The following is a 72,089-nucleotide window of genomic DNA, read 5'->3' as shown; positions in this document are numbered from 1 at the left end:
GTCCCTATAATTGACATTTTGTAAAAATCCACTCAAACAAGCTCTAAAAATTCTAAAATTTTACCCTGCGGTCTTTAATAATATTATAAGACTATTGCAAAATGAATTGTAATTTTTTAATCACCCATGAATATTTTATTCAAGAATATTACTCAATTCCATAAGTTTTCAACAATTAACATATTCTTAATTCAATCCAATTCAATATTCATATATTTAAACCTCCATCCTCAAGCTTCAACCAATCATATAAAATTTAAATATCATAAATTCAAATAATCTTATATGCCAATATGCTAAAAATCTAACTAAAATACATCTATATTTTTCAAAAATATTCTACAATCACTCAAAAATTCAATAAACACCATAAAGTATCTCTAAATAATTTTACTTTCATCATATATTTTTCTTAGAATTTTTCTCCAATTTTTCCTGTTTAAAAAACACTGTATTTATGCTCCACAGACAGAGAAATAATGAAAATAATCTTACCCGAAGTTTATCTGTCTCAAAAATTCCAAAAATTTGTGAGAAAACCTTTAGAAGTTGAGTCATCTCCAAAGCCCACCAGAGCCACCGCTGAAACCACCGCGCACGGTGGCTGGCCGCTTGTCGCCAGTGACATTTGCCTGATCTGATCATACTAACATGTTCCTCTCCTCTCCCTTAGTCCATAGGTGGTCTCGGATCATCAATCCAACGATCGGATCGTCGGAAATCTCGTTGAAAAGTCAAAGAAAAGTTGATTTTCTCTCTCCTCGCTGGCACTGGAAACGGCCACCAAATCTGGCAAGGCTGATCTCATCTGAAAGGGCTCGCTCTTAGGAGTCCATAGCCACTAGAATCACTCCAATAGGACGTCGGGATCGCCGGATACGAGCATTCAAAGTTTGAGACCCCTTTTTTTTTCTGTTTCTCTCTCTCTCTCTCTCTCTCTCTCTCTCTCTCTCCATTGTTAGTGGGATTTCGGGCTGCTGCCACCGCTTGGGAGGTCGCCGGCCAGCTGGGGAGCCGCTTGGGAGGTTGCCGGCCGGTCATCGGAGAAGAAAAGAAGAAGAAAAGAGGGGAGGAGAGGAGAGGAGAGGAGAGAAATTGGGGGGGGGGGGGTCCTCCTCCCGATTTTGTTTTTATTTATTTATTTATTTTTTAAACCGGCAGTGACAGTGAAAATCCACTGTCACACGCCAAGTCCCATCCCCTTTTCCTTTTTTTTTTTTGATACATTCTTCCCCCCTTAAGAAAAATTCGTTCTCGAATTTTCGAATAACCAAAGAAATAAGGAAAAGAAGATTATTAGAACAAGTACAATCATTACTCCTCCAGCTATGCAGAGATTGGTAAAACATTTACTCCTCAAACTCCTCGTATATTATATATGACATTACACTGCTCTCTGATTCTACTATAGTGTCCTATTTGTCATCATCTTTTTCTAGAAGGCTTTTATCTTGTAACTATTCATTGATCATTTTTCTGACATTTCAAATATTCGCTATACCTCATTGCTCTTGACTTGATGTCTCATAACTTCAATCAACTTTGGCGCTTATCTCACTTTTATTACGCCCTAACGTGTCTCTTGGTGACTTCAGTCCTCATTCCTTTGTTTCAATAATCTCTGTTTCCCCAAAACATAACTTATGTTCCTTACCCTATTATGTTCTATAAGATGTTTCCTGTAGCACCTATCACAGGTATCTTATTCTAAATCTTTAGTTGTCCTTTGACCTCAATGGTTAGCACCTATGCATCTTGTTCGAGATCTTTACTCTTCTTATCACCTCAGTGGTCAATACCTATAAATCTTCTCACTCCCATGATACTTCAAATTTTTAATCTTTTTTGTGTTATTACTAAGGTACTTAGACCAACCTCTGTCCATCTTATGTAACTAGTTAGGTAGAGTTCTCTCCAAGGGCTAAGTGTACCATTTATCAACATTGGAAAGCAAACTGGGTCTCTTCTCTTATATAGCAAAAGTGTTTATATTCCCTGACAACTCAATCCATGCGACTTTATCATTTCCCACTCCTTTGAAATGGGAATATCCTGACTTTCTCCTAAAGCTTCTTATTGTGTGACCCACCTCTGATATATTGGCACTTAGATCGAGGCTCCACTGCTCCTTTAATCTATCATCTCATAATAACTTGTTTTAAATATCTCTTAGTGTGCTCCTAGCATACCTATTCCTTCTTCTCCTCATCATTATAACTAGCTTTATCGAGCTTTCTTCCTGTCCTTTGGATCTTATCCACTTCCTTTTCTTATTTCAGCTATTGTTGATATATATATATATATATATATATTTTCTTAACCTGCTGTACTTATTCCTTAATCTTAGTCCTATTTCACCCTTACACATTTTTTTTTTCAAGGATGTCCATCCCATCATCGACTTAAACTTTCATTTTTTATTTCTTAGTCTAATCTTAATTACTAGTTTTATTACTTTGAAAATTCTAACCTTATGATTTCCTCTTACCAGCACACTCTTCACCTTATGTAACACTTGTAAGTAACCATAGAAAATTCTTTTTGTATCCCCTTTTTTCCAACTTACCTATCAGAACATTATAATTCCCTACCAGTCTTAGTAGGAAATTGCTCATCCTGGATGGATAGGAGCCCCAGAAACTATAAGTTCCATCTGAACTAACACGGCTGTGAAAAATGTGTGCCATGCCTTAATTCCAAACAAGATACTTCACGTGTTCATTCTCCTTAATAAAATCACATATACTGCCTATAGCTTTCCAAACTTCAGCCTCAACTTTTCCCATTAGCAACAATTTCATCTATTGAAACTCATCCACAATTAGTATTTCCTCCAACTCATAGTTTAAAACAATTGCAAGCCTTAGTAGCTAACCCAATTTAACTCCTGTCATTACTCTGATCGTCCTTTCATACTTAACACTAGGTATGCACTTACTGTCATTCTCATATTAGGAAATTGTATATGAATTGGTGCCTACCAAACTCTCAAATAACTAGGTCTCCTTGATTCAGTCTTTGTTCCTTATATAACTCTCTTATATTCAACTACGCCCGATTGTCCATATAATAACATTTAACCTATGTTTCTTGGTCTTTCTCTTCAAATTTTATCATCTCCTAACACAATTGTGCTATACCTATAAGGTATCATCTGCATGAACCCTTTACCGTATCGTTGTCCTTCCTGACATAATATTTTATAATTTATTAACTTTACTTATACTTGACCCATGATTCATATCTATCATCGTTTATTTTGTGCCCTTAACTTTTGTTGAATCCTGAAAGATTTCTCTCACTAATAGATTCTTCTAGCACTAATTCCACCCTTATCTATGGTCATTAATTTGGTCCTTGAACTTTTTAGTGATTTTATAACCACCCATACTTGTCATTTTTTGTTCTACCCCTACTGTTGTTCTGTCATTATTGCTTCACTGCAAAGTGATTCTGTTGATCACACTAAAAATATTTGCCTGACATTCATAACGAACCCCTAACTACTTTCTCACTATCTAAAAAGTCTAACCTAAAGCCTATGTGTCATTATCTATCATTCTTTTCCTCTCATCATACCTATTTGATCCCTTAGACTGACTTTTATTCAACTTACTGCTTACTAACTTCTCTTTCTCTACCTAATTAGGTAGTCCGCAATACCATCGTACACCTTCTAGCATTTACTCATTATTATTGTATTCCATACCTCCATCACTATTCTCACTAATGTGGTCCCATTTTGGGTTTTCCATCCTTATCATTCTCCTTGCCAAGAATAACACTTAGCCTACCCTATATCTTAACTTTGTTCCTTTTATTATGCGCTCTTCAGGTTGTCCTTCCATTTATTTCCTTTGTCTTACCCAAAATAGAACTTGACTATTCTATCCCTAGTTCTATTCTTCTTCCTAACATGACAGCTGTATCTGCTAACTATATCTTTCAGAGTCTCTACCATGTTATCACATATCTGTGCTACTCAGATTTGGTCCTTTGACCACTCTAGCTAGTACTTCCACTGGCATTTAGATTATATTGCATCTGGCACCAATTGTCCAAACCTTCATTCTGTACTTTCTCTTTCCATTGGCCTTCTATAATTTATCTTCGCTAATTTATTTCTCTTAACACCATTATAATTAGATTATACTATTGTTTTGAACAATATGAAGTTAGAAAGGAACTCAGGAAATTGCAGTCATACCTTTATCGTATGATTTCTATTCTTATCCTTTAGCTTACATAATACCCTTACTACCTCGAGAACTGATTCTGCAGTAATTTTACTTATTTGTTATTATTATTATTATTATTATTATTATTATTATTATTATTATTATTATTATTATTATTATTATTATTATTATTATTATTATTATTTTTCCATGTTTACTCAATTAGCCAAAACTTAAGATTCCGGGCACCCAAACCCATCATCCAATTCAAAGGATTTACATCCATCGTGATCTGATTATATATGATTCCTATAATGTAACTTGTATCCTCTCCAGAATACTCGAGCCAACTACTCTCTTCCACACTCTACAGTCCCATATGGGGCACTATTTTGTTGGTCACCATTATTAGTGATAACCTTCGATCCCTTCTGAAAAGATAAGACTATACCTTAACTTACTGTAACAAAGGTACTACATTTACCACCTTGCCCAAACCATGTCAAATTAATGACTCTCCTATCATATCATAGCTCTGTGAATCATCAATTCATAGTTTTGACCTTCCCTAGATAGTAGGGTTGTACTTTACACCATGCTAATGCACATAAGGTATTCTATTCTCCCTAAGCTCTAAGCAAAATGTCTGTCATTTTGCAAAAACCATCCAAAATTCCATACTGAAGACTAGATGGTCTCACTCTATAGGTGTGACCTTTACTTTGCAACTAGTCTGAAACCTCTGGTCTGATGGCAACTCTTAATGCAACTCTAGCTCATGCTAGGGTAACTGAGTCATTAACTCTAGTTACCACCCAACTGTGACCTTCGATATTCTAGCTCTAGATCCCTAACTAGGAGTTCCCAACTCCTTTGCTGATATAAAACTCTGTTCTGGCATAATTGTACCAAAACAGAGGCCATCCGCAAACACCCTCATTATGGAGCACCACGGGGGTGCACGCAGCTCTACACAATATTCTCATGTTGGTACTATAATCTGCAGCTTATAGAGCAGACATCGAGAACATTGTATATGTAACACCCCTATTGGTATAGCCTGGTATATTTCACTGTTCCGGTGACCGGTGTCGGTCCGAACAATTAATGGGATTAGGGCCACACTTAAGACAATTTGAGAAGCCATAAACACAAATAATTAGTAATGTTTAATTAGTTAACTATAAATAAGAAAAACATAACATAAGAGGTTAAACGAGCCGAGAGTCACAGCGATGAGTGACCTCCTCGGGAACGACTGCGAAGTCATTTTAAACTCAAATTTCGAACCGTAAAAAGTGACGTTGCTGTCCTTAGGACCCTTATGAACACAGTGGAAAAGAGAAAATCACGAAAAAGAACTGTTAAGTCAGTCAAATAATTAGGTCAGGGAGCCGGAAGAAATATTGGATTATTTGCAAACCGGGATGAACCGGCGAGGGGCAATTTGGTCAATTGACCCCGAGAGCTGACTCCTGACATAACTGTCAAATAAAATCGGAGAAAAGAAAATTTCGGAATCGACAATAGAATTAAAGAACTAATAGAAAAATAAATAGAAAAAAAAAAGAAAAGGAAAGAAGTTAGAAAAGTCAAAGGTGATGTCATAAAAGAATTAATAAATTGAATTAATTAATTTGGATTTAAGGGTCTTCCATAAGCAAAATAGATAAAAGAAAAGAAAAAAAAAATTTTTTTTGATTACTTCATTCCCGTCACTCTTTCTCCCTCATTTCTCTCATTTCCCTTTCCACCATTAACACCCATTTCAAGCTTTCAAAAGCTTGATTTTATTTTATAAACTCCCTAACTCCTTTAAGTAAGTCTTGTTCTTGGACTTTGACAAGCATCTTGACAACAAAAAGAGGAGGAAAGAAAGAAGATTTGAAAAGGGAGAAATTCAACAAAAGAGGTTAGTGGTTAGTTTTTAATATTATGTTTAAATTCATAATTAAGTAGTTGAATTACACTAGAAATTGTGGAAAAATACAATGAAATAAATTGTTGAAGGACCAAACCTAAATTTTAGTCAACTAGGGTTTGAGGATGTGTATGCATGAACTTGGTGAATTTAAAGGTGTATGTGAGCTTATTGGTGTTGAATGATTAGCATTAAAACAATTAAGTGTGATTAATTACAATAATTAGATGAATTAGGGTTTGGAGGCCTAGGGTTTGAGGCAAATTTTGGAGAAATACATAAATGGCATGTTTGACCTATTGTGAAGTGAAATAGTGGTCAATTATGACCAAATGAATTGTGTGGGAATGGTAGGAAATTAAACCAAATTCGTAGGTCAATGGTCATGCTGCTGGCAGCATGACCAAACCCACTTTGAAGGACCAAAACTCAAATTTTACAATTCCAATTGATATGCAACCAATTGGAGATGAAAATAGACATAAAAGAGCACAATTTTCATTAAGGAACCATTGCCAAAAACTGACCAAAACTTGGTGAAACAATTGACCAAAGTGAGTTGATAGCAGGCTGCCACTGCACTAAACTGACCAAATGAACAGTAACTGTTCATTTGGTCATAACTTGAGCTAGGTAGGTCAAATTGACCTGAAATTTTACCAGAAATTAGATATGATATAGACCTAAAACTTTCATGAAGAATACCAACCCAAATTATGCCATTAACTCATTCAAATCATTGAGCAAAGTTAAAATTTCTGTACTGAAATTCTGCAGATTTTTAGTTGAGCAGCAATGTTTGGATAGCTATAACTCTCTCTAGAAAACTCGGATTTAGGCGATTCTTGAACCGATGGAAACCTAAGACATAGTACAACATTTCATATGAAGAAAGTGAGACCAAATTATGAACTTAACTTGATCAAACAATTGACCAAAGTTGAACCAAAAATCTGACAGCACCTAAATTGCAGTATGAGCGATTGCACGTGAACAGTAAACTTATTTTGGCCATAACTTGAGCTACAAAACTCCGATTGAGGTGATCCAAAAATGAGAATACACTTAAGACAATAAGGAACATTTTATATGAAGGAAGTTTTGTCAAATTCCAACAGTAGATTGACCAATGGAATAGTGCAACTTCGGAAAACCAAAACCGAAAATTGGCAATTTTGCCAAAATGACCTAAGCTTTAAACAAATGACGAAAACCAACAAGTTTGGTGACCAAAATGTGGTATGTGGGTGAAGTTGGAGTTCCCATACCTATTAAGCCTTAGAAAGTCAATAATTTGACTTGAATAGTGCAGTGAATAGTAACCCGAAACACAAAATTTCGAGAACGTCGAATTTAACACGTTAGAGTTAGGTAAATGTGAAGCTAAGTTTATTTTGAATTTATTTTAAGTTCTAGTACTGAAACATTGTAAAATTGTGTGTTTCAGTTGAAAAGAATATCGGGAAGGAACCGAGGAACCAGTCGAGGCTAAAGGGCGACTCGTTTGAGGTTTGTGCACAATATTACTATACTTTAAAAAAATTCATTGATTAAATGAATGAAATATGCATGTTATTGTTGCTTTGAATTGTTGAAAGTATTGTGACCTTACTTATGATGTTTTGATTCAAATTGTGAAAACTATTGTGTATATTTGAAATGACAATGTTTAGCAAATTGTTAAGATAAGTTTTAAAACCACAGTATCATGACCATATATTTGAACACCTCACTAGCACGACTAGTGGGTGTAATAAGTTTATAATTTTGAATCAATCTCTTGAGAAGTGTAGAGGTGTGCGATAGAAGAGGATGTGAATGGATATCCATATATTTGAGCTCGCTAGCCTTGTGACATGATTTCTCTTTAGCCTCTGGCTATCGAGATTCATGTGATTTCTCTTAGCCTCTGGCTATTGAGATTCTATTTGTTTCGAATGGCATGATTTAACTGTGGGTTTTATGAAATGTGTTTTGATACTTTGAAATAAACTTGGTTTACATGTAAAATCTTACAATGCATGATTGTATTTAATTTTCATGTTTAGTCAAATTTTTGAATGAATGTGCTTTAAGTTTTGCATAAAGATTATTTTAGTATATTGTGCACCACTGAGTCTTAGTACTCAGCGATAGCTTTTATTGCTGTCGCAGATATAGAGATTAGAGGAGCAGCAGACTAAGCTGCTGAGGTGTGTGAAGTCATCAGCTTGAAGACTTCGGGTATAGTTTATACCCTAACTGTAAATATTTCTTTTGATGTATATATTACACATAAATGTATGGACATGTACATGGGTCTTGAGCAGCTTGTACAAAGTTTGTATAAAAGTTGTAATAAATTTTAGTTTGGACTTCCTGAATGTAAATTTTAGTATGATGAATATATAAATTGTTTATCTTGAATGGAATACGAATAAATGATATTGATGGACAGTATTTTGAAGAAATTATTGAACTTGTGAATTTGAGAAATTGATTGAGATTGAGTTTGAAATTGAAGTAGTGGTTGAGAAAAACTTTTAGAAGTGCTTTTTACAGGTATTCGAAGAACTGTTTTCTCAAAATACAGAGGAAACTCTGTCAAAATTTTTATAAAATTTGCGGAAAACTAAAATGGCCAAAAATATTAATTAGTTTTAATTTCAACTAAATGTTTTAAATACTTATTTGAAATGCTCACCACTTGTCAAAGATAAGAAAATTGTTTTAAAATCCCTTGTAGGGTACTTAATGAGTTATCGGTAGGTGAAAGGTATTCTACGGGATCATGTTATGCCTTACAGAGGGGTAAGGTGTGACATGTTTTAGTGGTATCAGAGCAAGTTTTTGAATTATGTTTTAAATTGTGAATTTGTGTTTTTCTTTGTTAAGTACAACTGCTCAATGTCCATAATTGTTACATACAGTGCATTACATCATGAATATGACCTAACGGAGAAATCTCCTTGTGTTATTTGTTCAGAGATACCTAACTTGGTGAAATGGAAGAAGGGGATCGCTCGATTGAGCGATCTGTTGAAGGCTGAGGCACAAGGGAAGCCCGACTTTACGAATGTCGTGGGTCGTGACACCACCCACAAATGCCGCAAATTCACCGCATTCGCGCAGTGAATAGCGGCAATGTTTCAACAAATGGTGAGGTATGCTGCTCAAGCTCCACCCCAACCACTGTGGCACAACCACCGCCTCGGCCAGACAGTTTGATAAATTGCTAAAGTATGAAATTTGAGAATTTAAAGTCTGATGGACCCTTTAGAGGCGAGCAATGGCTTGAAAGAATGGGCCAGTGTTTAAGAAAGCATCTTGCCAAGATGAGTGAAGTTGGAATATTACGTGTCGCTCTGCAAGGGGATGCGTATGATTGGTGGAAGACCATCCCCACGGCTTGGTGAACCACGATCTTGACACAGGATGACTTCATCGAGAGTTGAGACAAATACATTCGGATGCATATGTTGATCGAAGCGCAAGAATTTTTGAGTTTGAAACAAGGGAACCGAATCAGAGCAGTATGAAAGAGATTTCTCAAGGCTAAGCCACTATCTTTGGAAGCTTAGTCTCCACCCAGAGGCAGATGCAAGAGGTTTGAGTCAGGGCTAAGGCAGTGCGAGAATGCAAGTTGTGAGTTTGGACATCAGAATTTTTACGAATTGATCTCACAAGCCTTGGAATTAGAAAGGATAGAATCGGAAGAGCGGTGAGGAAGGGTTCACAAGAGAAATCGAGAAAAAGACAAGGGGAAAAATCGGTTGAGCGAGTTACGGTGCTACCTACGGAAAGAGAAAGAAGTTTAGTGGACCCAGCAGGGTCGGGTGGAAGATTTAGTAGAGGCGATTTTCGGACAGAGACCCCTAGGTGCGGCGTGATCAGCGAGGGTTCACGATGCCCGCCTGTGAGACTTGTGGCAAGATTCATGGGGAGTGTTATTGGGCCACTGGAGCTGTTTTAAGCTGGAGGCAAGGGTCATTTAGCAAGAGGCTGTACTAATGCTCAGAGATATGGTCCAGCTCCTACTGCGCCGAGGATCTATTGAGTCCTGCTCCCGAGGTTCACGATCGGTTAGCGAGAGGAAGAGGCGGTAGAGGCACCGCTTGAGCGATCGAGGCACAATTGGTCGATCGGGACAAGGAAGTGCTTCAACGAGAATCTGCAATGAAACAATGAGAAGAGGCTGAGACTTCTGATGTGGTAGCTGGTACATTCTCTATCTCTGATCAAGAAGTATTTGTATTGTTTGATCCGGGTTCAACCCATTCATATGTTAGTGCTAGCATAGTTTGTTCACTTGCTGTTCCATGTGTGCAAATGGGTTTTGAAGTGCTAGTAACTAGTCCGTTAGGACAAGAAGTCCGGGTCAACAGAATCTATAGAGACTGTCCTTTGGTGATCCAAGGACATATTTTCCTGTCAGACTTAATTGAAATGCCCTTCAGAGAGTATGATATCATCTTGGGCATGGATTGGTTAGCCAGGCATCATGCCATGATTGACTGTAGACTGAAGACAGTCACTTTTGGTCTCCCTTTGTATGGTGATGTGGTAATACACGGGGAGAGGCATTTACTGCCATCAAACATCATTTCGGCTGCACTAGCCAGAAGGATGATTAAAAAGGGGTGTGAAGCATACTTGGCACATGTGATAGACACCCGGTGGGAGTCGGCACTAAGGGACATCCCTACGGTATGTGACTTTCGGATGTATTTCTGATGAATTGCGAGATTACCTCGAGAAGAGAGGTGCGATTTGAAATTGATGTTATGCTTGGTGGACCCAATCTCCATAACGCCATATAGAATGGCACTGCGAATTGAAAGAGTTGAAAGTGCAGTTGAAAGATTTGCTTGACTAGGGATTTATCCGACGTAGTGTGTCACCTTGGGGAGCGCAAGTATTGTTTGTAAAGAAGAAGGATGGCTCTCTCAGGGTATGCATTGATTATCGGCAGTTGATTAAGGTGACAATAAAGCATAGATTTCCATTACTCCGCATTGATGACTTGTTTGATCAATTGAGGTGCGGTATGTTCTCCAAAATTGACACGAGATCGAGTTATTATCATTTGAAAGTACAAGAGCAAAGTATTTCTAAAACTGCCTTCAGAACCCGCTATGGCCATTATGAGTTCTTGGTCATGCCATTTGGGTTAACTAATGCTCCGGCTGCTTTTATGGATTTGATGAACACTATTTTTAGACCATACCTCGATCAGTTTGTTGTGGTATTCATTGATGATATATTGGTCTATTCGAGGAATGCAGAAGAGCATGATAGACATCTGCGGATTGTACTGCAGACTTTGAGAGAAAGCGACTATATGCCAAATTGTCGAAGTGTGAATTTTGGCTGAAAGAAATATCTTTCTTGGGGCATGTAGTATCAGAAGAGGGCATTAAGGTAGATCCAAGTAAGATTGAAGCTGTCCTTAATTGGAGGCCACCCAGAAATGTCACAGAGATTCGCAGTTTTCTGGGTTTAGCTGGATACTACCGTCGATTTGTGAAGGGATTCTCCATGTTGGCATCTCCATTGACCAAGCTACTTAGAAAAGATGTAAAATTTCAGTGGACGGATAAATGCCAGCAGAGTTTTGATGAATTGAAGAGATGTTTGACTGAAGCTCCAGTCCTAACTTTACCTACCCCGGGTAAAGAATATACCATTTATAGTGATGCTTCTCACAATGGGTTAGGTTGTGTGTTGATGCAAGATCGAAATGTCATTGCCTATGCATCACGCCAGCTAAAACCGCATGAGAGGAATTATCCAACACATGACTTGGAGCTTGCAGCTATTGTGTTTGCTCTTAAGATCTGGAGACATTATTTGTATGGGGAGAAATGTTATATCTACACAGATCATAAGAGTTTGAAGTATTTGGGCACCCAGAAAGAGTTGAATTTGAGACAGAGGAGATGGTTAGAGTTGATAAAAGACTATGATTATGCGATAGACTATCGGCCGGGAAAGCTAATGTTGTGGTGGCGCCTTAAGTCGTAAGACTATGGCAAATCTACAAGTTACTCCTTTGTCTTTGGTACATGAGTTGAGATCATTACATGCCAGTTTAGAGATTAATGATGATGGGCAAACAGCAATTGCATGGCATGTACAGCCAGTGTTGGTTGATCAGATTAGAATGGCTGCTCAGAATGATCAGAAGTATCAGAAGCTGTTGGAAGAAGTCCGGTAGGGCAAGAAACCAGAATTCTCAATCGAGATGATGGTCTCTTTGCTACACGAGGCGAGAATGTGTGTTCCTAATGATGTTGATTTGAGGCGGATCATTTTGAAGGAAGCACATGAGTCTCCTTTTGCCATGCACCACAGTGGCACAAAAATGTATAGGGGCTAAAGGAGCATTCTTGGTGGATGGGTATGAAGAGAGATGTGGCGAGTTTGTGTCCAAATGCCTAACTTGTCGGCAAGTAAAGGCGAGCATCAAGTACCCACTGGTTGTTACATCCACTACCGATGCAGTGGAAATGGGAGAGAATAACGATGGATTTTGTGATGGGACTTGAGGACACAGAAGAGTCATGATGCGATTTGGATCATTGTTGTGGTGACTAAATCTGCTCATTTTCTGCGATTCGGATGGACTACTGATTTAGAAAGATTGGCTAGGTTGTACATTGATGAGATTGTGAGACTACATGGAGTGCGGTATCCATCGTGTCGGACAGAGATCCTAGGTTCACTTCTAGATTCAGGGTAGTCTTGAGAGAGCCCTAGGAACTAGATTGAACTTGATCTTGCATTCCACCCACGCAGACGGATGGCGATCGAGAGGGTAATTCGGATCTTGGAGGACATGCTACGGGCTTGTGTGATTGAGTTTGAGGGTAGTTGGGATACACACTTGCCTTTGATTGAGTTTGCTTATAACAACGGCTATCAATCAAGCATTGGGATGCCTCCATATGAAGCTTTGTATGGCGAAATGTAGAACCCGTTGTGTTGGGATGATGTGGGTGAAAGAAAAATGATTGGACCGAAATTGTTCAACAGATGAAGAGAAAATCGGGGTGATCCGAGATCGACTTAAGATCGCATCGACCGTCGGAAGTCCTACATTGATACGAAAGAAGGGATATTGAGTATGCGATGGGTGAGAAAGTTTTCCTCAAGGTTTCTCCTTGGAAGAGAATTATGAGATTCGGTAGAAAGGGGAAAGCGAGTCCTCGTTTATCGGGCCATATGAGGTTACGGAAAGAGTGGGTCCTTTGGCATATCGGTTGGCACTACCTCGAGTTGGAGAAGATACATAATGTCTTCCATGTGTCTATGTTGAGGAGGTACCGATCAGACCCATCTCATGTACTACGATAGAAGAAATAGAAGTAAATCCGGACCTCACATATGAAGAAGAACCCATAAAGATTACGGCTTATGAGGTGAAGCGACTACGGAATAAGCAGATACCATTGGTAAAAGTCTTTGTGGAACCATCATTCGGGCCAAGAAGCTACTTGGGAGCGAGAGGAGGACATGAGGAGACAACATCCACACTGTTCGAGAGATTGATACGGTAAAATTTGAGGCGAAATTTATTTAAGGGGGAGAATTGTAACACCCCTATTGGTATAGCACTGGTATATTTCAACATTCGGTGGCGGTGTCGGTCGGACAATTAATGGGATTAGGGCCACACTTAAGACAATTTGAGAAGCCATAAACACAAATAATTAGTAATGTTTAATTAGTTAACTATAAATAAGAAAAACATAACATAAGAGGTTAAGCGAGAGTCACGGCGATGAGTGACCTCCTCGGAAGCAGCTATGAAGTCATTTTAAACTCAAATTTCGAACCGTAAAAAGTAGCTGCGGTCCTTAGGACCCTTATGAACACGATGGAAAAGAGAAAATCACGAAAAAGAACTGTTAAGTCGGTCAAATAATTAGGTCGGGAGCCGGAAGAAATATTGGATTATTTGCAAGCGGGATGAGCAGGCGAGGGCAATTTGGTCAATTGACCAGAGTGACTCTGACATAGCTGTCAAATAAAATCGGAGAAAAGAAAATTTGAATCGACAATAGAATTAAAGAACTAATAGAAAAATAAATAGAAAAAAAAGAAAAGGAAAGAAGTTAGAAAAGTCAAAGGTGATGTCATAGAAGAATTAATAAATTGAATTAATTAATTTGGATTTAAGGGTCGGCCATACGCAAAATAGATAAAAGAAAAGAAAAAAATTTTTTTGATTACTTCATTCCGTCACTCTTTCTCCTCATTTCTCTCATTTCCCTTTCCACCATTAACACCCATTTCAAGCTTTCAAAAGCTTGATTTTATTTTATAAACTCCTAACTCCTTTAAGTAAGTCTTGTTCTTGGACTTTGACAAGCATCTTGACAACAAAAGAGGAGGAAAGAAAGAAGATTTGAAAAGGAGAAATTCAACAAAAGAGGTTAGTGGTTAGTTTTTAATATTATGTTTAAATTCATAATTAAGTAGTTGAATTACACTAGAAATTGTGGAAAAATACAATGAAATAAATTGTTGAAGGACCAAACCTAAATTTTAGTCAACTAGGGTTTGAGGATGTGTATGCATGAACTTGGTGAATTTAAAGGTGTATGTGAGCTTATTGGTGTTGAATGATTAGCATTAAAACAATTAAGTGTGATTAATTACAATAATTAGATGAATTAGGGTTTGGAGGCCTAGGGTTTGAGGCAAATTTTGGAGAAATACATAAATGGCATGTTTGACCTATTGTGAAGTGAAATAGTGGTCAATTATGACCAAATGAATTGTGTGGGAATGGTAGGAAATTAAACCAAATTCGTAGGTCAATGGTCATGCTGCTGGCAGCATGACCAAACCAACTTTGAATGACCAAAACTCAAATTTTACAAGTCCAATTGATATGCCACCAATTGGAGATGAAAATAGACATAAAAGAGCACAATTTTCATTAAGGAACCATTGCCAAAAACTGACCAAAACTTGGTGAAACAATTGACCAAAGTGAGTTGATAGCAGGCTGCCACTGCACTAAACTGACCAAATGAACAGTAACTGTTCATTTGGTCATAACTTGAGCTAGGTAGGTCAAATTGACCTGAAATTTTACCAGAAATTAGATATGATATAGACCTAAAACTTTCATGAAGAACACCAACCCAAATTATGCCATTAACTCATTCAAATCATTGAGCAAAGTTAAAATTTCTGTACTGAAATTCTGCAGATTTTTAGTTGATCATCAATGTTTGGATAGCTATAACTCTCTCTAGAAAACTCGGATTTAGGCGATTCTTGAACCGATGGAAACCTAAGACATAGTACAACATTTCATATGAAGAAAGTGAGACCAAATTATGAACTTAACTTGATCAAACAATTGACCAAAGTTGAACCAAAAATCTGACAGCACCTAAATTGCAGTATGAGCGATTGCACGTGAACAGTAAACTTATTTTGGCCATAACTTGAGCTACAAAACTCCCATTGAGGTGATCCAAAAATGATAATACACTTAAGACAATAAGGAACATATTCAATGAAGGAATTATTGTCAAAATCCAACCGTATATCGACCACTGGAATAGTGCAACCGGAAAACCAAAACCGAAAATTGGCAATTTTGCCAAAATGACCTAAGCTTTAAACAAATGACCAAAACCAACAAGTTTGGTGACCAAAATGTGGTATGTGGGTGAAGTTGGAGTTCCCATACCTATTAAGCCTTAGAAAGTCAATACTTTGACTGGACTAGTGCAGTGAATAGTAACCGAAACACAAAATTTCGAGAACGCGTCGAATTTAACACGTTAGAGTTAGGTAAATGTGAAGCTAAGTTTATTTTGAATTTATTTTAAGTTCTAGTACTGAAACATTGTAAAATTGTGTGTTTCAATTGAAAAGTATATCGGGAAGGAACCCGAGGAACCAGTCGAGGCTAAAGGCGACTCGTTTGAGGTTTGTGCACAATATTACTATACTTTAAAAAAATTCATTGATTAAATGAATGAAATATGCATTTATTGTTGCTTTGAATTGTTGAAATTATTGTGAACTAACTTTGGATGTTTTGATACAAATTGAGAAAATTATGGGGTATATATGAAATGACAATGTTTAGCAAATTGTTAAGATAAGTTTTAAAACCACGATTATCATGACCATATATTTGAACACCTCACTAGCACGACTAGTGGGGGTAATTAGTTTCGAATTTTGATTCCTTCTCTGGAGAAGTGTTGAGGTGTGCCAGTAGAAGAGGATGTGAATGGATATCCATATATTTGAGCTAGCTAGCCTTGTGACATGATTTCTCTTTAGCCTATGGCTATCGAGATTCATGTGATTACTCTTAGCCTCTGGCTCTTGAGATTCTATTTGTTTGAATGGCATGATTTAAGCGTGGGTTTTATGAAATGTGTTTTGATACTTTGAAATAAACTTGGTTTACATGTAAAATCTTACAATGCATGATTGTATTTAATTTTCATGTTTAGTCAAATTTTTGAATGAATGTGCTTTAAGTTTTGCATAAAGATTATTTTAGTATATTGTGCACCACTGAGTCTTAGTACTCAGCGATAGCTTTTATTGCTGTCGCAGATATAGAGATTAGAGGAGCAGCAGACTGAGCTGCTGAGGTGTGTGAAGTCATCAGCTTGAAGTCTTCGGGTATAATTTATACCCTAACTGTAAATATTTCTTTTGATGTATATATTGCACATAAATGTATGGACATGTACATGGGTCTTGAGCAGCTTGTACAAAGTTTGTATAAAAGTTGTAATAAATTTTAGTTTGGACTTCCTGAATGTAAATTTTAGTATGATGAATATATAAATTGTTTATCTTGAATGGAATACGAATAAATGATATTGATGGACAGTATTTTGAAGAAATTATTGAACTTGTGAATTTGAGAAATTGATTGAGATTGAGTTTGAAATTGAAGTAGTGGTTGAGAAAAACTTTTAGAAGTGCTTTTTACAGGTATTCGAAGAACTGTTTTCTCAAAATCTGAGAGGAAACTCTGTCAAAATTTTTATAAAATTTGCGGAAAACTAAAATGGCCAAAAATATTAATTAGTTTTAATTTCAACTAAATGTTTTAAATACTTATTTGAAATGCTCACCACTTGTCAAAGATAAGAAAATTGTTTTAAAATCCCTTGTAGGGTACTTAATGAGTTATCGGTAGGTGAATATCGGTAGTTCATTAGGTATTCTACGGGATCATGTTATGCCTTCTGAGAGGGTAAGGTGTGACATGTTTTAGTGGTATCGAGCAAGTTTTTGAATTATGTTTTAAATTGTGAATTTGTGTTTTTCTTTGTTAAGTACAAGCTGCTCAATGTCCATAATTGTTACATACGATTGCATTACATCATGAATATGACCTAACGGAGAAATCTCCTTGTGTTATTTGTTCGGAGATACCTAACTTGGTGAAATGGAAGAAGGGGATCGCTCGATTGAGCGATCTGTTGAAGCCGAGGCACAAGGAAGCCCGACTTTACGAATGTCGGTGGAGTCGGCACTGACCCCACAAATGCCGCAAATTCTGCCTGATTCGCACGGCGAGATAGCGGCAATGTTTCAACAAATGGCTGAGGTATGCTGCTCAAGCTCCACCCCAACCACTGTGGCACAACCACTGCCTCGCCAGCGAGTTTGATAAATTGCTAAAGTATGGGGCTGCAGAATTTAAGTCTGATGGACCCTTTAGAGGCGAGCAATGGCTTGAAAGAATGGGCCAGTGTTTAAGAAAGCTATCTTGCCAAGATGGTGAAGTTGGAATATTACGTGTCGCTCTGCAAGGGATGCGTATGATTGGTGGAAGACCATCCCCACGGCTTGGTGAACCACGATCTTGACACAGGATGACTTCATCAGAGAGTTGACAAATACATCCCATATGCATATGTTGATCGAAGCGCAAGAATTTTTGAGTTTGAAACAAGGGAACCGAATCAGAGCAGTATGAAAGAGATTTCTCAAGGCTAAGCCACTATCTTTGGAAGCTTAGTCTCCACCCTCGAGACAGATGCAAGAGGTTTGAGTCAGGGCTAAGGCAGTGCGAGAATGCAAGTTGTGGGTTTGAGACATCAGAATTTTTGAATTGATCTCACAAGCCTTGGAATTAGAAAGGATAGAATCGAGAAGAGCGGTGAGGAAGGGTTCACAAGAGAAATCGAGAAAAGACAAGGGGAAAAATCGGTTGAGCAGAGTTACGGTGCTACCTCTGGAAAGAGAAAGAAGTTTAGTGGACCCAGGGGGTCGGGGTGGAAGATTTAGTAGAGGCAGATTTTCGGACAGAGACCCCTAGGTGCGGCCAGTGATCAGCGAGGGTTCACGATGCCCCTGTGAGACTTGTGGCAAGATTCATGGGGAGTGTTATTGGGCCACTGGAGCTGTTTTAGCTGCGGAGGCAAGGGTCATTTAGCAAGAGGCGTACTAATGCTCAGAGATATGGTCCAGCTCCTACTACGCCGAGGATCTATTGAGTCCTGCTCCCGAGGTTCACGATCGGTTAGCGGAGGAAGAGGCGGTAGAGGCACCTTGCTTGATCGAGGGCACAATTGGTCGATCGGGACAAGGAAGTGCTTCAACGAGAATCTACGCAATGAAACAATGAGAAGAGGCTGAGACTTATGATGTGGTTGCTGGTACATTCTCTATCTCTGATCAAGAAGTATTTGTATTGTTTGATCCGGGTTCAACCCATTCATATGTTAGTGCTAGCATAGTTTGTTCACTTGCTGTTCCATGTGTGCAAATGGGTTTTGAAGTGCTAGTAACTAGTCCGTTAGGACAAGAAGTCCGGGTCAATAGAATCTATAGAGACTGTCCTTTGGTGATCCAAGGACATATTTTCCTGTCAGACTTAATTGAAATGCCCTTGAGAGTATGATATCATCTTGGGCATGGATTGGTTAGCGGGCATCATGCCATGATTATATGTAGAGATCAAGATCACTGTTGGTCTCCCTTTGTATGGTGATGTGGTAATACACGTGGAGAGGCATTTACTGCCATCAAACATCATTTCGGCTGCACTAGCCAGAAGGAGGATGAAAAAAGGGTGTGAAGCATACTTGGCACATGTGATAGACACCCGGTGGGAGTCGGCACTAAGGGACATCCCTACGGTATGTGACTTTCGGATGTATTTCTGATGAATTGCGGGATTACCTCGAGAAGAGAGGTGCGATTTGAAATTGATGTTATGCACAGTGTGGACCCAATCTCCATAACGCCATATAGAATGGCACTGCGAAATTGAAAGAGTTGAAAGTGCGATTGCAAGAGTTGCTTGACAAGGGCTTTATCCGCCCTAGTGTGTCACCTTGGGAGCGCCGGTATTGTTTGTAAAGAAGAAGGATGGCACTCTCGGTTATGCATTGATTATCGGCGATTGAATAAGGTGACAATAAAGAATAGATATCCATTACCCGCATTGATGACTTGTTTGATCAATTGAGGTGCGGTATGTTCTCCAAAATTGACCTGAGATCAGGTTATTATCAGCTGAAAGTACAAGAGCAAAGTATTTCTAAAACTGCCTTCAGAACCCGCTATGGCCATTATGAGTTCTTGGTCATGCCATTTGGGTTAACTAATGCTCCGGCTGCTTTTATGGATTTGATGAACACTATTTTTAGACCATACCTCGATCAGTTTGTTGTGGTATTCATTGATGATATATTGGTCTATTCGAGGAATGCAGAAGAGCATGATAGACATCTGCGGATTGTACTGCAGACTTTGAGAGAGAAACAGCTATATGCCAAATTGTCGAAGTGTGAATTTTGGCTGAAAGAAATATCTTTCTTGGGGCATGTAGTATCAGAAGAGGGCATTAAGGTAGATCCAAGTAAGATTGAAGCTGTCCTTAATTGGAGGCCACCCAGAAATGTCACAGAGATTCGATTTTAGGTTTAGTGGATACTACCGTCGATTTGTGAAGGATTCTCCATGTTGGCATCTCCATTGACCAAGCTACTTAGAAAAGATGTAAAATTTGGTGGGCGGATAAATGCGTGAGTTTTGATGAATTGAAGAGATGTTTGGTGAAGCTCCAGTCCTAACTTTACCTACACCGGGTAAAGAATATACAGTTTACAGTGATGCTTCTCACAATGGGTTAGGTTGTGTGTTGATGCAAGATCGAAATGTCATTGCCTATGCATCACGCCAGCTAAAACCGCATGAGAGGAATTATCCAACACATGACTTGGAGCTTGCAGCTATTGTGTTTGCTCTTAAGATCTGGAGACATTATTTGTATGGGGAGAAATGTTATATCTACACAGATCATAAGAGTTTGAAGTATTTGGGCACCCAGAAAGAGTTGAATTTGAGGCAGAGGAGATGGTTAGAGTTGATAAAGACTATGATTATGCGATAGACTATCAGCCAGGGAAAGCTAATGTTGTGGCTGACGCCTTAAGTCGTAAGACTATGGCAAATCTACAAGTTACTCCTTTGTCTTTGGTACATGAGTTGAGATCATTACATGCCAGTTTAGAGATTAATGATGATGGGCAAACAGCAATTGCATGGCATGTACAGCCAGTGTTGGTTGATCAGATTAGAATGGCTGCTCAGAATGATCAGAAGTATCAGAAGCTGATGGAAGAAGTCCAGCAGGGCAAGAAACCAGAATTCTCAATCAGAGATGATGGTCTCTTGCTACACGAGGCGAATGTGTGTTCCTAATGATGTTGATTTGAGGCGGATCATTTTGAAGGAAGCACATGAGTCTCCTTTGCCATGCACCACAGGTGGCACAAAAATGTATAGGGGCTAAAGGAGCATTCTTGGTGGATGGGTATGAAGAGAGATGTGGCGAGTTTGTGTCCAAATGCCTAACTTGTCGACAAGTAAAGGCGAGCATCAAGTACCCACTGGGTTGTTACATCCACTACCCGATGCAGTGGAAATGGGAGAGAATAACGATGGATTTTGTGATGGGACTTGAGGACACGAAGAGTCATGATGCGATTTGGATCATTGTTGTGGTGACTAAATCTGCTCATTTTACGCGATTCGGATGGACTCTGATTTAGAAAGATTGGCTAGGTTGTACATTGATGAGATTGTGAGACTACATGGAGTGCAGGTATCCATCGTGTCGGACAGAGATCCTAGGTTCACTTCTAGATTAGGGTAGTCTTGAGAGAGCCCTAGGAACTAGATTGAACTTGATCTTGCATTCCACCCGCAGACGGATGGCGATCGAGAGGGTAATTCAGATCTTGGAGGACATGCTACGGGCTTGTGTGATTGAGTTTGAGGTAGTTGGGATACACACTTGCCTTTGATTGAGTTTGCTTATAACAACGGCTATCAATCAAGCATTGGGATGCCTCCATATGAAGCTTTGTATGGCAGAAATGTAGAACCCGTTGTGTTGGGATGATGTGGGTGAAAGAAAAATGATTGGACCGAAATTGTTCAACGGTGAAGAGAAAATCGGGGTGATCCGAGATCGACTTAAGGCGCATCGACCGTCGAAGTCCTACATTGATCTGAAAAGAAGGGATATTGAGTATGCGATGGGTGAGAAAGTTTTCCTCAAGGTTTCTCCTTGGAAGAGAATTATGAGATTCGGTAGAAAGGGGAAAGCGAGTCCTCGTTTATCGGGCCATATGAGGTTACGGAAAGAGTGGGTCCTTTGGCATATCGGTTGGCACTACCTCGAGTTGGAGAAGATACATAATGTCTTCCATGTGTCTATGTTGAGGAGGTACCGATCAGACCCATCTCATGTACTACGATAGAAGAAATAGAAGTAAATCGGACCTCACATATGAAGAAGAACCCATAAAGATTACGGCTTATGAGGTGAAGCGACTCTGGAATAAGCAGATACCATTGGTAAAAGTCTTTGTGGAACCATCATTCGGGCCAAGAAGCTACTTGGGAGCGAGAGGAGGACATGAGGAGACAACATCCACAATGTTCGAGAGATTGATACGAGTAAAATTTGAGGCGAAATTTATTTAAGGGGGGGAGAATTGTAACACCCCTATTGGTATAGCATGGTATATTTCAATATTCCGGTGACCGGTGTCGGTCCGGACAATTAATGAGATTAGGGCCACACTTAAGACAATTTGAGAAGCCATAAACACAAATAATTAGTAATGTTTAATTAGTTAACTATAAATAAAAAAAACAGAACATAAGAAGTTAAGCAGCCGAGAGTCACGGCGATGAGTGACCTCCTCGAGCAGCATGCGAAGTCATTTTAAACTCAAATTTCGAACCGTAAAAAGTGACGCTGCGGTCCTTAGGACCCTTATGAACACAGTGGAAAAGAGAAAATCACGAAAAAGAACTGTTAAGTCAGTCAAATAATTAGGTCAGGGAGCCGGAAGAAATATTGGATTATTTGCAAGCCAGGATGAGCCGTGAGCGAGGCAATTTGGTCAATTGACCCCGAGAGCTGACTCCTGACATAACTGTCAAATAAAATCGGAGAAAAGAAAATTTCGGAATCGACAATAGAATTAAAGAACTAATAGAAAAATAAATAGAAAAAAAAAAGAAAAGGAAAGAAGTTAGAAAAGTCAAAGGTGATGTCATAAAAGAATTAATAAATTGAATTAATTAATTTGGATTTAAGGGTCTTCCATAAGCAAAATAGATAAAAGAAAAGAAAAAAAAATTTTTTTGATTACTTCATTCCCGTCACTCTTTCTCCCTCATTTCTCTCATTTCCCTTTCCACCATTAACACCCATTTCAAGCTTTCAAAAGCTTGATTTTATTTTATAAACTCCCTAACTCCTTTAAGTAAGTCTTGTTCTTGGACTTTGACAAGCATCTTGACAACAAAAAGAGGAGGAAAGAAAGAAGATTTGAAAAGGGAGAAATTCAACAAAAGAGGTTAGTGGTTAGTTTTTAATATTATGTTTAAATTCATAATTAAGTAGTTGAATTACACTAGAAATTGTGGAAAAATACAATGAAATAAATTGTTGAAGGACCAAACCTAAATTTTAGTCAACTAGGGTTTGAGGATGTGTATGCATGAACTTGGTGAATTTAAAGGTGTATGTGAGCTTATTGGTGTTGAATGATTAGCATTAAAACAATTAAGTGTGATTAATTACAATAATTAGATGAATTAGGGTTTGGAGGCCTAGGGTTTGAGGCAAATTTTGGAGAAATACATAAATGGCATGTTTGACCTATTGTGAAGTGAAATAGTGGTCAATTATGACCAAATGAATTGTGTGGGAATGGTAGGAAATTAAACCAAATTCGTAGGTCAATGGTCATGCTGCTGGCAGCATGACCAAACCACTGAAGGACCAAAACTCAAATTTTACAAGTCCAATTGATATTCCACCAATTTTAGATTAAAATAGACATATAAGAGAACACTTTTCATTAAGGAACCATTTCAAAAAAACTGACCAAAACTTGGTTTAACAATTGACCAAAGTTAATTGATTGCATGCTGCCAATGCACTAAACTGACCAAATGAACAGTAACTGTTCATTTGGTCATAACTTGAGCTAGGTAGGTCAAATTGACCTGAAATTTTACCAGAAATTAGATATGATATAGACCTAAAACTTTCATGAAGAACACCAACCCAAATTATGCCATTAACTCATTCAAATCATTGAGCAAAGTTAAAATTTCTGTACTGAAATTCTGCAGATTTTTAGTTGAGCAGCAATGTTTGGATAGCTATAACTCTCTCTAGAAAACTCGGATTTAGGCGATTCTTGAACCGATGGAAACCTAAGACATAGTACAACATTTCATATGAAGAAAGTGAGACCAAATTATGAACTTAACTTGATCAAACAATTGACCAAAGTTGAACCAAAAATCTGACAGCACCTAAATTGCAGTATGAGCGATTGCGTGAACAGTAAACTTATTTTGGCCATAACTTGAGCTACAAAACTCCGATTGAGGTGATCCAAAAATGAGAATACACTTAAGACAATAAGGAACATTTTCTATGAAGGAAGTTTTGTCAAATTCCAACAGTAGATCGACCAATGGAATAGTGCAACTTCGGAAAACCAAAACCGAAAATTGGCAATTTTGCCAAAATGACCTAAGCTTTAAACAAATGACGAAAACCAACAAGTTTGGTGACCAAAATGTGGTATGTGGGTGAAGTTGGAGTTCCCATACCTATTAAGCCTTAGAAAGTCAATAATTTGACTTGAATAGTGCAGTGAATAGTAACCCGAAACACAAAATTTCGAGAACGTCGAATTTAACACGTTAGAGTTAGGTAAATGTGAAGCTAAGTTTATTTTGAATTTATTTTAAGTTCTAGTACTGAAACATTGTAAAATTGTGTGTTTCAATTGAAAAGAATATCGGGAAGGAACCCGAGGAACCGAGTCGAGGCTAAAGGACGACTCGTTTGAGGTTTGTGCACAATATTACTATACTTTAAAAAAAAAATTCATTGATTAAATGAATGAAATATGCATTTTATTGTTGCTTTGAATTGTTGAAAGTATTGTGACCTTACTTATGATGTTTTGATTCAAATTGTGAAAATTATTGTGTATATTTGAAATGACTATGTTTAGCAAATTGTTAAGATAAGTTTTAAAACCACAGTATCATGACCATATATTTGAACACCTCACTAGCACGACTAGTGGGGGTAATTAGTTTCGAATTTCGATTCCTTCTCTGGAGAAGTGTTGAGGTGTGCCAGTAGAAGAGGATGTGAATGGATATCCATATATTTGAGCTAGCTAGCCTTGTGACATGATTTCTCTTTAGCCTCTGGCTATCGAGATTCATGTGATTTCTCTTAGCCTCGGCTATTGAGATTCTATTTGTTTGAATGGCATGATTTAAGCGTGGGTTTTATGAAATGTGTTTTGATACTTTGAAATAAACTTGGTTTACATGTAAAATCTTACAATGCATGATTGTATTTAATTTTCATGTTTAGTCAAATTTTTGAATGAATGTGCTTTAAGTTTTGCATAAAGATTATTTTAGTATATTGTGCACCATGAGTCTTAGTACTCGTGATAGCTTTATTCTTTGTCAGATATAGAGATTAGAGGAGCGCAGACTAATTTCTTTGAGGTGTGTGAAGTCATCGGCTTGAAGTCTTGGGTATAATTTATACCCTAATCGTAAATATTTCTTTTGATGTATATATTGCACATAAATGTATGGACATGTACATGGGTCTTGACGACTTGTACAAAGTTTGTATAAAAGTTGTAATAAATTTTAGTTTGGACTTCCTGAATGTAAATTTTAGTATGATGAATATATAAATTGTTTATCTTGAATGGAATACGAATAAATGATATTGATGGACAGTATTTTGAAGAAATTATTGAACTTGTGAATTTGAGAAATTGATTGAGATTGAGTTTGAAATTGAAGTAGTGGTTGAGAAAAACTTTTATAAGTGCTTTTTACAGGTATTCGAAGAACTGTTTTCTCAAAATACAGAGGAAACTCTGTCAAAATTTTTATAAAATTTGCGGAAAACTAAAATGGCCAAAAATATTAATTAGTTTTAATTTCAACTAAATGTTTTAAATACTTATTTGAAATGCTCACCACTTGTCAAAGATAAGAAAATTGTTTTAAAATCCCTTGTAGGGTACTTAATGAGTTATCGGTAGGTGAAGTTCGGTAGTTCATTAGGTATTCTACGGGATCATGTTATGCCTTACAGAGGGGTAAGGTGTGACAGTATAGTTACTACGATACGTCCTGACAGACTAGGTCTCCTAATCTCTTATCTCTCTTGAATCTACTATTATCATAAGATTACTCTGACTGGGTCATCCACTGACGACTACGAGGAGTGGTATCCTTGTTCTTATCTAGGGCAACTGTACTTTCAAGACTCACCTTTATGTACTTGTGCCTTGCACGAAATGGGCACACCACTTAAATCCATATAGACAGAAACATAGTTTTTCTTGGAGTACGTATCCTCATGACAGACTTCAACATGTCTGCTAACTCTGTTTCACATTTCTATGTACTCCACGAAAATCAAGACACTAACTGAGGCACTTTTATATTTCCCAAGGTATAATGCAGAATCTAGAAATAAGGAATTACAGAAAAGACAAAACAGAATCCTATACTCCGCATGTAACATCCTAACAAGACTCCTTTTACACTCCCAAGTATATTATTTCTCATGAATCTAGAGCCTAAGCTCTGATACCAACTTTGTCACGACCCAACCTATGGGCCGGACCCGCACTAGGACCTGAGCCAGCCTAAAGCCCCTGAGGTCCGTAGTAAGCCTAACTATTCCTCAACCCATGACTAGGCCCACAATTTAGGCCCAATATGCATATAAAATAATTTAAATTAAATTGTTGTAATTTTATTTCGAGCCAACTTAGCCCAGTAATTATCAGAAACTAAAATTAGGGGAGCCCAGCTCAATCCTGTTACACAATTTACAAACTATTTAAAACTCATAAAAATTTTTCATTTGTTAATACAAAAACTTAAATTCATGCAATCCCTGATAGGATTAATGCTACTACTAGTACATGCAGAGTCCTAAATTATGAATTTGAAGAATAATAATATAATTAAGTAATCTTTTCATAACCTGCGAGGAAAGGGACAGGTTATTCTGAAAAATGTCTCCTCCTGTAGCCTGGAAAAAAATATGGTGAACAGGAGTGAGCGTTCGACTCAGAGAGTAAAATATCAATTTTAACCATAATCTCTATAACTATCTAAAGCTAATGCACCCTGTAGAGTGAAATACAACATCGGTAATATTTTCACATCATAACAGCAAAAAGGTAATTTGGAGCACTCACATACTCGATAATGTCAAACAATACATATATGGGAGTTGATCCCCTATACAGCTCTCTTAATCAAACCTTTGCCAGCGAAGAACTCAGCTCGGACTTCCACTTAATAACCAAATCAGGGTCCCAGCGAAGAACTCAAGCCGTGTCTACCCCGAAGGACCAGGTCCCAGCGAAGATCTCAAGCCGTGTCTACCCGTCCTATCCATAGCCAACACCACATCACACGCACGCCAACGCACGCACACTGCTCCAAATTACCACAATAACATACATGGCACTTTAACAGTTGTGAATGCAACATAAAACGTGCCTAGAGTTTAACTACATAAATATATACATATAAGTGATGCATGGGCATGCTTGAACATATAATAATATCAAAATTACAATTAAAATTAATATTTTACTCATAGTACATCGATAACTATTGTGGCTGCTGGATGCAGAAAAATGGTTGATCTCGATCACCTAATAATTAAATTATAAATTTATTAGTACTAAGTTAAGATAAAACTCTAAAAAGGCAACAGACAGCCTAATTAATGCCAGAAATCCGGTAGAGTTTTCCTTATACCTGGGACATACCCAACCTGCAAAAAGGCTCAAATAACACCTCTAAATTCAACTCATATCTCATCATCATTATATGGCCCCTCCTGGGCCCTCCAAACCAAGCAACTCTCAAGATCTTAAAAATTACATTTTAGTCCCTATAATTGACATTTTGCAAAAATCCACTCAAACAAGCTCTAAAAATTCTAAAATTTCGCCCCGCGGTCCTTAATAATATTATAAGACTATTGCAAAATGAATTGTAATTTTTTAATCACCCATGAATATTTTATTCAAGAATATTAATAAATTCCATAAGTTTTCAACGGCTAACATATTCTTAATTCAACCCAATTCAATATTCACATATTTAAACCTCCATCCTCAAGCTTCAACCAATCATATAAAATTTAAATATCATAACTTCAAATAATCTTATATGCCCACATGCTAAAAATCTAACTAAAATACATCTATATTTTTCAAAAATATTCTACAATCGCTCAAAAATTTAATAAACACCATAAAGTATCTCCAAATAATTTTACTTTCATCATATATTTTTCTTAGAATTTTTCTCCAATTTTTTCTGTTTAAGAAACACTATATTTATGCTCCACAGACAGAGAAATAATGAAAATAATCTTACTCGAAGTTTATCTGTGTCTCAAAAATTCCAAAAATTTATGAGAAAGCCTCTGGAAGTTGAGTCATCTCCAAAGCCCACCGGAGCCACCGCCGGAACCACCACTCACAGTGGCCAGCCGCCGGTGACATTTGCCTGATCTGATCATACCATCATGTTCCTCTCCTCTCCCTTAGTCTATAGGTAGTCTCGGATCATCAATCCAACGGTCGGATTGTCGGAAATCTTGTTGGAAAGTCAAAGAAAAGTCGATTTTCTCTCTCCTCGCCGATGCCAGAAATAGCCACCAAATCCGGCGAGGCTGGTCTCATCTGAAAGGGCTTGCTCTTAGGAGTCCATAGCTGCTGGAATCACTCCAATTGGACGTCGGGATCGCCGAATACGAGCATTCAAAGTTTGGGACCCCCCTTTCTCTCTCTCTCTCTCTCTCTCTCTCTCTCTCTCCACTGTTGGCCAGATTCCGGGTTGCTGCCACAGCTTGGGAGGTCACCGGCCAGGTGGGGAGCCACTTGGGAGGTTCCCGGCCGGTCACCAGAGAAGAAAAGAAGAAGAAGAGAGGGGAGGAGAGGAGAGAAGAGGAGAGGAGAGGAGAGAAATTGGGCGGGGGGGGGGGGGGGTCCTCCTCCCGATTTTGTTTTAAATTTTTTTTTTTAAACTGGCAATGACAGTGGAAATCCACTGTCACATGCCAAGTCCCATCCCCATTTCTTTTTTTTTTTCTTTTTTTTTTTTGGTTGTTACATTATGGGTTCTAGTGGTCTTATACCTCTCAATCCTTTAGCGCCGATAACGGTCCAAATTTAGATCATTATACTGATTTAGCTTCTCATTTACAAAGATTTGGAGAGGAGAAAAGAGAGAATAGAGAGAAAGAAGAAGGTTCTAGAGAGTAGTGGATGGTATATGGAGAAAATATCTTTGATTCTTTCTTTTTATATTTATGTCTTAAATACGTTTTACAAATAAAGCTAAATTTTTCGATAACAAATATGTTTTTCTTTAAATATCCTAGAATTTCTTTCTTTAAATATCCTAGAATTTTTTTTTTAAGTTGGTTTATTATTATCACAATAGATATATTATTTATATTTTATGATTTTTTTTATCCACTTAGGGTAGGACTCAGGTGACCTAAGTCAGGGAAAAATTCATTTCTTAGATGCATGTTCCGACACACTATAGTGAGAGGTATTATATTATGTAGGAAAAAAAGTTCATAAGAACAATGTTATAATTATTGTTAAACTAAAAAGATTTAAAAAATGATAAAAGAACTTAAATAAAAAGAGTGTTTGGAAGTAAGCTAGAGTGCAGAGTGGAGTTATGAAAGAGTGGAGGCACTAGGTGGATAGCCACCCCTGTGCACGAAGAGTAAATAATCTTTAAAAAAAAAAAATTATAGGGCAATGTCATAATTGCTGTTATATTATAAATAAATAAAGCAATTTAAAGTCATTATAATAAAAATAAAAATAATTAATATAAATTTAATAATTAAATAGTTAAATTAAATAAATATAAAAAATAAAATTACTACCCGCATAAAACGCTTGCCCGGGTTGCGTTTTAGTCACAGTAACCTTTTTCTTTTTTTTTTTTTTTATTCTCACAATTTTTTTTTTTCTAAAGATAGAATATAGTGCCAGTCCATCGGCACCTCCTCCCCTTCACAACTCCACCATGCACTCAATCCTACTCCCAAATATCATTTTCCTTTTAAGTTTTTTATTATTTTTTAAAAATCTTTTTAGTTTTAATTTATTTTAATCGAAAGAAAGTTCAAATTCATCCATGAACTTTTGACTTATGTCTAAATAAGCCCATTTTCAATTTTTATCCTCATTAACCAACAACTTTTTGAATAAATTCAAATATGCACAATTTTTTGTCAAAAAAATAAAACAATAGTTTTTCTAATTAATTTTTATATTTTATGTTAATAACAAAAATAATAATAATAACAGTTTTTAAATAAAAAGTAATAATAATTAAATCAAACAATTAAATAGTTAAATAAATTAGACAAACAGTTAATAAATATAAAAAAAAATAAAAAAATGATTTCAATAGTTATATAAGTATAGAATTAAAATAAACTAAAAATTAAAAAAAAAATCTTAAAAATGAAGAAAGCATTTAAAGAAAAAGGATATTTGGGAGTGAAATTGAGTGGATGGTGGAGCTATTGAGCAGAGGAGATACTAGGTGGACGGACACTCTTACGCAAAAAGAATAAATTATCTTTAAAAAATTGTGAGAATAATAAATAAAAATTAAATGGTAAATTACTACAAGGTCCTTGTAGTTTGTCAAAATTAATTATTTGGTTTTGATTTATTTTAAACGTATTTAAAATGTCTATATATTTTGTAAAATTAAATTCTTTAATCTTTTAATCAAAGAAAACATTAGCAAACTTTTGTTTTAGTTTTGAATATTTATATTTTTTTAGTCCTTATAATTTTAACTATTTATACTATTTGATCCTTATAATTTATTTTTTAGTCTGTCTAACTAAGGCTAAACAGGTTTAATAATGTTTTCTTTGACTAGAATATAATAGAAGGACTAAAGATTTCAATTTTATAAAATAAGTAAAAGTTTTAATTGAGTTAAAAAAAAATAGGGATTAACTAATTAATTTTAATAAAATATAAAAACTTAATAATATTTATTAAAAAAAAAGAAAAATTGGGGTTACTGTTAGTGAAACAGTAACCTAAAGAATCATTTTAATATAATATAATATAATATCTTACGTACCAGGATGAGAGCTAAAGGTCTAGTTTTTGACACCTATTAATGATTGTTTAATTTTTTTTTTTCCTAACTTAATATAGTGACTAAATCTTGACCTTCCATTTGAATTGATCTCAACCGTCCAAGTCATTCTATATAATCATAACATTCTCTAGCTCAAAAACCCTAATTGCACTCCACCTCATCTCATCTCTTTTATCTTCTCCCCACATCGAAAAAGAGGTTCATTTTTTTTTTCTTTTTTTTTTTTTTTTTCTAATATACATAGAAGAAAAGTTCCACCTCATCTCATCTCTTTTATCTTCTCCCCACATCGAAAAAGAGGTTTTTTTTTTTTTTTTTTTTTTTTCTAATATACATAGAAGAAAAGTTAAAGATAAAACCCAAAATTGATTTCGCGTCCTCGTCCCATCTTTTCCTCTTCATTTTTTTTTTCGCTCCAAACAAATTGACATTGATGCTGCCCACCTCAAATTGAGCCTCTCTCACCTATTGACCTATAGTTGAGCTCAACACAGCCTTCACCTCCAACTGTCATCATGTCGAGTATGCCTCCTCCCTTACATGCTCACCATTTGGGTTATTTGGGATTGGGTATTTGGATTTTAATTAATTTGTAATTTTTTATTTTTAATTTGGGATTTGAGAATTTTGGCCATATTGGGTATTATTCTATGTTTTTCTGTAACTGTAATTCTAGATATTATTGTTCTTAAAATGATCTCTATTTTTTGGGGGGGTAATATTTCTTTTTTTTCTTTTTTTGGTTCTTGGTGATATTGAATAAGTTATTGGTTTCCTACAATATTTTAGGTCTTCTTTGAGAATTTTGTAATGTTCCTATATTGAGAATTTGTAATGTTTTTGTGTTATTATTATTTTTTTTTTATTGAGAATTCGTAGGCAACCATTTGGCATTTCTTCTTTTAAAATTGATGAAATCAAATTGAATCAAAATTCTCAGTTCGATTGACTCTATTTAATCTTTAATTTCAGTTCGATTCGGTTTTAAACTGAATGATCTATTACTCACCTCAAATTAAAACACGCTACAACATAACCGATCTTGTTTTTAAGAGAAAATTACTAATTAGTCTCTCTCTTTTAATGAAAATAATTACTTGATTATTCTAGGCAAAAGGCCCTTTTAGGCCCTTGAGAATTGGTTAAATGGTCACTTATGCCTTGATCAATTTTTTGGGCCATTTAACGCCCTAACAACTAATTAAAATATTAGAAAGGCCCAAATCCTTGTTAAATCAGAACAATTAAGCCAAAATGGAGTCATGCGCATGTCACATGGTGGGACGACGTTAACAAGCATTGAATTTAGTTATGGGAAATAAATTCATATCACTTGCCATCCGAACCCTTGTCCATCCCTTTATTTCTCTCAGAATTTGTAAACTTGGAGTATCAAAGGGTAATGGCATTATCTTCTTCTTCAAATCGATCTTTTTCATCTTTGAGGTTGAATTCAAGAATGAGAAGGCAAATGATTGAAAATGTGACCCATGTGATATGTTACTATCGGTTGAATGCTAAGATTTAGACATCATGAAAAGAAACGAACCTGGAAGGATGTTCTATGGATGCGCTTCATGTAGGTAAGAATGTAATATTTATTTGTCTGTGAATATTGTAAGTTATATAGGTCCTCCTTCATTGAATTTTTTTTTTCTGTTATTGATTTAAGAGTGCTGAGAGTAGGGGACTATGGATATTTTGAATGGCTTGATTGTGAGGCACCAAAAGGACTAAGGAATTAATAATTGGCCTTATGAAGGAGAAGAAGATGCTAGAGATTGAAAACATTGAGTTGAGAAAAATGTAGAGGCTGAAGCAATTTTTGATGAGCTGAACAAGTTAGGGAGGAGATAAATAACTTGAAATTGAAGAAAAAGAATGATGAAAGTGAGGCAATAGTGACATATAATAGCAATAGAAACCTTTGTATATTAATGGCAATTTTCATACCATGGGTATTGCTTTTATTTGCACTTGTTGCAAAGTAGGTTAGTTTGGGTATGAATAGGGCCATTTTGTTTGATGGAATAATGTCCTCAGATGGTTTAGGAAAAAGTATTTAAGTGTCTCTTCTGCAAAGTAGAGTGTTGATGTAAGTATTGATGAGGAAATATGTAAACCAAATATGCAATGAATGACAATTTGAGGTATTTAATGAATTGTTGTATTTTGCGCTTAATTTGGATTTTAATTGATTATTAGAAATTTTGATTATTATTGATTAGCAAAAACTTGATTGGTTTTAATAAATTTTTATTGAATTTGATGTATTGTTAAGATTGAAAAATTGACCATTTGCCATTGCTAGCAAAAAGTATACAACAAATTCTTGAATATGGAATAAAATCAACATATGCAACATAAAACATGGAGTTTCATTCAATAACTAAAAACAAAGATGTTTTAATTCCCCTTTACACAAAATATCATTGCAGATTTAAGCAACACAAAATTCCTGCAAGAACTTGTCTTAAGTTACCAGCATATGTTCCAAATGGAACTAAAATGCTCAAAAACAAAAAACCAACAAAAAAATACCATCTGCAATATCCACATACTTTCATCTAAATACCAAAAAACTAAAAGAAGAAATAATTTAACACCCTAAATTCTATTAGCTAAGTACCAAAACACAAATAATACTAATTTCCATTCTTCTTTCCTTTCTTCTTCAAATTCTTGATCTTCTTTTCCCTTTCTTGTTCAACTTGCCTCTTGGTCACATATGGTTGAGCTCCCCATTGAATTCAAGGTCTTGAATATCCAAGATTTGGAGGTGGAAGTCCTACTGATGATTCCTCAAATATGCCAATTTCTCTACCCACTTCAGATAGGAGGCCACCATCAATGCTTGATTTATTTGCACCATCATTGCTTGATGTATTTTCATCATGAAGACTGATTAGAGCAACATTCAGTGATGACTGTAATTTAAAAAATGTAGAAAAAAAAACATACGAGTGTCATTTTAATTTAAAACGATGGAAATAAAATGTTAAATTTCTTCACTAAATATACCTTGTATGTCATATTCCTAGTGTCTTCATTAAAGTATCATTAAATATACCTTGTATGTCATATTCCCAAGGTCTTCATTAAAGTACAAGGAAAATCCTCTACTAAGGTTATCCCTTGGTTTCCTATAACAAGTGCCACCCAAATTTTTTGCAAATTTTTTCATTGTTCACCTTCAAGGTAAATACAATTAGTAATTAGTTTTATTAGATGAACATAATTACAATAAAAATAAACTTGAAAAAAAAATCATAATTGACATACTGAATTTCTAGTATAATAGAGTGGCTATGAAGTGTGAGCAAATTGGTTTGAAGAAGATGTTTGTAAGGGCTGAAGCTGAACTCCATTGACTGGTTGAGTAGCACTTCATACCAAGTTTTTATTGAAAGGTCTTTTGCATTGTAATTTTGTCAATCTTAATTTCTTAACTTGACTAACATAACTAGTTCCATCTTATTGCACAAAGCTTATTGCAGGTATCTCTATTTAGAGTGAAGTTATTGATGGTGTCTATGGTTGCACATGCACATATTCTATTGCATTTTGGTTTCCTTGAAGATTTTTTTCATTATTCTCATGGGTGACACTTTAACCTTTAACCTAGGTTGGATTTTTGGCTTTAAATCTAGCTTACAAGACCTCTTTGTATGCTGTACTTTATTATAAATGTTGCAAGTTACTTTGCAACCATCTCTGCTCATCTTTCCACTCTTTGGTAATTTCCTTGGCTCATTTGCCATTTTCACCCTTTTTTGTTTGGCCTACAAAGTTGTCTCTTATAATGTGTTCATTCAATTGATTCAAATTCTTTACATCTCCAAAACTGCTTCCTTTTGACTAGTTGAATTTAGAATTGATAACTTCTCATGTAAGCATCTTTGTGATACCAAGTTGAAAAATGCCTTGCTGGGTCTTGACCATCATGGAAATATGCACAAATAGCATGAGGGCATGGGATGCCAGTCACGTCCCATATACTACATGTGCACACTTGTTTGCCTAAGAACTGTCACACCCTACCCCTCTGTAAGGCATAACATGATCCCGTAGTATACCTAATGAATTAGCAACTCCGTCTACTGATAACCCATTAAATACACTACAAGGGATTTTAAAAACTTTTCTTACTTCTTTTACAGTGGTGAGCACTATTTACAGGTGTTAAAAACCTTTTGAATCAAGTGATAGAACTAACACATTTGAATTATTTGGAATTTCTGTAAAATTTTGGCAGAGTGCCATCTGTATTTTGGATAAAGCAGTTCTTGTAAAACTCAGAAAAAGCATTTCAATATTTTTCCAAATCTCAACTCCAACATATTTCTCAACACAACATGTTTCTCAACTCAAATCCACAGTGATTTTTCAAAGACTGCGATACAAGAAATATAATACAATTTTTACAAGCCAAAATAACTCATAATTATTTTACAACTTCAAGGTACAATTTGAATTTACAACTGCTCAAAATCAAAAATAATATGTACATACAGTGAACATACATTACAGTACAAAATACAAAATGTGGTATACTTGTTATACCCGAAAATCTTTATTTGGAGGTACTAGCGACCTAGTTCACTCCTGTCTGCTACTACACCGATGACAAAGAATAAAGCTATCATTTGAGACAATGTCTCATGGTGCACAACATTAACCAAATACAACTTTAAATCATAATTCATAAATCATTTAAATGATGGATATGTAAAATCATAGTTAAATTCAAGACAATGAGTGTCAGAAGGAATTTAACACAATATCACAATAAATCTCAGAGATCAAAACATAGTTAGCTTCAAAAGACAGTGAATGTCAATAAGGATTTAACTCCATTTCACAATCTCATAATACAAATCAATAAATCACACACACAGCTTAATCATGTTCCAAAGTTCAATTCGTCCCAAAAGTCAATGGCTAATGAGGTATTCAATTCGTCCCAAAAGTCGATGACTAATGAGGAATAACATAGCTAGCTAGCAAAAATATGAGTACTTATCCAATTCGTCCTCAACAGGCACACACCTCAACACTTGAGCCAGAGAGGGAATTCAATTCGTCCCACTAGACAAGCTAGTGAGGAATACAATCAATATACATGATAGCTGTGGTTTCAAACCATTTCCAATGCTTTTCAATCAATAAGTATCCATCAATATCATTCAAACAATTTCTCACAATTTCAAACCATTTACAGTGCTTTTCAAGCGATAAATATCCATTCAAACACATTTCCATAATTTAAAATAATAATGTACAAATAGTTGTGTTTCAGTACTAAATTAAACTGTCTCTATCGATAATGCTTGATAAGTAATTCACTGAAAGCTATTATTTGCTTAATCACCTAATATATCGACCCTCGATGTGTTCTACGTAAATTAGATTTTAGTGTTACTAATATGTCACTTCGATAGTCTTTTAGGGTTGGTACATGTTACCAATTTCATTTCCTTGTTTAGTGCATTTTATTGCAACTTGCTGGATTCCGGGATACTAGTTTGACCTAGCCAGACGACCTAGTTTCCTCGATTTTCGGGTTTTGATCAAAACTAAAAACTTGTAGATCTATGTCTTATGGAACGCGGGGCAAAATTTCAGGTCATTCTGAGTTATGTAGACCAAGTTATGGTCATTTTACTATTGCTGGTCAAATGGCATCAAATTTGGTTATTTTAGGTCAATTTTGGTCAACTTTGGTTCGGCTAGTTTTTGGACCTGAACTTGTGCAAGCTGTTTGACTTACTTATGGTCATTTCTGGGCTTTGGTGTCTTCATAAGACTTGTAGATATGGGTCTTAACTATTCATGGTTAAAATTTCAGATCAATTGGACCTGTTTTGAGTGAGTTATGGCCTAAACACTAACTGCTGCCCAAATGGTCAGTTTTCAGGCCTCACTTGCACTTAATCCGGATTTGGTCATTTTTCAAGCTATCTTGCAAGCAGAATTTTGGTATGCTTCCTTCATGAAAGTTGGCACATTTTGTGCCTAGTTTCACCTCCAATTGGTCTCATACCAATTGGAGTTACACATTTAGAGTTATAGGCTAAAATGCATATTGTCCTTAATTACATTGCTTAACATCTATCAATTGCACATTTACTTGCTATAAATCCACTTCTCTTACCAATTCTGATTTGGTACATTACCAAAACCATTTATCACTTCATATTAAAGTCACTTTGGGCAGAATACAAATATCCTCAATACACCAAATGGAACTCTAATTCACAAAGTCCAAATAAAACAATATATATACACATAACCACTCCTAATTATACATACAATTTCCACAACCAATTTACATACATATTCATCAATCCTCAATATCACAAGTCATCCAATATCTTCATGAATTCAAACATTCATCAAGGAGTCTCAAGGCTGCCGAAATGCTCCCCATTGCCAAAGTTTCCCATGATTCGTTAACTTCAATTTCAAATGCACAATCACCACATATACATGGAAATAACTTACTAGGACATTAAATCACCCTACTCAACATAAATTCTCATCAAATATATGTATGAATATTTCATTAAATATACAACTCCATGGCTGTCCAAACTGGATATATCAATAACTCCTCAAAACTTTAAAATTTTCTTCATAAATCAAACACCCATACATGTTTACAAACTTTAACAAAGCAATATTCAAAAACACAAACTTACCTATTGTTGGGACTTGTTAAATCTTCACTAAACTTCCTTGATTTTGCTATCAAACTGTTCGTTGTGATGTGAGGATAATCTTTAATGAAGAAACCTAGATGTTTAGAGGTGAAATGGAGGAAAGGATGAAGCTTGAAGCAAAACGGCTATGGTGGTTCTCAAGTTTTCCATTTCGGCATGGATGAAGGAATTGGAGAATATGAAGTTGCAGATTGTGTAATGGGTTTACACCTGCCCATTTAGTGTTTAGTTTATTCCATAGTGGTCCACTTACACAAATTAAATCATATTATATGTTTAACTTTCATTTATCCCACATTAAACCCATAATTTTTGCTATTTACTTTATGTACCACCAATTTAATTTTTCATTATTTTTTTCAAGTGTAATATTATTTATTTTTAATGGACATTTAGGTCAAAGGACAATTCGGGATGTCAAATGACCACAATGCCCCTGTTTAGATTATATTTCTGATTTTTCGGTAACACCGGGTTTTGTCCGTTTTTCGATTTCTCACTTTTCTTTGTACTAATTAATTAATTTTTCTTTGATATTTCTAATGATATTTATACTTCAATAGGGGTCTCTTTAAGTCCTAAAAATATTTTCCGTGGTTCCTCAGCCTAGGGCTAGTCAACGGTCCACGCCGTGACTTCCTGATGGCCACCCATCGCTAGGGTTCTCGCCGCTTAACTTGGTTACCTTTCTTTGCTATTATTTTTCCTTTATTTTTCTTGTATTTTCTTTTCTTGTATTTCATTATTTTATGTCTCCTCACTCATAAGTGTAGTTCTAGGCATCCTAGCTGTCCGACAACACCGGTCATCTGAGCAAGAGAACGCACTACCAACATAGGGTGTTACAATTCTCCCCCTTAAAATAAAATTGCCTCAAATTTTTACCGGCATTAGTCTCTGAATAGCCAGGTGCTGTCTCCTCATATCCTCTTCACGTTCCCAAGTAGCTTCCTGGCCTGAATGATGGTTCCACAGCACTTTAACCAGGTGTATCTGTTTGTTCCTCAGCTGCTTCACCTCATAAGCCATAATTTTTATGGGTTCTTTCTCATATGAGAGGTCTGGATTTACCTCAATCTCTTCAATGGATAGTACATGAGATGGGTCTGATCTGTACCTCCTTAACATGGACACATGGAAGACACTGTGTATCCTTGCTAGCTCTGGAGGTAATGCCAATCGATATGGCAAAGGACCCACTCTTTCCAGAACCTCATATGGTCAGATGAAACGAGGACTCAGTTTCCCCTTTATGCCAAATCTCATAATCCTCTTCCAAGGAGAAACTTTGAGGAATACCTTATCACCCACTGCATATTCAATATCTCTTCTTTTCAAATCAACATAGGACTTCTGATGGTCTGATGCAGCCTTGAGTCTATCTCTAATCAATCTGATCTTTTCCTCTGTCTGCTAAACAATTTATGGCCTAATCATCTTCCTTTCACCTACTGCATCCCAACATAAGGGAGTTCTGCACTTTCTGCCATACAAAGCTTCATATGGAGGCATCCCAATGCTTGATTGGTAGCTGTTGTTATAAGCAAACTCAATCAAAGGCAAGTGTGTATCCCAACTACCTTCAAACTCAATCACACAAGCCCGTAGTATATCCTCCAATATCTGAATAACCCTTTCAGATCGCCATCCGTCTGCGTGGGTGGAATCTTTGTCTTTGAAGTTCAATCTAGTTCCTAGGGCTTTCTCAAGACTACCCTAATCTAGAAGTGAACCTAGGATCTCTGCCGATACAATTGATCTGGCACTCCATGCAATTTTACAATCTTATATATGTACAATCCGCCAATCTTTCCGTGCTATAGTCCATCCGAATCGCAAAAAGTGAGCAGACTTGGTCAATCATCAACTATAACCCATACCGCATCATGACTACTATGTGTCCTTGGAAGTCTGTAACAAAATCCATAGTTATTCGTTCCCATTTCCACTGCATCGACAAAGGATGTAACAAACTAGTGGAACTTGATGTTACGCTTTACTTGCGACAAGTTAGGCATTTGGAAACAAACTCGGCTATATTCCTCTTCATGCCCATCCACCAAGAATGCTCTTTCACCCTCTGTACATTTTAGTTCCACCAGTGGTGCATAGCAAATGGAGACTCATGTGCTTCCTTCATAATGATCTGTCTCAATTCAAAGATCATTAGGAACGCACATTACGCTTCGATGTAGCAATAAACCATCATCTCTCACAGAGAATTCGGGTTTCTTGCCTGCTGACTTCTTTCAAGAGCCGATATTTTTCATCACTCTGAGCACCATTACGATATGATCAATCAACACCGGCCGTACATGCCATGCAACTACCGTCTGTCCCTCATCATCAATCTCTAAACCGCATCTTTGTGCTTTCAATTCATATACCATGGACAAAGGAGAAACTCTGAGACTTGCCATAGTCTTGCGACTTAAGGCGTCAGCCACCACATTTGCTTTCCCTGGCTGATAGTCTATTAAGCAATCATAATCTTTGATGAGTTCTAACCATCTCCTCTGCCTCAAATTTAATTCCTTCTGGGTGCCTAAGTACTTCAAGCTCTTGTGATCTGTGTAAATGTAGCATTTCTCCCCATACAAATAGTGTCTCCAGATCTTCAGAGCAAAAACAATAGCTACTAGCTCCAGATCATGTGTTGGGTAGTTCCTCTCATGCGGTTTCAGCTAGCATGATGCATAAGCAATGACATTCCGATCTTGCATCAGTACACAGCCTAACCCATTGTGAGAAGCATCACTATAAACTGTGTATTCTTTACCTAGAGTAGGTAAAGTGAGGACTGGAGCTTCAGTTAAACACCTCTTCAACTCATCAAAACTTTGCTGGCATTTATCAGTCCATTGAAATTTTACATCTTTCCGAAGCAGTTTGGTCAGTGGAGAAGATAACATAGAGAACCCCTTCACAAACCGACGGTAATATCCAGCTAAACCCAGAAAACTACGAACTTCTGTGATGTTCCTGGGTGGTTTCCAATTAAGGATAGCTTATACCTTGCTGGAATCTACCTTGATCCCTTCAGCTGACACAACATGTCCCAAAAAGGAGATTTCTTTCAGCCAAAATTCACACTTCGACAATTTGGCGTATAGTTGTTTCTCCCTTAAAGTCTGCAGTACAATCCGCAGATGTCTGTCATGCTCCTCTGCATTCCTTGAATATATCAAAATGTCATCAATAAACACCACCACAAATTAATCAAGATATGGTCTGAAGATAGTGTTCATCAGATCCATAAAAGCAGCTGGAGCATTTGTTAACCCGAATGGCATTACTAGAAACTCATAGTGGCCATACCGAGTTAAAGCGCTTTTGGAATACTCTGCTCTTGCACCTTCAACTGATAATAACCAGATCGCAAATCAATTTTGGAGAATACAGCTGCACCCTTCAACTGATCAAACAGATCATCAATGCCAGGCAATGGATATCTGTTCTTTATTGTCACCTTATTCAACTACCGATAATCTATACATAAGCGGAGAGTACCATCCTTCTTCTTAACAAACAACACTGGTGCTCCCCAAGGTGACACACTAGGGCGGATGAAGCCCTTTTCAAGTAGTTCTTGCAATTGTATCTTCAACTCCTTCAACTCTGCTGGTGCCATTCTATATGGCGTTATGGAGATTGGTTCCACACCAGGCATAACATTAATTTAAAACTGCACTTCTCTTTCCGGAGGTAATCCTGGCAATTCATCAGGAAACACATCTGGAAAGTCATGTACTCTAGGGATGTCATTCAATCTTTGGACTCCCCACTTGGGTGTCTACCACATGTGCCAAGTAGGCTTCACACCCCTTTCTGATCATTTTTCTGGCTAGTGCAGCCGAAATGATGTTTGATGGTAATAACTGCCTTTCCCCATGTATTACCACATCACTGTACTGAGGAAGGCCAAAAGTGACTATCTTCAGCCTACAGTCAATCATGGCATGATGCCTAGCTAACCAATCCATGCCCAAGATGATATCATAATCTCTGAAGGGCATTTCAATGAAATCAGACAGAAAAGTGTGTCCTTGGATCACCAAAGGACAATCTCTATACATTCTATTAACCCTGACTTCCTGTCCTAGTGGACTTGTTACTAGCACCTCAAAGTCCATTTTTGTACATGGAACAGCAATGCAATCAATGATGCTAGCACTCACATAAGAATGGGTAGAACCCGGATCAAATAACACAAATACATCTTGATTAAAAGTTGAGAAGGTACCAGCCACAACATCAGATGTCTCTGCCTCTTCCCTCTGTCTCATTGCATAGATTCTGACTGGAGCACTGTCTTGCTCTGAATGTTTCACTGTGCCTTGGCTGCCTGCTGGGCTACCTCTACCCCTGCCTCTACCTCTGCTGGGTGGTTGTGAACTTCTAGTGACAGGGCTCTGAACTAACCCTTCTGCAGTAGTAGGAGGCGGTCCAACCCTGCGACTACTGGTGCAGTCCTTGGCAAAGTGTCCTGTACCTCCACAGTTATAACAGGCTCCAATAGCCTTGTAGCACATCCCACCATGATTTCTTCCACAAGTTTCACATTGGCGGGGAGGATAGGAACCTCTGGTACTCTGCTGACTAGATAGGGGAGGCTTCTGTCCTGAATATCTTCCCCTACCAGATTTCTTACCACCTCTGCTGTGTCCCCCATGATTCTTCCTCTTTCCAGTAGGACCACTGGAACTCTGTTCTACTAATTTTCCCTCTTTCTCTGTCTTCTCTGATTTCTTTTTCTCAGGAGCAGCTTCAAAGTCAATTCTTTCCAGCTCTAGGGCTTGAGAAACAAGTTCAGAGAAGTTAGTGTGTTTGAATCTGACTACTTGTAATCTGATACTGGGCTTCAAGCCAGTTTCAAACCTCTTGCATCTCTCCATGCTGGTAGAAAGTAAACTTACTGCATAATGGCTCAGGTGGGAAAATTCTCTTTCATACTCAGCCACTGATCTGCCCCTCTGTTTTGACTTAGGAATTCTTGTAGCTTCTGGTCTACATAAGCATCAGGGACATATTTTTGTCTGAATTCCCTGAGAAAGTCATTCCATGTTAGCACTGCAGGTTCTACCAGACTGTGGGGAATGGTTTTCCACCAGTCATAAGCATCCCCACAAGCAAAGATCCGAGTATTCAAATCAGCTCCTCCATGCAATGCAATTTCTTGAATACCCTATCCATCCTCTCTAACCATTGTTCACTTCTAGAGGATCTCTGTCCCTTTAAACTCTGAGCCCCATACTTCATCAATTTGTCATCTTGCCTAGTAGGAGATTGTGGTTGTACCATGGTGTTTGTATTGGGACTTGAGTAGGCACATTACCGACCATTTGTTAGAACATTGCGACCATCTGGCGAGCGAGCAGAAAGCTGCGCAGATGCTGCGGTGGTGTTCTTTGAACCACTGACATTGTGTAGGCCTGGGACATCCCCTTGCACCTCAGCCTCAATAGATTGATCGACTGAACGATCACCCTCTTCCATAGTCAATGCGAGGATTTTAGATCTCCTGAACAAATAACACAAGGAGATTTCCTCCCGTTAGTGCATATTTATAATGTAATGTACTGTATGTATCAAACAATGATGTTGAGCAGTTGTACTATGAAGAAAGAATATTCAAATAATAGGTGAAAACAGAATTTAAAAACTAGCTCTGATACCACTAAAACATTTCACACCCTACCCCTCTGTAAGGCATAACATGATCTCGTAGTATACCTAATGAATTACCAACTCCGTCTACTGATAACCCATTAAATACACTACAAGTGATTTTAAAAACTTTTCTTACTTCTTTTACAGTGGTGAGCACTATTTACAGGTGTTAAAAACCTTTTTGAACTGAAGTGATAAAACTAACACATTTGAATTATTTGGAATTTCTATAAAAATTTTGGCAGAGTGCCATCTGTATTTTGGATAAAACAGTTCTTCAGAAAACCTGTAAAAAGCACTTCAATATTTTTCCAAATCTCAACTCCAACATATTTCTCAACACAACATGTTTCTCAACTCAAATCCACAGTGATTTTTCAAAGACTGCGATACAAGAAATATAATACAATTTTTACAAGCTAAAATAACTCATAATTATTTTACAACTTCAAGGTACAATTTGAATTTACAACTGCTCAAAATCAAAAACAATATGTACATACAGTGAACATACATTACAGTATAAAATACAAAATGTGGTATACTTGTTATACCCGAAAATCTTTCGTTGGAGGTACTAGCAGCCTAGCTTGCTGCCCTGTCTGTCTGTCTACCTACGACAGCAATAAAAAGCTATCGCTGAGACAATGTCTCAGTGGTGCACAACATTAACCAAATACAACTTTAAATCACAATTCATAAATCATTTAAATGATGGATATGTAAAATCATAGTTAAATTAAAGACAATGAGTGTCAGAAGGAATTTAACACAATATCACAATAAATCTCAGAGATCAAAACATAGTTAGCTTCAAAAGATAGTGAATGTCAATAAGGATTTAACTCCATTTCACAATCTCATAATACAAATCAATAGATCACACACACAGCTTAATCATGTTCCAAAGTTCAATTCGTCCCAAAAGTCAATGGCTAATGAGGTATTCAATTCGTCCCAAAAGTCGATGACTAATGAGGAATAACATAGCTAGGTAGCAAAAATATGAGTACTCATCCAATTCATCATCAACAGGCACACACCTCAACACTTCAGCCAGAGAGGGAATTCAATTCGTCCCACTAGACAAGCTAGTGAGGAATACAATCAATATACATGATAGCTGTGGTTTCAAACCATTTCCAATGCTTTTCAATTAATAAGTATCCATCAATATCATTCAAACAATTTCTCACAATTTCAAACCATTTACAGTGCTTTTCAAGCGATAAATATCCATTCAAACATATTTCCACAATTTAAAATAATAATGTACAAATAGTCATAATTCATTTCAATTGAAAAATTCAAAAGAAATAGTTGTTGTGCACAAACCTCTGATAACTATCTCCTGGTCTGGACTCAGTGTTTCCTTCCCTTTTCCTGAGTCTTTACTAACTGAGAAACACAATTTGAAGTTTTTCAGTACTAAATTAAACTGTCTCTATCGATAATGCTTGATAAGTAATTCACTGAAAGCTATTATTTGCTTAATCACCTAATATATCGACCCTCGATGCATTCTAGATAAATTAGATTTTAGTGTTAATAATATGTCACATTCGATAGTCTTTTAGGGTTGGTACATGTTACTAATTTCATTTCCTTGTTTAGTGCATTTTATTGCAACTTGCTAGATTCTGGGATACTTGTTTGACCTAGCCGGACGACCTAGTTCCCTCAGTTTTTGGGTTTTGATCAAAACTATAAACTTGCAGATCTATGTTTTATAGAACGCGGGGCAAAATTTCAGGTCATTCTGAGTTATGTAGACCAGGTTATGGTCATTTTACTATTGCTGGTCAAATGGCATCAAATTTGGTCATTTTAGGTCAATTTTGGTCAACTTTGGTTCGGCCAGTTTTTGGACCCAAACTTGTGAAAGCTGTTTGATTTGCTTATGGTCATTTATGAGCTTTGGTGTCTTCATAAGACTTGTAGATATGGGTCTTATCTATTCATGGTTAAAATTTCAGGTCAATTGGACCTGTTTTGAGTGAGTTATGGCCTAAAAACTAACTGCTGCCCAAATGGTCAGTTTTCAGGCCTCACTTACACTTAATTCGGATTTGGTCATTTTTCAAGCTACCTTGCAAGCAGAATTTTGGTATGCTTCCTTCATGAAAGTTGGCACATTTTGTGCCTAGTTTCACCTCCAATTGGTCTCATAGCAATTGGAGTTACACATTTAGAGTTATAGGCTAAAATGCATACTGTTCTTAATTAAATTGCTTAACATCTATCAATTGCACATTTACTTGCTATAAATCCACTTCTCTTACCAATTCTGATTTGGTACATTACCAAAACCATTTATCACTTCATATTAAAGTCACTTTGGGCAGAATACAAATATTCTCAGTACACCAAATGGAACTCTAATTCACAAAGTCCAAATAAAACAATATATATACACATAACCACTCCTAATTATACATACAATTTCCACAACCAATTTACATACAAATTCATCAATCCTCAATATCACAATTCATCCAATATCTTCATGAATTCAAACATTCATCAAGGAGTCTCAAGGCTGCCGAAATGCTCCCCATTGCCAAAGTTTCCCATGATTCGTCAACTTCAATTTCAAATGCACAATCACCACATATACATGGAAATAACTTACTAGGACATTAAATCACCCTACTCAACATAAATTCTCATCAAATATATGTATGAATATTTCATTAAATATACAACTCCATGGCTGTCCAAACTGAATATATCAATAACTCCTCAAAACTTTAAAATTTTCTTCACAAATCAAACACCCATACATGCTTACAAACTTTAACAAAGCAATATTCAAAAATACAAACTTACCTATTATTGGGACTTGTTAAATCTTCACTAAACTTCCTTGATTTTGCTATCAAACTGTTCGTTGTGATGTGGGGATAATCTTTAATGAAGAAACCTAGATGTTTAGAGGTGAAATGGAGGAGAGGATGAAGCTTGAAGCAAAACGGCTATGGTGGTTCTCAAGTTTTCCATTTCGGCATGGATGAAGGAATTGGAGAAGATGAAGTTGCAGATTGTGTAATGGGTTTACACCTGCCCATTTATTGTTTAGTTTATTCCATAGTGGTCCACTTACACAAATTAAATTATATTATATGTTTAACTTTCATTTATCCCACATTAAACCCATAATTTTTGCTATTTACTTTATGTACCACCAATTTAATTTTTCATTATTTTTTCCAAGTGTAATATTATTTATTTTTAATGGACATTTAGGTCAAAGGACAATTTGGGATGTCAAATGACCACAATGCCCCTGTTTGGGTTACATTCCCGATTTTTCGGTAACACCGGGTTTTGTCCGTTTTTCGATTTCTCACTTTTCTTTGTACTAATTAATTAATTTTTCTTTGATATTTCTAATGATATTTATACTTCAATAGGGGTCTCTTTATGTCCTAAAAATATTTTCCATGGTTCCCCGCAGTCCAGGGCTAGTCAACGGTCCACGCCGTGACTTCCCGGTGCGGTCACCCATCGCTAGGGTTCTCGGCTCGCTTAACTTGGTTACCTTTCTTTGCTATTATTTTTCCTTTGTTTTTCTTGTATTTTATTTTCTTGAATTTCATTATTTTATGTCTCCTCACTCATAACGTAGTGTAGTTCTAGGCATCCTAGCTGTCCGGACAACACTGGTCATCGGAGCAGTAGAACGCACTACCGAACATTGGGGTGTTACAAGAACACCATCTGTCTGTATTCTCCTTAACTGATTTCATACCCATTATCCCCATTGAACATCACAACACATTGACTGGAAGTTTACAAATGCTCTTAATACTTCTTCATGCTTTATGGACTCCACTGATTTGTCCATTTACTGATAGATCTCCTATTATCCACTATCCTATTGATTACTTACACCCTTAATGCTTAAGCATTGTGATTATAGGCTTATCTCTGGCTTCTCTTATCTGTGAGTTGACAGTTTTAGGCACATTGTTATCTACCAAATCACTCTTACATCTATTGCTTTAATTGTTAGTAGTATGCCCTAGAGCAATGCCTTTGTGTTGTGTATTGTAAATAATTGTTCCCTTTAATGGCAAATGATTAATTTCTCTTACATTTGAATTATTTCAATAGTATAGAGAAATTTCCTTTAATGACTTGTTAGATATTTTATTATTAAGTAATTAAGAATATGAGTGACAGAACATCCTAGCATAAGCATTATAAATTCGGTTCACAATCAAGGATATCTCATTGGGCATGATTTATCCGGATAGATTGTCACCTATGTTTGTTTCTATGATTAGTATAAGATACTAATGGGACGGAATGGTGAGTCTCATACTATATAACAAATATGGTGGGTACTTATAAGATAAGTAAGCCGAATTAGTGACATAGATGACTTGTACATGGAGTTTACTCTTGTCAATACAAAGTCATCTAGATCATAATAGTGCATATAATCCTTTAACCTGAGATAACACAATTATCTTATATATAGGAGGTTTGAGTTTGATACTACTTTCATACTTATACTGTGTATGGGTATATGAGCATGTGTTAGCTTTGACTAATTATATATGGAGATAAGTGTTAGTTAAGATGGGATCCATTACCCTAAGTAAATAAGGATAAAATCCTATGTCCATTTAATTATTCTTGATGAATTCAAGTTTCTAGTAAGGATCGATAAACTTAGTTAGAAAAGAGTTTCTAATAGGAAAGTCTTATTAATCAAGAATTAGAATTAAAAGAAGGACATATGATTCTAAGCATAAGAGTTTGACATGAGATCATGACTCTAGTTAGAATCGAGATTTTGTAATGGAGAGATTTTAGTGCATGGTACGTATGATCAAGGTTCATGAATTGGGGAATTAATTCAGAACTAATTAGGTAGTCATAGTACATTATGCTAGACGTCAACTATGACTTATGAGAATTCAAATGAAAAGGGAACTTCATTTGAGTTTGGAATAGTTCCAATAATATTAAGGAGTTAATATTATTCTCATTGCCAATTAGTAATAAACCTAGTAAGTCACACACATAAGAGCTACTTGATAAAAGCGAGAATTAATCTAATTAAATAATTAAATGGTTTTCAAAGTCCCTAACATGACTTGAAACTAAATTTATTTATAGAAGTATTCAAGTTAATATTTAAAGTGTCAAATATAAAGTTAATTAAATTTGGCATAAAGAAAGAAATCAAATTTTGATAAGTTTGACTTTTCAAAGTTTGACTAATTTGACTTGTCAAACGTTGACTTGGTCAAATGCTTACATGGACTAAGTTAGACTTGGTAAAAAATGTGAGGAATTATTTAATTAATTAATGGTTAATTAATTAAATTAAGTAGTATTTAGAATACCAATTAATCAAATTTAATTTTCTTAATTAAAGATTAAGCATGACATGTGGACCAATCAAAAGTTGAAAACTCATTTAATTCTCCCTATTCTCATGGCTTCCGAAATTAGGGTTCCCAATTATTCATGATATGCCTTTAATTTCATGAAATTCTAACTTAGTTTAACATGCAAATCATGCTTAAAGAAGAAGGGAAGTATAGATAGTGCACTAACCTTGATAGACCACTTCTTTGACTTGCTAAACTTTAAACTTTTATTCAATTCTTGGCTGCCAATTGATACACTTGCATTATATAGATGTTTTTAAGAATATTTGTATAATACTTCATAGCATTTAGAATGGCAATCTCATGCATAGTTATTGATTTCAATAACTTTTGTAAATTCCTGTGTCAGGCTCTAAATTCCATGTTTCTGCAGTATTTCAGGTGTTTTGATGAAATCCCAGAGCATAGAAGTGCGAAGGGAAGCTTGGAGAGATCAAAAGACTGAGCATTGCTGCTGATACAAAGTACACAGGCCGTGCAAGAATAGCCATGGACCCGTGTAAGATTCTGCCAGAAGAAATTCAGAAGAGTTGAGGAAAAAGCAAAGTACACGGGTCGTGTGCCTCGACCCGTGTAATATCCTTGGACCCATGTAAGTCTCTGTTTGGCTAGGCTTGAAGAACTTCTAGAAGAACAAAAGTACACGGGCCATGCACTTAGACCAGTGTAACCTCCTGTGACCCGTGTAACCTTCTGTGCCAATGCAAGACAGACCCGTTCAGCTCCAGCAAGTTGCACGACCCTGGGCCGTGTAGTGATACACGGGCTGTGTATCTATCGGCAATCAGTTTTCCTAATTTCACTCCAGTTGCAGTTTTTGATAGGGAACAAGACTCCTAACACCTCAAGGACTCTAAAAAAAACCTAACCCTAAGACATTCAAAAAAGCGAGGAGCGGCAGAAATAGAGAGGACAGAAAAAAAACACATAGCAAAAAACAGAGAGAAACAATAGAAAAGAGGTAGAAACAGCAGAAAGAGATCCAAGGTCTGAGGAGATAGAGATCCAGACACAACAGTTCATTACTTTCTCATAGCTGTTTAGAAGAGCAGGACATCAGTATCAAAGAGGAGCCTTTAGTCAAAGTTCCAAAAGATCAAATCTGTAGATCCTTTTTGGTTCCCTTGTTCTATTTCTTCTAGAGAATTTCTTTTTACTGTCTTTACATTTTTTTTTATCATGATCTTTGCTGAACTCACCATGAGTGAGTAGTTTTCATATTCTGGAATTGGGAGAGTAACTTTGTAAACATTATTATGGATAAACATTAAGTTTTGTTTATTGGATTCGAGAATTGTTTCTTGATTTAATTTCTTGTGAATTTAATGCATGCTATGTGTTGGTACCCACTTAGTATTGATTATAGACATTAATTGAAGGACTGAAAGGTGAAGATTAATATTAAAAAATCAAGATTTTGAACCTAGAAATTCTGACCTAAACATAGGCTGATTACCTTTGTGGAATTTCAAAATTGGTCAAAGACCTTAAAGGGTTTTAATTAATTTGATCGCTACGAAAGTCGGGTTTAAGTTAATTAAAATACACCCTAGGTGCCTTGAGAGAGGACTTAGGATACCTTAGGATTACTTTCCATCAAGGCAAAAGATTCTTAATCCAGTAAATAAACAAGATAACATCCATAGTAAGATTTAAGTGTGAAATATTAATTCCAAAATTGTTTTAAAATAGATTATTTCATTTTAAGATTATCATTCTAGTGTTTAAAATAAACAACTTTCATTCCCTCATTATTCGATAGCCTAAACAATCAAAATTATTGTGTAGTTTGGTAGTTACTAATTAAATTCCTCGTGGGACGATACTCTACTTACTACTCCATTACTTGTTTGCGATCCGTGCACTTATGGGGTTGCAAAACTAGCAAATAAGTTTTTGGCGCCATTGCTGGGGAATTTAATTTTAGTAATATTAAGTGATAAGTAATTTGGCTGATTTAAGCATTTTCATTTATTGTTTAATTTTGTTTAAATTGTTTCATTCTCTTATTCTTTCTCTGGTTATCGTTTTGGTATATGACCAGAACAAGGCCAGAGGAAGAAATCGTTGATTTGGATCCAGAGATAGACAGAACCCTAAGAACTATCAGGAGAGAGAGAAAGCGTGAAGGACAAGATCAAAGAGATCTAGAAATTCCAAATATGACTGACAATAACAACAACAGGCCGAGACTCCTAAAGGATTACGGAGCTCCCTTTATACAAGGATTTCAACATAGGGTTACAAGACCCACAGTGGAAGCCAACAATTTTGAATTAAAACCGGCATGGCTCCAGATGATCCAACAAACTCAGTTTGGAGGATCACCAACAGAAGATCCGCACTATCACCTCCAGTGCTTTCTTGCCCTTTGTGACACATTCAAGATGAATGGAGTTTCTGATCAAGCTATAAGACTCAGAGCATATCCATTCTCCCTTCGAGATAGAGCAAGGAATGGTTACTCTCTCAACCGGCTGGAACATTCACCACTTGAGAGGACCTCTTTTAAACTTTTCTAGCAAAATATTTCCTACCTTCAAAGACTGCGAGGTTGAGAATTAAGCTCAACACTTTTAGGTAAAGGGAAGGTGAATCACTCTATGTTGCATGGGAGAGATATAAGGACCTACAGAGAGAATGCCCACACCATGGCATAAAAGATTGGCTCCTGGTTCAGAACTTCTATAATGGGCTACTGCCCTCTTCAAGGAGCACTGTAGATTCAGCAGCAGAAGGTGACCCAATGGAGAAAACAATGAATCAAGCACTTGAACTTCTGGAGAGGGTCGCATATCACAACTACGAGTGGTCAAATGGAAGGGGAAATGCAAGGAGAATAGCAGGGATCCTAGAAGTGGATGCCCTAAGCATGATAAATGCTCAATTTCACCAGCTTACAAGGAGGCTTGATAAAATGCAAGCTAATGCTATAGGGATGAACTGTCAACATAAGGACATCTATGGAGGAGGATACATGGGTTTAGAATATAACAGCTTCAATGAACCTCCCACAGAATAGATGAACTATGTGAATAATGGAGGAAACTTCAACTAGAGGTAGCTCAACAATCCATATTCAAACACTTACAACCCTGGATGGAGGAACCACCTAAATTTCTCATGGTCCAATTAGCAGAATCAGCCAATAAATAAATAGCAAGGGTATAGACCCTCAGCACCCCTTGGATTTTAGAATAGGGGACAAAACCCTATACAGCCACTACCCCCTTATAGCCAATAGCCTGAATCAAGGTCAACTATGGAATCCATGATGGAAAGCTTCCTAGTAACCCAGCAACAACAGAATGAAATGATCAAATAGCTGACTTCCAGAATGGACCAACTTGCCACACACAACAAGATGCATGAGAATCAAATTGCTCAACAGGCAAGCTCTTTAAGTAAGGCTGCTGGTAAACTGCCTAGTCAACCAGAAATGAACCCAAGAGAGCACTGTAAGGCAGTTACATTGAGGAGTAGAAGGATTTTAGAACAGTCAGAGGAAGAACCAATTAAGAAAACCTCTGATAAATCTAAAAACCAGGCAGAGGAGAAAAAGGAAGAAGCTAAGGAGAAGCAAGAGGAGGAAGCAAGGAAGAAAAAGAAGCTACCAGAACCATATCAGCCTCCTCTACCCTTTCCTCAGAGATTCCAGAAAGCCAGATTAGATAAGCAGTTTGGAAAGTTTCTAGAAGTCTTGTAGAAACTTTATATAAACATTCCTTTTACAGAAGCACTCTCTCAAATGCCATCCTATGCCAAGTTTCTCAAAGACATTTTATCAGAGAAGAGAAGGCTGAAGGACTATGAGACTGTCGCTCTTACAGAGGAATGCAGTGTCATATTGCAGAACAAGTTGCCATAAAAGCTCAAGGATCTAGGAAGCTTCTCCATAACTTGCCTTATCGGTAACATGAATATTGACAAAGCCCTCTATGATCTAGGTGCAAGTGTGAGTCTGATGCCTTTGTCAATATGTAAGAAACTTGATGTGGGGGTACTTAAGGCTACAATAATTTCGTTACAACTAGCTGATTGATTTGTGAAATAACCTGTGGGCATTCTAGAAAACATCCCTATCAAGGTGGGAAAATTCTTTATCCCAGTTGATTTTGTTGTATTGGAAATGGAGGAGGACATCCAGATCCCCATAATATTGGGAAGACCTTTTCTAGCAACTACTAAAGCTGTTATAGACATCAAGAATGGGCTGTTAACTCTCAAGGTAAGAGAGGAAGAAGTGGAGTTCAACCTGTTCAATGCAATGAAGCACAAGATTGAACCTGATGAATGCTTCAAGGTCGATGTGATTGATAAGCAAGTTGAAGAGGAATTCATTAAAGCACACCCTTAAGACCCTCTAGGAGCATCCATCGTGCACAGCCTTATAGCAGAGAAGGAGAACACGGAGATTGCAGCTTATGTGCAATCCTTGATAGCTAGTCCATCCCCACTATTGGCTCAAGTTTTTGCTATAGAAGAGTTAAAGGAAGAACAGCCCAAGGGTAAGCTCCAGGAAAACACCAAATAGGTATAACTGAAACCTCTTCCCTCTACCCTAAGGTATGCATTCCTGGACTCAAATTCTGAATATCCAATGATTATCAATGCTAGCCTATCTGAGACAGAAGAGGAAAAATTACTAAGGGTGCTTAGGACTCATAGCAAGAGCATAGGGTATAAAATTGAAGACCTGAAGGGGATTCATCCTTCTATTTGCATGCATAGGATATCTATAGAAGAAAACAACAAACCCACTATTGAACATCAAAGAAGACTTAACCCAAACATGAAAGAAGTGGTAAAAAAAGAAATTTTGAAACTATTAGATGCAGGTATTATATACCTGATCTCTGATAGTAAATGGGTTAGTCCAGTTCATGTGGTACCTAAGAAGGGTGGGACAACTGTTATTCAAAATGCAAATGATGAATTAATCCCTACTAGGGTAGTCGCTGGTTGGTGCATGTGCATAGACTATAGGAAATTGAATAGTGCCACTAGAAAGGACCATTTTCCTCTTCCTTTCATTGACCAAATGTTAGAAAGATTGGCAAAGCATTCCCACTTCTGCTATCTAGATAGGTATTTGGGATTTTTCCAAATTCTCATTCACCCAGAAGACCAAGAAAAGACCACATTCACATGCCCTTATGGAACATTTGCATATAGAAGGATGCCCTTTGGTCTTAGTAATGCCCCTGCCACTTTTCAAAGATGCATGATGGCTATTTTTTCTGATTATATTGAAAATATCATGGAAGTTTTTATGGATGATTTTTCTATCTATGGAATTACTTTTGATGATTGCCTGGCTAATTTATCTAAGGTGTTGCAAAGATGTGAAGAATCAAACGTGGTCCTAAATTGGGAAAAATGCCACTTCATGGTAAGGGAAGGTATAGTTCTGGGATATTTGATATCAGAAAGAGGAATTGAGGTTGATAAGCCAAAAATTGAGATCATTGAAAACATGCCACCATTAACATCAATCAAGGGAGTGCGAAGCTTTTTGGGACATACAGGGTTTTATAGAAGATTCATTAAAGATTTTTCTAAAATAGCTAAGCCACTTACTAACCTGTTAAGTCAAGATGTTCCCTTTGATTTTGATGAAAATTGCCTTGTCTCTTTTAACAGGATCAAAGAAGCCCTGATCTCAGCACCAATAATGCAGCCACCAGATTGGGAGCTACCATTTGAGGTGATGTGCAATGCGAGTGACTTTGCAGTTGGAGTAGTGCTCGGGAAAAGAAAAGATAAAAAGCTCCATGCCATTTATTATGCTAGCAAGACACTCGATGACACGCAAATCAATTATGCCACCACAGAGAAGGAATTTCTAGCAGTGGTGTTTACAATGGACAAATTCAGATCCTACTTAATTGGCTCAAAAGTCATTGTATTCACAGATTATGCTGCCATCCGGTACCTTTTGAACAAAAAAGAGGCGAAACCAAAGCTGATTCGATGGATTTTACTCCTGCAAGAATTTGACCTTGAAATCAAGGACAAAAAGGGATCCAAAAATGTAGTGGCTAACCATCTTTCTAGGCTGAAATTAGAGTACACAGGGGACTTTGAGGATTTGCCAATTGATGATTCATTTCCTGATGAGCAATTACTAGCATTCTCTCAAGCTCCATGGTATGCTAACTTTGTTAATTTTCTTGTATGCAGGGTATTGCCTCCAAACATGACTTATCAGCAAAAGAAGAAATTTATGCATGATGTGCAATTCTACACATGGGAGGAACCTCTGCTGTACAAGAGATGTAATGATGGGCTGATAAAAAGATGCATACTGGAAGAGGAAATAGAGAGCATTCTGCAACATTACCACTCATCATTAAATGGGGGATACTTTGGCACCTCAAGAACAGTAGCCAAGATCTTGCAAGTAGGGTTTTACTGGCTACATTTGTTTAAGGATGTAAGATCCTTTGTGTTAGGTTGTGATCAATGCCAAAGAATGAGAAATATTTCAAGAAGGAATGAGATGCCCCTGCACGGCATACTTGAAGTCAAATTGTTTGATGTGTGGGGAATAGACTTCATGGGCCCATTCCCCTCTTCTTTTGCAAACAAGTATATCTTGGTTGGTGTTGACTATGTATCTAAATGGGTGGAAGCAATAGCCACACCTACCAACAATGATAGAGTAGTCACAAAGTTCCTTAAGAAAAGCATATTCACAAGATTTGGCATACCACTAGCAATAATCAGCGATGGGGGAAGTCACTTCTGCAACCAATAATTTTAAACACTATTAAAGAAGTATGGAGTGACTCACAAGGTAGCCACACCTTACCATCCTCAAACTAGTGGGCAAGTGAAAATTTCAAATAGGGGGTGTCGACACCATATTTTGGCCGATCCCTAGAATCAATAAAAAATCTTTTCTTTGAACAGCTAATCACGTTTCCGGTCCCTCCTTGATAGGCGGTCACATTTCCGATCTCTCCTCACAGAGAATTGAATCAATGCTAAGTCCTCACATTCATTAAAGCCTCGCCGATCTCTCAAAATCATTTTACCGACCTCTCAAACCCGATGTCGGATTTCCGGACCTGTCAAGAATATTCCTGATCTCTGTTGATGAATAAAATGAACGGGCACTAGATCTTTTCCTACCAGTTTTATTGCCGACCTCCTTTCCGAAAGTTTAAGAGCTAAAGTTTTGGTTCGATTCCGATCTTAAGTGTTCGAGTTAAATTTTCGGTCAAGTTACATTCGACATTTCTTCCCTACCGATCTCATGTTCAAAGTGCTTTCCGATCTCTCATACTTAGATTAATAATCACATTTAGTTTTTGTTTTGCTGTGCTCATACAATCAAATACTCAGACAAATAATGGTTTAAAATTTTCCGATCACAATCATTCATTGAACAAAAGGCATTTCATTTCATGTCATAATTTGTACAAGTTATTCGGCTGGGGGATCACCCCCAGCCTGATCTACATTTGGATCACTCCCTCTCTCCCTCTCACCCTCGGCTTCATCCTCACTGTCTTCATCATTGTCCTCAGGAGCCACATCGGCCATCCAAGAAAAGTCTTCTTCTGGGTAACGCTCCTGGAGTGCGGCCAAGAGGTCCTTGTGAGCCTTCACATAGGCCTCGGCTATTCCCGTCACCATCTCTTCATCCCTCTCCTTAAGCTCCTTATCTTTCTCCTTAAGCTCCTTATCCTTCGCCTCAAGTTCCTCTATAAGTTGAGCGACCTGAGCGGCTTCGTTGGCATGAAGCACCTGGACTTCCTTAAGAGCACGGTCCCTCTCATCCAAAGCACGATTCTGTTCGGCCAACCGGTCTTCATGGAGCTTTGCCCGTCCCTCGACTTGAGATATATAATCCCGAGCGGATGAGAGTTGGGATCGGAGGGAATCCACCTCCTGATTCTTCTTCCCGATCTCCTTACCCGGTATGAATCCTCTCGGATCATGGTGCGGTTCACGGACACTCCACGTTTAAGCACATTTGCCGAGTCAATATGTGGTCGAGACGATTCAGGATAGCTGTCCGATCCTCCCGAAAGAAGATGGTAGACCCGGGACTTTGGCGAAATCAGAGTTCTCCTTGACAGTCCGGTTATTCCTCAAGCAGTCGATCAGTACTTGAGCGCCCCGAGAAGAGGTCCTCCCAGAAGCTTGAGAAGGCCCCCCTTCCCTGCTTGGAACAACTGCAAGAGTCGGAGGCTGCTCCTCCGATCTAGGAGGAGATCGGGTAACCGGTGGTCGGCGGACCCGAAGGTTGGGGAGGATCACTTTGTATCTCCCCAGGTTCGTGACCGGGCGTTTGGAGTCGTTCCGAACGCTTTATCTCCTTTATCTTCCGGGAGATCTCTCTCTCCTTCTTCCGTTTCCTAGAGCCATCGCCACCCGCCATACCTGCACAAAGAAAAGGTTAGTGAGATCGCTAAGGTCGTGAGAATTGAGATATAGAAAATACCAATGCCGAGGTCAGAGAGCGGAAGTTCGCGATCTCGGCCGGTGATCAGTTGAACAGTCCAATGGTGCAGCTCGGCAGTCACCGAATCCAAACAAGAATACTTTTTAGTGGCAGCCTCACTCTTCAGATCCATCACTATCAAACTTTCCTCTTCGCTCAGGGTAATATGGTTCGGAAGCAAGGGTCCCTGGTACCACCAGCTGCGGGGGAAGTCCTCAAAGCGGCTCGGATCTTTGCTCCTCACAATGAAGAAACGATTCTTCCAGTTCTTAAGAGACGAGGGCAGATCGGAAAAGAGCCCGCAATTAGGCTTCGCCTGAAAGAACCAGTGGTCATCGTCCTTTCGGTGAGTTAGCCGGTGCAGCTTGGCGAACACTTTAGCTGTAGGTCTGATTCCCTTAGCTCGGCATAGACCTCGGAAAGCAACCAAGATCCGCCACGAGTTGGGGTGGATTTGAACAATGGATATTCGGTGAAATTTTAGGACCTCCTTATAGAAATCGGCTAGAGGGAACCTCAGACCGGCCTTTAACTGTTCTTCGTACACCATGACCATGTCATCCTCTTCAAAAGAATGATCGACACGAAGATCGCCATGGCACTTGATCAGCTCATATGAATCAGGACAAATGTTGTATTCTTGAACAAACGATTGCAGATCGGATTCCCGAAGAACCGATGGAAGCTCGTCTATGGGAAGGGTCTCTCTCCTTGAAGAGGGGCGCGTACGCCTTAATGGTATGACCCGACCCCGACCTGGAGCAGAGACCCTAGGGGGTTTAGGTTGCACGCTGGGCCCGACTGCCTCTTCTTCATCAGACGATGACCAAGAGAACTCAATGGAAGGAGGGCTCGCCGCTCTCTGACCTTCGGCACCGCTCATTTTCAAGAAAAAACAAAGAACTTAAACTAAAAAGAGGATTAAAGCCCTTACCAGAGTCTAATCGGCGTCGGAGAAACTGGAGAAAATGAGAGAACTTCGAAGCTATGAGCAGGAGACTGAAAATGAAATGAGAGAACAACTGGCTAACCCTCCCCTATTTATACTAGTCCGAGCATTTAATGCTCGCGAGGTTCTAGGCGGCGCATCGATTGGTGAGACTCGACAGCTGTTCTGACACTTCTCTCAAATATCCGAATGTTCAGAGATCGGTTAATTGGAGATCGGCATAATAAGTTAAATATTTTGAATAAAGGATCAGTCAAGTGTCATTCAAGTAAAGAACCAGATCGGATAACCACCTTAGAGATCGGAAAATAATCAATGCAAAAATAATAAGATGATAACTGCAAAATAAAGTCTTTATTTGCAAAAAGATCGGATTACATCATTTGGGCGATCTCGAGGGATCGGATTACAATAAAGGACAGACTACATCATTTGGGCGATCTCTAGAGATCGGATTACACTAACATTGGATCACATCATTTCTGTGATCTCTAGAGACCGGTGAAAAATCCTATCTGAAGAGGCTGATCTAAGGATCAGTTTACAACTGATCCCAAGGATACTCCCGGAGATCCATGGATCGATTTATAACTAATTCAAGGATACTCCTGGTGTTCCAAGGATCGATTTATAATCGATCCCAAGGATATTGCCGCCGGATGCTTCATCCGCTGTCGGAACACCCAATGTGGATCAGGATCGCTGTCGGAACACTCAATGTGATGAGAAGCCGAATGAACTCAGTTGAGCAACTCGAGATCGGTACAACCGAAGGCCGCAATACGGATCGGTCAAATCCAGTTCTCTCACCATCGTCAATTAGGACCATCCAATCACCGGGATCGTAAATTTTCAGTCGAGGAAAAGGGAATTCCATCGGAAGAGGATCAAAACCACAGTTGTAGCCGGAACTTTCCCCGGAACAGCTAGAACCAAGAAACAAGGAGAAAGAGAGAAAAATCGAATGAAGGAAATGCCACTATCAACAGGTATATATAGGGGAAAATGGGCATTTAATGTCGGCGGAAGCAAGCGGTTGACGCTTGAAAATCGAGATGTAATTAATGCTTGGACCGAATCGGTCGATCAAGGGATAAAAGAGATCGGGAGATAGGAGATCAGCATGAGAGATCGGAATAGGAGCTAGGGGAGGGGTCGGAAGACAAAAAGAATAAGACAAATTCCAATAACCGTCGTCAGAATCAGAGCCGAGGTAGTTAAAGCGTGGCAGACGAGATCTCCACCGCACGCCTAAGAATCGCCCGCAATGCTGACAGGTGCCAGTGTATGTCATGACAGTCCTGTACATCCCAATCTCCACCGTTGATCTCACTTGTAAGGATGAATCCGGAGCCCTTGGATCAAAAGAGAAGATGATAATACCAGCGTTTTTCACTCTCAGCCCTCAGATCGTTCCGGACAAGAGGATTCAAGACCGTCGGATTAAAAGAGGAAAAGGACAAATACTTTGAGAAGTGATCTCAGCCATTCGTTTTGATTCTCTTTAATTCCTGAACATCCGATCATGTACTTCAAAATCCTGACCCTCCATCTCCCTCAAAATGAATCTTGACCCTTCATGGGGAGCACCCGATTCCTATAAATAACTGCATGAAAAACTGTTCAAAGGGGGGGACACAAAAAATATAGGCAAGAGGCTGCTATTATCGTGGAGGAACTCTGAAACTTCATTCAGTTTGTTACTCTGCTGTTTTGTAGTGATTAAAAATACTTTTGAAACTAGTTTTCAGGAGTGTTTTCTTGAAAAAGATTTTGAATATTGGAACTCTACATTTCCAGTTTGTTCATTATCTGGTCATACTCTCATCATCTCTGCTTTCCTTTCCGCTGTTCAAGCTCAACTTCCTTTCACCTGGTTCTTACCCGGTTACCTTTTAGCTAAAGCATCTCTCGGTTTCACGACAGACATCAACTCTCAGGCTGATCAATCCGCCATCTTCATCACTGTTTACCACTTCACAGTTATTTCAATATATTTGGCTCCTCACAGGTAAGAGTTCACACTCATCATTTACGTTTGTTTCTGCACTTCCTTTGTTCTTCATACATCCGCAACTTTCTTCAAGGGTATTTTGTACAAGAGAACCCAAGAGAAAATATTGTTATAAGAGTTCATGTTCTTGTTTTATTAAGCGTCTACGTTTATTTCCCGACTTTACTTGTTCTTCTTACATCTAGACCATTTCGCACAAGCAATCCCAAAAAGTCACTTTCAAATCATTTTTTTAGTGATCGTTCATTTTATTGATCTCGTAATTTCGAAAACCAGTTTTTTTAACTCTTTGTAGTATGTAAATGGTTGGGTAAACGAGGTAGTTGCAACTTAGAGGTCTCCTTTAAAAGAGGACTGAATAACACGTCGGGAAGATAGCCGAACTATTAGGCGGCGTAAATAGCAATTCGACAAAGATGTCATGAAATGGAATAAGACCAAAGTAAACGAAGCAGTGGATCGGTCATTAATAGATATTGGTAAAATGACTACATGAAAAGGTCGATGAATCAAGTCTAGTGTTCCCCGTTCAGCCACGGGATATCCATAAACCTTATCCAGGCATTTTTGAAGGTCGAATTCTTAGTTTTAGGTTCTTAAGACCCGTAGCGTGGTTAAATTTTTAAAGGTCGGAAAAGTCTTTGTCCGAGTCTCATCAAAATAGAAGGGTCGGAAGAGTCCTTATCCTATCCTTGCCTAAAAGTTTTAAGTCAACTCTTAAAGGAGATCGGAGGAGGTTCTTATCAGGTCTCCTTCAAGATTTTGATAAACATTAAGTAGGGATCGGAAGAGAGTTCTTATCCGGTCTCAACTCAAAAGATTAACTAATAACTCTAAATGAGATCGGGGGAGGTATCTTATCCGGTCACCTCTCAAAATTTTAATAAATAACTTAAAAGAGATCGGAGGAGGATTCTTATCAGGTCTCCTTCAAAATTTTAATAAACATTAAATAAGGATCGGAGGAGAGTTCTTATCCGGTCTCCACCTCAAATTTTAACAAACATCTGAAAGAGATCGGAGGAGAGTTCTTATCCGGTCTCATCCTCAAAACTTTAAATAAATAACTTAAAAGAGACCGGAGGAGGGTTCTTATCCGGTCTCCCCTCAAAATTTTAATGAACAACTTAAAAAAGATCGGAGGAGAGTTCTTATCCGATTCTCACACCCGTTCACTAAGGTTGTCTCATTTACTTATGTATCTGGGTGATCCAAATTTAGTGAAAAATCAAACATTCCTTCTACCAAAAGGATTAACATTGCCGCCTAAGCCCTTCTAACTAATTTGTAAAGGACGCAGAATTAAATCTACTTACCCTTATTAAGGGACGAGGTGGGGTGCCTAACACCTTCCCCACCCGTTTACGGACCCCGAACTTAGAATCTCTGTTTTAAAGTGGTTTCATTTTTAATTTAACTTCTCAAATGGTTTTCTTTAGTTTCCCTCAAAACTAAGGTGGCGACTCCTCACTCTTTCCCACTTCGGTGAGTGATCGTCCGGGCGACCGCAAAATCCCATTGCGACAGGGGGCTAAAACAAATCCTTGAGAAAACAGTCAATCACTTAAGGAAAGATTGGGCCATGAAATTAGATGATGCATTGTGGGCATACCGCACTGCATATAAAACTCCCATTGGAATAACACCCTTCTGCTTGGTCTATGGGAAGGCCTGCCACCTACCCATCAAACTTGAACACAAAGCTTATTAGGCCATCTAGACCCTAAACTTTGACCTCAAGGCTGTTGGTGAAAAAAGACTTCTACAGCTCGATGAGTTAAAAGAGATTAGATAGGACGCATATGAAAATGACAGGATCTTCAAAGACAAAACCAAAAGATGGCACAACAAGCACATCTCAAGGAAGGAAATCAAAGAAGGGGAACTTATCCTATTGTTCAACTCCAGATTGAAACTCTTTCCAGGGAAGCTGAAATCGAGATGGTTTGGACCTTTTAAGGTAACCCAAGTCTTCCTGCATAGAGCAGTAGAACTGTGGAGTGAAACCTCAGGTGCATTTAAAGTCAATGGGTAGAGGCTGAAGTCTTACTTTCGAGGAGAACCCATAGAGAAGGGAGTTAATTGCACCTTCGAAAACCCTCCTGACAGACCATGAAAGATGAAAGCAAAGTCCAGCTAAAGACTATAAATAAGCACTTTTTGGGAGGCAACCCAAAATTTTTCTGAACTTTTCTTCTTTCCCTTTCTTATTTTGATTTTTATTTCATATTCATTAGTGTTTCATTTTGTAGGACCTTCTGGAAAAGCAAGGAGCTAGAAGAAAGAGAGGAGAGGAATCATCAAGTCAAAACCACACAAGAGAAAATTGAAGAAAACCGGGGAAGTAGCTCTATTGCTAACCTTTACATCCATTTTATGCATTGTGGTGAGAAAAATTTTTCATAAGGGAAAAATTGGAGAATTAGAAAATTACATGGGTCATGTATAAGTCTCACATGCCCCGTGTAACTTTCTGAAAGTCCGTAAAACTCTTGCAAATTTTAACTCTGAGAGAGACAAAAAGTTACATGGGTCAATAGCCCAATTTATACGAGACGTGTAATGTTGCTAGCAGAATAACTTGAGGATAGAAGATTACATAGGTCCCCTTTGTACCTTACACGGGCCGTGTAACATGTTCAGCAAAGCAACTCGAGAGGCAGTAAGTTACACGGATCCCAGAGCTCATTTACACGAGCCGTGTACTGTGACAGAACTTGAAATTTTTGGGCAGAAACTTACACGACCCTACATGTCGGGACCTATGTAGTGATACACGACCCGTGTATCTCATCGCAGATGTGACTCCTGGGGCTCGAAACGCGCAAAACAAAGGGTCACAATGACCTTTTAAATGCACCTCTCTTCCTTAAACCACTCCCCATGCAAAAACCCTTCCTCTCCAACCCTCCTAGTCTATAAAAAACCCTTAAATCTCCTCTCCCTTCACCAAACCCTAGCTTTTCATCCTCCAAAAGTGTCCCATGGCTCTTGCAAAGCGACCAGCAAGAAGAGTGGGCTCTTCCTTGAGGCAAGAAGGAGAATCCTTACCTTCTCCCCCTCAGCCATCACCACAATGCCCAAGAACAAGGGTTGCACCACCTCCACAACCCCAACCCCAGCCATAAGCACCTCCTCCACCACCTTAGTAGCCACCACGACCGGAAATCTCCATCCCTTGGGGATTCCGAGATGATGCCCACAGAGCTTTGTGTACCCAGCTCCACACTCAAAAGATCATCTCAATGAAATACATGGATTTCGGGCTGTTGGAGCAGATAGGGCTACGAGAAGAAATCAATGACCTCCTTGATAGCATTGGGTGTATAAGATTCGCCGAACTCCAATTTCCTGCCTACCAGGACACCAACTTAGAGTTCCTGGGGAGTTTCAAGGCCACATTATGGCCCACGGATAGGGAGGATAAAGGAAGGGTTGAGTTTCAGCTTCTTGGTGTCGATCGGATGTTGAACATGGATGAGTTCAATGCCATTTTCGGATTTGACAGCAACGGATACCAAGAAATTTTGCGGAACTGGATGGTCTACAACAACATTTACGTCTGGAGTTTTATAGCCCCGAACACGGAGCCTCACAACTCCAGCAAGTCAAAATCTTCAGGCATTACTAGCCCTACTCTTCGCTACATGCACCAGTTGGCCGCACACACTATCATGGGCCATGGGGATAGCCTAGGTGTAGTAAATGCCAACGAGCTATTTTTCCTTTAGTGTATGGTGAATGGACAGCATTGCAACACTGGCTTCTTTTTCTGCAACCATCTTCGCCACCTTTATCACCAACCCACAGGGCAAATTGTGCTCGGTGGCCTTATTACCACCATTGCGCTCCACTTCGGATTCGTTCTGGGTCATCACAGGCTGTGCTCTATTGCCGGGACCTCCAAGATCAATCAGACCATTTGCGTATCCATGGGGATATGTAAGAAGGTCAGCGAAACATGCTACTTAATCAATGCCAAAGGGAATGTCATCCCTCGGAGAGACGAAGAGTAAGAAGGCCCCGGTGAACCCTCACACGCCCAAGAGGAAGCCCAAGATCCACTCCATCACGAGTCTCCCACTCGAGTGCCTCCACATACACCACCACCTGCAGACCCGATCCTTGCACACCTATAGCGCATGGAGACCGTGCTCAACACCAGGATGCAAGCACTCGAGTATAGCCTCCAGGAAGCCCACAACAAACTCGACATGATTATGGAGAGGCTAGACGGAGAGGGACCATCCTCACCTTCGGAGACTTTTTAGAGCTAAGACTTCATGTACTAATTTATATGCCCTAATCCTACTCTTGTTCTTTTTATCCAAACTTTTAATTTCTTAATGCATAGTATGCTTTTTGATAATTCTGTGTGCTTTTCTTTAATTTTGCATATTCTGCTGACATTGAGGACAATGCCAGTTTTGAGTTTGGGTGTACATGGTCATTCCATGCATTGCATATCATTACATTACTTAAAATTATCTATATTATAATTGTGTATCAAAATTCTAGAAAAATTTTGCAAATTTTGAACCTTGAGTTTTTGAAACTTAGAACTATAACCTCAATGATCAATAAGCTAATAATTGGACTCCATGGGATGAGGAATGAATGTATCTAGATAGGCAAAGAGGCTTTAATTTGTTGTTTGTGAAACAACTTAATCACCTTAGTAGAGTTAGACTAGTTAAAACCCCTTCATAGTTATTAATTTGTCACACTTGACTTGTAAAATCGAGAGAAAATTTCTGAAATACAAACAAACCTAAACTTGCCTCACCAGCTTTAAAACATGTCTCTTGGACTTATCGAGGAGAAATTTTAGCATATGCTTGATAAATAGATGATTAAGGCATTCTTTGATATAGTCTCGCTAAAGCCTTAGCAATTCCTAATTGAGATATATACCCCTAGCAGCCAACTTGAGCCTGTGTTTTTACCCGTACAAGTTTCTTTATCCACCCATAAATGTTTACCTAACCCCTAGCCTAAACACCTACCCTACCCTTTTGAGGAAGCTAAATGCAAAAGTAAAAAGTATATTAAGTGCAAAAAGGAAAATGGAGAGAGGATGAAGAACTCGAGAAAGAGTGCAAGTGTGAAATTGAAACCAAAGAAAAATCTACCTTCCTAACCCAGCAAAAGCAATGAGTTTGGGGGAAAGGACAAAGGGACATACACATAAAAAGAGAGAGAGAGAGAGAGAGAGAGAGAGAGAGAGAGAGAGAGAGAGAGAGAAAAGAGCAAAAGGGAAAAAGAGTCCCAAGATAAGTATCATGGAAGCAAGCTTGGCACTATAAGAAACCAAAAGCCCTTCCTCTCCATACAAAATCAGTAGAATAAACTTAGTATACTTGATATTTTATGCACACATAATACCCTCATATTTGCATTTCATAGAAATCTTTCATTGACAACCAAGTCATTATCCCTTTAGCCCCATTACAACCCTTTTAAAGACCTTTTGATCTTTTGAAAAGTATATGCTGCATTAGTGGAGATAAGAAATTGAGATATGCCTATGGAGTTGGAATTCAAATACTTCATTACAATCATCCATAATAGAGGCAAATTTGGGAGAGTAAGTGTTTCTCAAGTCTATCTTGATAAAACAAGTTATTTATGACTTATTAATAGCCTTGCATAGAGGAATAACTAGTTGAAACACCATGAAGGGAGAGCAAGTCCTAAGTAGGCCGCTATTGAAACTCTTATGCCTTGAAAGAGAGTAATTGGTATGAAGGTTTGGAGGAGTTCAATCATGTGCTTATTGAATTATTAGTTATATTCCTAAGTTATCCCCTAAAATGCATTTTAAACTAGAGTTTCATTTTGCTTGAGGACATGCAAAATTTTAAGTTTGGAGGTATTTGATACACTTGTATTATATAGATGTTTTTAAGAACATTTGCATAATATTTCATGGCATTTAGAATAGCAATCTCATGCATAGTTATTGATTTCATTAACTTTTATAAATTCTAGTGCTAGGCTCTAAATTCCATGTTTTTGCAGTATTTCAAGTGTTTTGATGAAATCCCAGAGCATAGGAGTGCGAAGGGAAGCTTGGAGAGGTCAAAAGATTGAGAATTGCTGCTGATACAAAGTACCTGGGCCGTGTAAGAACAGCTACAGACTCGTGTAAGATTCTACCAAAAGAAATTCAGAAGAACCGAGGAAGAAGCAAAGTACACGGGTCATGTACCTCGACCCGTGTAATATCCTCGGACTCATGTAAGTCTCTGCCGGGCCAAGCTTGAAGAACTTCCAGAAGAACAAAAGTACACGGACCATGCACTTAGACCCGTGTAACCTCCTGCAACCCGTGTAGCCTTCTGTGCCAATGCAAGACAAACCCGTTCAGCTCCAGCAAGTTACACGGCCCTGGGCCGTGTGTATCTATCAGCAATCAGTTTTCTTGATTTCACTCCAGTTGCAGTTTTTGACAGGGAACAAGACTCCTAACATCTCAGGGACTCTAAAAAAAACCTAACCCTAAGACATTCAAAAAAGGGAGGAGCGGCAGAAATAGAGAGGACAGAAAAAAAACACACAGCAAAAGACAGAGAGAAACAACAGAGAAGAGGTAGGAATAGCAGAAAGAGATCCAAGGTCTGAGGAGATAGAGATCCAGACACAGCAGTTCATTACTTTCTCATAGCCGTCTAGAAGAGCAGGACGTCAGTATCAAAGAGGAGCCTTCAATCAAAGTTCCAAAAGATCAAATCTACAGATCCTTTTTGGTTCCCTTGTTCTATTTCTTCTAGAGAATTTCTTTTTACTGTCTTTACCTTTTTTTTATCATGATGTTTACTGAACTCACCATGAGTGAGTAGTTTTCATATTCTAGAATTAGAAGAGTAACCTTGTAATCATTATTATGGATAAACATTAAGTTTTGTTTATTGGATTCGAGAATTATTTCTTGATTTAATTTCTTGTGAACTTAATGCATGCTATGTGTTGGTACCCACTTAGTAGTGATTATAGATATTAATTGAAGGACTGAAAGGTGAAGATTAATATTAGAAAATCAAGATTTTGAACCTAGGAATTCTAACCTAGACATAGGCTAATTGCCTTTGTGGAATTTCAAAATTGGTCAAAGACCTTAAAGGGTTTTAATTAATTTGATCGCCACGAAAATCTGGTTTAAGTTAATTAAAATACACCCTAGGTGCCTTGAGAGAGGACTTAGGATACCTTAGGATTAATTTCCATCAAGGCAAACGATTCTTAATCCAGTAAATAAACAAGATAACATCCATAGTAAGATTCAAGTGTGAAATCTTAATTCCAGAATTGTTTCAAAATGGATTATTTCATTTTAAGATTATCATTCTAGTGTTTAAAATAAACAACTTTCATTCCCTCATTATTCGATAGCCTAAACAGTCAAAATCACTATGTAGTTTGATAGTTACTAATTAAATTTCTCGTGGGATAATACTCTACTCACTACTCTATTACTTGTTCGCGATCCGTGCACTTGCAGGGTTGCAAAACTAGTAAACACCAATAGGTTTCTCAAAGTGTAGGAGTAAATTTTTTTCACATCTTATCCCTACATAAGGCATGGCATGATCCCTTAATATATCTAATGATTTACAGAACTTCGCCTACCGATAACCCATTAAATATATTACAAGGGATTTTAAACAAATTCAATTCATTTTAAAGTGTAAAGTAATAATAAATAATTATTAAAGAGCTTTTAAATGAAGTTTATATCATAATTGTAATTTTGATTATTTCGAAATTTCTAAAATTTTACAGAAATTTTGACAGAGTTTCGGCTAAAAGTTAAGAAAACAGTTCTTCAAAACCTGTTAAAAACACTTCCTATATATATATTGTCCAAAACTCCATTAAATCAACACATTTCAATCTCAACAATCTCAAGTAAGAGGAAAGCAATTCATTATTTATAGGATTCAAAAAGAAACTTAAATATTGCATTTATAAGAATAAACAAGTTTATTTTACAAAAATTTATAGTAACCAAAATAAAGTTACAACTTTTTATACAGCAGCTCAAGTCCTATACATACATACACACAGATATATTTACATCAAAATAAATATACAAGGGTACACCTAAAATGTATACCTAAGGTTTTGTCCTATTCTGATCAACGCTGCTCACTCTGCAGCTCCTTCCTTTTCCTTACCTGTGACAACATGAAATAGCTATCGCTGAGCAAACACTCAGTGGTGCACAACTTAAAAATTTAAAGCTCAATTCAAATCATAATTTACCAAACTTAATCAATTACAATGTCAAGCACATATAAAATATTACAGTATTTCTAAAATGAAAGAATCCTTAACAAAAGCAAATTTTATTCCAATAATCATAAAATACAATTTTCTGAAAACCACATAGTTTAGAACATGACACAATTATCCAATTCATCCTAATAGCCAAAGGCTAATGGGGAATACAAGGGCTAGTTAGCACATATATGAGCACTCATTCAATTCGTCCTCAACTAATGTACACCTCAACACTTCAGCCAGAGAGGGAATATAAATCCAATTCGTCTCACTAAGCAAGCTAGTGAGGAATACAAAACACGTAGTCATATCAACTGTGGTTTCAAACTATTTCAATAAATTTTCAATTATTAAAGGTATTTATCAACTCACATTAATATTTCATTCAAAACAATTACCCAATAGCAACACATAATTTCCCAATTAAGATTTTCAATGTAATAAAAGTCATAAACCATTCACACAACTCATTCAAAACAAATTCAATTTGAAAAACAAAAAGATAATGGTTGTTGTGCACAAACCTCTTTATCTTCTTCTTACTTAGTTCAACTTATCCTTGTCCTTTGAGATTTCTTTCTCCACTGAAAATACACAATGGAGATGTTTTAATACTTAATTCAACCACCACTAATAGCTAATTAATTAAATGCCTAATGTATGCCTAATTTACTTAAGCAATTTTAAAGAGTTTGGGTCATAAACAGATTTATGCCCCAACTTTGAAACTCAATTTCAACCTAGTTCCAGTCCTCATTTAATGATATGATCTTAATGAAAGTTGTTCCTTTATGTGTTAAGCTTTGTTTCCAATTTGAATCACTTAATTTGGAGTAATGTAACTCTAGTTATGGTCAATTTACTATTCGGGTATCAAGTGGTCAATATGACCAAGTGCAGGAATTTCCAGAATTGGAATCCCTAACTTGTCCTAGCAATTTCTCTAAGTTGCATTTGGTTTTGGGTTCTGGTGAAAACATCAAAGTTGTAGTTCTAGGTCTTATGAAGATTTTGGTTTTTGAATCACTGCATTTGCAATTTTGTGGACCAAGTTATGTTTCCAAAACTGGTCGGATGGTCATTAATGTCTAGGATTTCAAGTTAGTTTTGATTCTGGTCAGATTTGTTGACCTAATTTGTTCTAGTAAATTGGTTGGGTTAGAGTTTGAATTTGGGCTCATAATCTTCATGAAAAATGTGCTCCTATGTCTAACCTTACCAATGGTTTAAGAATTAGGTCATTCTGACCTTCCTAGAGTGAGTTATGGCTATTTGAATATTTACTGTTCATTTAATCATTTTTCTAGGTCCAGCATTAGGTCACCTGGATTCAAGCCAATTTTAGATCAGCTTATGGTCAGTTTTTTTATAAGGTTTCTTCATGAAAAATGTCATTTTAGGTCTTAAATTTTATCTTCAATTGACCTCACACCAATTGGAGCTGCCTAGCTCTACTTATAACCCTAAAAGCATATTGGACTCAAAGGTCCAGCAATCGAGCACATCAAACACACTTCCTATCTCATTAATTCATCTCAATCACTACTTCAATTCACAATCAAAGCTCATCAATTGGTCAATATTTGACCTTAACAACATTAATTTAGCATCATCATAGCACAATTTCCCCAAATTGGTTCAAAACCCTAATTGGCTATCTTCTCCATCTCTTACAACTTATACAATTCATGTCATTCCAAACATACAAATCAATATAATTCATCATCTAAGCTCAATTACATGCTCAATTCCATTTAATTCCATCAAAACCTAAATCCCATCATGCTAGCCGAATTTGTCTCCCAAAACCCATGCATGATTTTTCCATCTTTTTAAATCAATTTTCCTAGACTTAACCTTAATTCAATGATCATATAAGAATTATAGCTTGTAAAAAGATTTACCTCTAATGAAGCTAGTCAAATCCCCCAATTTCTTCACTTTCTCAAATTTTCTTGCTCCAAATCTTTAAATCAAAATCCAATTTGAGTTTTTCTCAAGATAAGATGTGGGATTTTATAGTAGAAGTTTGAGGTTGTAAGCTTTGGAAATGGGTGACAATGGAAGAAAGAGAGAGAGATGAGGTGAGAGAGAGGGCCAGCTAGAATTTAGAGAAGAAGATGATTATTTTCTTTTTAATTTTCGTCTTTATATATGTATAATTATCCCTAAATTTTCATAAATTAAAATTATAAATTAATTAAATCATGCTCACTTCCTAATGATGTCATAATCCATTAAAAATTGTAATTTCTTTTTCTTTCATTTTCTTTTCCTTACTCTTCTTTACATTTCTAAGTATTTTTCATTATTTTAATTTCCTATATTTTAATGGAAATTTAGGTTAAAAATCACCTCTAGAGGTGAATTGACCAAAATGCCCCTCGTCGATTCAAGCAATCTTTCTAATAGTGTTTGGTAGCTCTTTGAATGCTGATTCAATTATTTGAACTTATTTTATTTTTATTTCCATAGTTTTCACATTTCCAATACCTTCGCAATCATCCTTTGACCTAGGGTGTCATGGGATCCCACACGAATTTAGGGTAGCAACTGAGCTCGCAGTCGCTTCCCTGGTCGGTCACCTATCACCGTGACCTCGGCTTATTTAACCGATTAGGCTTTGTTTTTCTTATTTCCATTTCACCTTTATGTGATTTCTATTAATTTTTATTTATGGCTTTTCTAGATGACTTAGATATGGTTCTAAACATCCTAATTGTCTAGACAGACACTAGTCACCGGAACAGTTGAATGTATAGACCACTTAGTATAGGGGTGTTACAATTTTAGTGAAGGAAAGTATGAGTTTTGGGGTGAAAAAGGGAGGGAAATCAAGCTTTGAAGCTTGAAAATGGAGAGAGCCTTTTTTTTCTAGGTGGTTCGGCCATGGTGAATTCAAAAGGAAGAAGATGAGCTTTTTACTTATTAAGTGAATTTGTCTCATATATATATGGCTGTCTAATTTCCATTGGTTGTATTTTTAATTACATCATCCTAGTGTCATGCTTATGTCATTATTCATTTGTATTTTTATTTCGTTCTTTTCCTTTTCTTTTCCCTTTTCCATTACATATTTCATGATTTTAATTTATTTTTAATTTTTTATTCTCTCTCATTTTGATTGTCATTTAGGTTAAAATTTAACACTGAGGGTAAAATGACCAAAATGCCCCTCGTTGGGTTCATCAAGTTATAATTATCTGTACCGATTGACTAAACTTTTTTATATTTTTCTTGGGAATTTTATTATCATCTAAATGTCATAAATCCTTCAATTAATTCTCAATATTTATCTTATAGGGTTTCCCCACGAGTCTGGGGTTGGCAACTATCTTCACAATCGCTTCCCGTTAGGTTACCCATCGTCGTGACTTTCGGCTCCTTTAACCTATCTACACTTCATTTCTTTTATTTTTCCTTAATTTTACTTGGTCTTTATTCAGTCAATTTATGCCTCCTCACTCTATTTTAAGTGTAGTTTCAAACATTCTGGCTGTTCGAACAGACATTAGTTATCGGAACAGTAGAATGTATGGACTACCTGAAGTGAGGGCGTTACACGAAACCTCCTAATCCCTTATTTGAATGTGCATCAAAGGAGGAACATGGCACTTTGAGAAAGTGGCATGATGATAACTTACAAGCTAAGTGTTACATGCTTGCCACCATGTGTAATGAGTTACAAAGGGAGCATGAGAATACACTTATAACTTAG

The 72,089-nt window shown here is 37.3% G+C and overlaps 1 protein-coding gene and 1 non-coding gene across 2 annotated transcripts; one reads left to right on the top strand and one right to left on the bottom strand.

Annotated features, from left to right (window-relative positions):
- Window positions 1-51,221: 51,221 nt before the first annotated feature.
- LOC131180498 (small nucleolar RNA R71) lies at window positions 51,222-51,328 on the bottom strand. Its single transcript, XR_009149265.1, has one exon. It is a non-coding gene; the product is annotated as a small nucleolar RNA R71 (small nucleolar RNA).
- Window positions 51,329-52,586: 1,258 nt separating this feature from the next.
- On the top strand, window positions 52,587-53,027 carry LOC131180129 (uncharacterized). The gene is made up of 2 exons (XM_058147745.1): window positions 52,587-52,670; window positions 52,758-53,027. Exons 1-2 carry the CDS (start codon window positions 52,587-52,589, stop codon window positions 53,025-53,027), a joined length of 354 nt encoding a protein of 117 aa, XP_058003728.1.
- The last annotated feature ends 19,062 nt before the right edge of the window (window positions 53,028-72,089 follow it).

The sequence above is a fragment of the Hevea brasiliensis genome, chromosome 5 (genome assembly GCF_030052815.1).
Source record: "Hevea brasiliensis isolate MT/VB/25A 57/8 chromosome 5, ASM3005281v1, whole genome shotgun sequence".
NCBI classification, from domain to species: Eukaryota; Viridiplantae; Streptophyta; class Magnoliopsida; order Malpighiales; family Euphorbiaceae; genus Hevea; species Hevea brasiliensis.
The sequence above is the reverse complement of the archived record's forward strand: the minus strand, read 5'-3'. Positions and strand labels throughout refer to the sequence as shown.

Bases quoted from the DNA above. Each gene is read 5' to 3' on its own strand.
- LOC131180129 (XM_058147745.1), top strand. From the start codon at position 52,587: ATGAATATTGACAAAGCCCTCTATGATCTAGGTGCAAGTGTGAGTCTG. The intron at 52,671-52,757 runs GTACTTAAGGCT...ATCCCTATCAAG, and splicing joins GTAAGAAACTTGATGTGGGG to GTGGGAAAATTCTTTATCCC.